At 40.9% G+C, this 60,948-nt stretch overlaps 1 protein-coding gene across 1 annotated transcript; it reads right to left on the bottom strand.

Moving 5' to 3' along the window:
- Nucleotides 1-258: 258 nt before the first annotated feature.
- UFL1 (UFM1 specific ligase 1) lies at nt 259-25,471 on the bottom strand. The gene is made up of 19 exons (XM_035109362.2): nt 25,314-25,471; nt 23,512-23,657; nt 21,705-21,733; nt 20,663-20,760; nt 19,595-19,709; nt 18,041-18,171; nt 17,211-17,269; nt 16,116-16,262; nt 15,021-15,196; nt 12,922-13,101; nt 11,926-12,046; nt 9,440-9,565; nt 8,887-9,007; nt 7,888-8,054; nt 6,629-6,759; nt 5,494-5,574; nt 4,865-4,950; nt 3,540-3,720; nt 259-2,791 (listed from the first exon to the last, which is right to left on the bottom strand). The coding sequence occupies exons 1-19, from the start codon at nt 25,388-25,390 to the stop codon at nt 2,576-2,578; spliced, it is 2,388 nt and encodes a 795-aa protein (XP_034965253.2). The 5' UTR covers nt 25,391-25,471; the 3' UTR covers nt 259-2,575.
- Between the last annotated feature and the right edge of the window lie 35,477 nt (nt 25,472-60,948).

Raw genomic sequence — 60,948 nt, 5'->3', positions numbered from 1 at the left:
GGTTTGTCTATAGCGGGTCACTGGTTAACCTGCTGGCACTCTGAAACAGTTTAGAATTTCATATAGGCTGAATATTGTAGGTCATGGTGGTGACACAGGGCATACTGGAGACACCTGCTTCTTAGCTTGCTTGCAGCTTCCATGTGGTCCTAAAACTACTGATTTGTGATTCTCAGTCATCTGCTGCTCTCCAGTTTCTGATGTAGGAAGCTGCTTCAATTTGTACAATTACACGGTGTAAAGTAAGAGGAGGTCCTGTAGGTCAATATAGTCATTTAATGAGTTCATGTAACAACAGCTACATTTTTTAAATAAAAACACACACACCACACAACTAATTTCAGGTGGACTACAGGTTCCTGTACACATTTGGTTGAAGTATTGGTCCGCTTTGGTTGTAGACATCGTTGTGGAGATATTTTTTTTATCATTCCAATTTAATTGGGCACCCTGATGAAGGTGCTTGCATCTTTGTGTGCATCAAAAATTCACGTGAGGAGAGAGGAAAAAACACACTGCGATTCTTTTGAGAGGAGTAACATAATCTTCAATCTACTACCCCCACATTCCCATTGCAAACATTCAAAATCGTTTTCCATTTTACAATAACAGTAGTAACAGGAGAAGAGAAGCACGAAAGGTAGAAGGGTTTCATGGAAAAAAGCAGAAGCACTGAGCAAGGGGAGCTTATGTTAGAGAACTTGAAGGAAAGAAAAAAGAAACCAACAGGAAGAGGTGGGAGTAATACAAGGTGAACAATGAATAAATAAATAAATAAATATTAAGAATGGGAACCAGCATGGAAAATTCTGTGGGGATGCAAATGATGAAGGGAACTAGGGAAAGACTAAAACTTGTTCTAGTGGGGCAGATATTCCTGCCATGATTTCAAACCAATCACATTTTAAAGGGATCCAAGTTTGCTTCCACTTCAGACACAGCTGCCTTGCCATAGCTCCCTTTCTTTTGTCTGGCTTGGAGCCAATCATGAGTCACATCATGGATGCAGAGAAAGCTGGCTCAAGGGCAGGCAGAATCTGGCATCAAAACTTGTTTGCAGTCAGGTATCCACAAAAGCAACCCAGAGTTGCTGTAAAGTAACTTAACAATAGGAAACAGCAATCCCCTTTTTTTTTGTTAAACCAAATGCTCCATATATAATGGAAAGTATGGTTTAACTTATACCCCTAAGAGGTATAAATGCATCTAAATTACAGCAAACAGCAGTAACAGCAATGAAAAGAGTTACGCCTGGCACAAACAATAACAAAAATCTCAATGAATGGCAGTTCGGGAGAATGATTTGCGCAATAAAACCAAGACATGTACAAAGACCTGACATAGGAACTAATGATAACCTTTTCCTAGCTTTTTATTCTTTAAAGGGATTAAATATTGTGTCTTATAATAAAGGTATTATAAAGTTATAAACACCAGAGTGTGAAATACTGTTAAACATCACATGTATCTAGCAATGCGACACTGCAGAGTGTGTTTAAGAGATCACTTTAATGGGCATTTGTCAACATTTGACCTCTAGCAATGATCTTAAACTGTGTCTCTGACAAACCTACCCCCCTCCAAATTGAACAAACTGGAAACTGTTATATATGCTAATATTAGGACTGAAATTATTTGGGGATGCTAACTTTTTTAACCACAACAATTGACACAACCATAAAATGACACAGAGCACTATGTATTCCTGATACACAAACACACAATTAATATGTGTGCAAAAAGGCCCTAGTGACATTTCATTTTTAAGTGGTTAGTAATTTGGAAATGAAAAATACAGAATACAGAGATATATGGTTGACTCCTGAGTTCTCAGTAGTAGAACTCTTACAGGTGAAAATTTAGCTAATTCTTTCTTTTCTCTGAAGCCCCCTATGCCTCACAGAAATCAACTCTGGAGAGTTGGCAGGGTCTCTGTAGCAAAGGATGGAGAAATGCAAGGGCTGCTGGGGGGGGGGCAGTGATTGTTTTCTCCCCTTCTATCTGTGAGAATGACCAGTTTACAGAAATGTAAGAACACCTTCCATTTTTATATAAGCAACAACCTTTTGAATAAATGGCATCTCTTTAGGTAAGGAAAACATAAGCATTGCGTGAGAATGTATTTGGTGAATATGTAGGCTTTGAGATTTCAAAGAACTCATCAGACAGAATTCTACGAAATGCAAAAGCTTGCACAGTCCTACACCAAGTTCCAATCCAACAGTTTTTAAAAAATATGCTCAACGTCTTCCACCCTTTGAGACCAGCACTGTTCCTGCGCCTACAAAACTAAGAACTCTTAACACTTTGAAAGCTAAACAAATGCTTTGTTCAGTTGCCAGATATTACAAAAATATTTTTAAAGACAAATTATCCCTTTGGTTATGCTGCCTTGCATTTTCAACAAGCAGTTCCGTTCTTTTCGCCAACCACATGGTTGCTGTGTTTAGGACTGTAGTATAATGATTACAAACACAGCTTCTAAAGGCCAAGGCTATTTCAAGCATCATCACAGTTTTCCTCAAAGAAAACATCCCAACTCTTTGAACATCCTGAATGAGTTTTATTAAGATTATCATTCCTCTGTTACAGAAGATTTTCTGGGCCTGAGAACAAGGTCTTTGACAGAGCCAGCCAGCTCCTGCAGTTCTTTCCGGATTGCCTCTATGCTTTCTTCTGCATTCAGGTTGTCATCCACTGAGTCGTCGTCCCCTTGCCCAATCTTCTTATTTTGACTTATCAGCTGTTTCACTACTAACCCCTGGTATTTGACAAGGAGAGAATGCTGATCCTGCAAAATGAAGCAAAATGTGGCTACTAAGAAGGCAATATGAGCAACTTAGAATCAAATGGTGATTGCGTTAGTTCATAAAGAACCCACAGTGAGAAAAGCAACTTCCTTCGAGCATAATTATGATCATGTCTCAAAAGAATCAAACCAAATGAGATCTGTTTTAACAGGATTTACATACCGCTTAGTCATCAAAACCTCTAAGCTGTACACACAAAATATATACCAAGATTAAAATCACATTTTAAAAAGATAACCTTAGCATTTCTTCAAAATCTAAATGAGTGATTTTATTTTTGTCTAATATTAATGGGCAGATCATTAAAAATTCTATTTTAAATATTGCATCCCATATTTACAGCTTTTCCTGGCCATTGCACTATAATATTGCACAGTAGCTGCTTCCCTTAAATTCAGTAGACCACATACCTAATTTTCTCCCTTGTTATACATAATTCACTCACATAGTTTACTATATGTGCTTAATGAGAATTCTACGTTGTGGAAATTAATTACTGAACCAGTCACAGAAATGTCCACTTCCATCCCTCTGCATGCACGTATATAATCCTATACATATTTACTTTTACTGATTTCCATACAATTTACTCCTAGAAAGTGTGTACAAGATTTCAGCCTGTCAATCAAAATAAATAAATTAAGTGGTGTTTCTGTGAATGCCAGCATTTTTCCAACTTCTGCAAAGAGGAAATTACAGCACTTCTTGGGTTTTTTCCAGTGTAAGTACCTCTGGGATCTTTGTACTTAAGAAAGTAATGATCTGTGGCACACATCTCCCGGGTGCATGAAGCATGCAGTGTGTTGAGAACTGGAACAGCAAGACTGAGGTCAGGTGAAGAATGAGAGCTGGATCTTCTGTGACTTTCAGCTGTTCAGTCAGAGCTTGTCTGTGTTGGAACAGGATTTGCCTGAGACAAAAAACAAGATGTATGATGAGAAAAGGCTTTTACCTATTTAAATACTTGCAGATTTTGGACAATGGTGAATTAATCTGTAAGACAACGTTCCTTGAAAATAAAAGTTTTGGACTTGGACCACATAACTAGAAACTCTCACCTTCCCATTTGTATGGGTGGGATGACCCATTGGTAGCCACATGGTAGTAAAACCAACTACCTTTAATGAGGACAAAAATGTGTAAACACACTGTTGAGGTATCTTTCTGTATTTTTTGAAGGATGCTGTTTCTAATTCCAGTTTAATAAAGTTGAAAGCATTCAATGTCAAATTTAGGACTCATAAGCTTCAAGTTTTTATGTGTGCAATATATATACAAGTCTATTTAGAAATAGAACCCGTTGCGTTCAATGAGATGGATTACCAGGTAAGTAGGCAGTGTTCCCCCCCCCCAAATGTTTAGGGGTACTCTCATTTTCTTACTCATACTGAAATACTGCTCCTCAATGAGGTCAAACTTAGATTCACAAATATGTTTAGGGGTATGTGTATACCTCCATCCCCACCCCCAGAAAAAAAGCACTGTCAGTAGGTACTGTGTTTCTCTGAAAATAAGACACCGTCTTATATTTATTTTTCCTCAAAAAAACACACTATGGCTTATATTTTTCCTCCTCCTCCTGCCGTGGCCAGCATTGCTGCTGCGCCTATCACTATATCTTATTTTTGGGGTATATTCCTTGAATGCTTAAAAATCCTGCTATGGCTTATTTTATGACTACGTCTTAAAATAGGAGAAACAGGGTATATGCATATGTATTCTAAATAGAAAAGGATTTTAAACAGCCACAGAATGAAGATGTGCAACTTGTCAAGACCTAAGCTTTCTTGGTGGTATCTAGCCATGCCTCCCCCCCCCCACCCAGATGCTCACATGGCTAGATACCACCAAGAAAGCTTAGGTCATAAGCAAAAAGCTGGAAAGTATCATTTCTGGAAAATTAACTTACTCTAAAACATTTTTATCACCCTATTCCTTGGAGTAGTAAGACTAGTTAGCCAGCAACGAAGCAACGACGTTTGCACCTATCATTCTGAAAAAGTGATCACCTGTAGAAGCCTATGGAGGGAAACTATGTATTGCAAAAATATTACCTTTCTTTCTTCTTATCACCCTTTTTCACCATAATATCACAAGCTTCTGCAGCAGCATCGAGACAGGAAACAAACTCTTCTAAACTCTTCAAAAGAAGCAGAACAAAAAGAATAGCAAAGCTATTATCTCGTTTAAATTCAGTGTAAGGTTTTCCACACAGGTTGAGAAGCTCACCTAATGTGGAGTGTCCCGCCCTGTGGAACACCCTTCCATCGGAGGTCAGGGAGATGAACAACTACCTGACATTTAGAAAACACCTAAAGACAGCCCTGTTTAGGGAAGTTTTTAATCTGTGATATTTAAATGTATTTTGGGAATTGTTGGAAGCCGCCTAGAGTGGCGGGGGAAACCCAGCCAGATGGGCGAGGTACCTCCTTCCACACACAGAGGTATCTGATATTTTGCCTGTATTGTGTCCTCCGCTGTTTTCCCCATCCCTCTTGCTTTTTTCACACCTATGACTAAAATGCTCACTCTCAGTTTATTTCGCTTACAGTTTGCCTATTTTGAAATCGACTTATTAAGGGAAAAGTGAAGAACAAAATCCGTTACTATATTAAGAATGACAAACCAAATAAAACTACACTTCTTTAGGAGAGTGGGTGCGGATTGGATGCCTGAAACTTACCTTGCCATTCAGAGAAATGTGGAGTTTTGTTAAAGGACCTCTTGTCTCTTCAGATAAAGTACTCAAAATCTTTTTCCTCATCTATTTGAAGAAGTGTGCAAAGCAATGAAGGTAATTTTAGATTCCAATGAACAACATGTTTTGGCCAATAAACTTAAAAGAAAATAAGAAAGTAGTCTTAGAAACACTAATCTCCTATGGCAGGGATCAACCTTATTGGGCCTTGTGACGTATTTGCAAACCAGAGGAATGGTCACAGGAACCTTGCACACTGCAATTAGGCTGGAAAAAAGTGGTTTTGCTGCACTGCCCCCAGATAGTGGGGTGTTTGTAACCTTCCTGACAAGTGTAGCTGAATAGGCAAGAGCCAACTTTCTCCCCACAGCTATAGTGTCCTGGAAGATCACCCCCATAACAATTAGGCTTGAGAAAAGCCTTCTGTTGCAGTTAGGCGGGGAGCAATTTTGAGGCGGATGCATAAGAGAAAGGAAAAGGGCAATCCTTCCCTCCCCAGCTGCAACCCCCACTAACTCAGAACCACCCCTCCTTCATGTCAATTAGCCTTGTAATGTTGCAAATAGAAGGGATCTGTGAAATTTAATTGCGTGTGTACTGTGAGGTCAGTAGGGTCACAACCATGGGGCGCAAGTTTACTGTACCTCGTGCCCCGCCAAATGCCATTTGCTTTGAAATAAATCAGTAATTCTCTCAGCTAAAATTGAAGTTTTCTTCTAAGCCTAATTTCAGCAGGGGGAGGCATGTGGGGGCAGGACCTTGTGGTTAGCAGAGAAGGTCTCTGCAGGCACTGTGCTGGAGACCTACAGACAGGGAGCAGCTGTAGGAAAAATGTCCATAGGGGTTGTGGAGATCTAAGCTATCTTATAAGCACAGGAACCCATCCCCTACAACAGGGTCTAGGAACCAATAGACAGCCAAATGTTGTTGGACTACAACTCCCATCATCCCTGACCACTGGCCATGCTGGCTGGGGCTGATAGGAATCGGAGTCCATCAATAACACCTGAAGAAGCACAGGTCTCCCCCTCCCCCTGTCCAGCTCTACAATGATGGTGGGCGGATATGAACTAATTGCTTTAAGAATCTGTGAAGATAATAGGAAATAATATCAAGGTACCTCGGTGGTAATGGCAGTGTAGTCTTCTGCTGCCATCATTTGATCAGCAGCTAGGCAGTTGAAGATGAGGTTAGTGATGTCAGTGCAAAACGTCTTCAGCATGTGCTTGGCAATGTTACTTTGCGTCTCATCTGCAAAACAGAATTTCTGCGATTAAAAAGACAATTTGTAAATATTTGCATATTACATTAGCCGATCTAGACAGGCCTCAGCCATTTCCCAACCACAAAGCAACTCTCACTCTGCTTCCAGCTGCTTTTACAGGTGTTAAAATGTCCGTGGCATCACAATGCATGAAAGACCTGCAAATGTTATTGGAAAGGTCAGACAAGATGTTTCAAACTAGGCCATCTTTTGCTTCAAGCAGAGAAAGCAAATATTAAACTTGACTCCTACAGGCAGTTCTGTGCGGATCACAAATGGCAGAATTCAATGAACATCCACACAAAAATATCTGTGTGGATGTAGACAGGGGGAGAAGAATAGAAACCAAAGATGTAAAAAGTTTAAGTAAATGGATGGGCAGTATCATCACAGAATTGGTAGGAAATAAAATCCAAGTCAGGGGGTGAAGGGGGAAACTGCCATTCAGCTACTAAGCTTAAAAGCCTATGTGTGAAGTATTTCAGGAGTTGCCTCATAGTCTGCTATGAATACTCTGATGTTCCTTCTGCTCAAACGTACGAATAACTGAAGGGAAGCAGAAGCACTTACACTCTTCCTGTATTTGGCATTCATATAAAATCCTTAAATGTTTCTAGTCTTTTTAGAGTTCTTTTTGAAATCAGAAACTGCCCAGCAACAATGTGTTAAACCATAAGTTCATTCCGAAGATGAAAGTGTGGCATCATCTATATACAGTACTGAGCAATGGAACTTCCCTTTTCTCCCCCCACGTGTGCCCCGTGCGCTCCCCAAATCTGCTCTAGAGCACTGGTCCTTCAATGGGTGGGCAGGGACCCACTGGTGGGTCACAGCCTGCTCTAAGGCGGGATCACTACCACCATGGAAACAGGAGCGCTACCACCATGGAAACATATGGTAAGAGATTGAGAAGCAGATCCCCAAATGCATGTTTAAATGGGAAGGTTGGGTTTAAAAAGCTTGAAGATATTTGCTCTAGTGGGTTGAGGAAACCCTCAGAACAGATTTAAGGTGTGCATGGGGAGAGGGGAGGAAGTTCTGTTGCTCAAGCAGAAATCTAGTGCTACTGGAACTCGTTACCTAGCACTGCACCTTAGATACAATCCAAGCTGTACCTGTAAAATGCTTTGCCCCTTTTTCAAACAATCGGATATTATTATAGAGGGTGGACACCTCTTCCTGCAAGTCCTTGATGGTCTTTTTCCTGCTAGCTCCAGAGTAAGTAGAAGTGGAGGACATAAATACTGAACGCACAACTTCCTGATAACTCTTGGTCAAGGGCCTAAATAAGGGGGGGGGGAGGAAATATATTAGCAAGAGACTAGTATTTCTCCAAATACTACAGAACCTCAAAACAACAAAATACAGTAACTTGCTTTCCTATCAGAAGTTGAAAATTAAAGCCAAGGGCATTTTAAGAACTTCAGCTGCAACTGTTTTTTTTTTTTTTGTACACAACACAATAGCTAGAATAGCACCACACAGGCTATTCACATAGCCTGCAACTGCAGTAGTTAGCAATGGCAGCTGGCAACAAAGGAGGAGGGGTCTGCCCTGTGTGACTGCTTTAAAAATGATTTCTTTCGCTGGCTTGGAGCTGCTTTTTGTGAGATCAACAACTTTCTGCTGCAGACACATCAGAGAAGGGAGGGTCAGCAAGCTATATCTCAAGGGCCCAACAAGGCCTGTCTTTTGAACTTTGAGCCGTCTGCTTTCATCACACTTGATAAATATGGGACCCTGGTAACATAAGTTTGCTTGATTTCATCTTCCCTACCATTTTTTATTGGTTGTAAATTTTTTAGCCGCCCAGAGTGGCTGGGGGAACCCGGCCAGATGGGCGGGGTATAAATAATAAATTATTATTATTATTATTATTTAGATTGTAGTCGTTAATAGTTACTGAATTTCTTTTATTGATACAATAGCGACTCTGGGAGCCCTTCTGGCTGAAGAGTGGGATATAAATGCTTTGAATGAATGAACGAATTATTTAATTAATTAACGAAAGCCTTGCAAGATGGAACACTGGAATTCTGATTTTTCATTGAGCTAGAGGATGTGTTAGGCACTGTTTACGGTAAGTCAAAACTGAGATAAATAATTGAAATTACCTTATTAGATGGTCAGCAAGTTCTGTTATAAGCTCTTCAGGACAGTCCCTTACATGTTTTCTTAAAACATCCTCAATCTCTTCTGGTGACAGAAAAGGGATTTCGAGGTGCTTGCTCTTATCTGCAATGATAATGAGAAACAGAATTAATACCTTCAATTTACTTGAAATCTCCCCAGTGTAAGAACACGAAATACATTCCTGTTAGTATCAGGATCGGTCAGGCAGGTGAGTGTTTTTTTGCAATTCCCCCAAACAACAACTCTGTGCAATCCCCCCGCCCCCAGAAAGCTCAACAACTCTGGGTAATCCTCCCCCCCCCAAAAAAAGCTTAACAACTCTGGGCAATCTCCCTCAGTTTTCTTTATTTGGAGTCCCAAATAAAGGGGTGTGATATACACGGAAAAATATGGTAATCATCTTAGAGAAAAAGATAATCATACTAATATATTTGGATATCTTATAGGAGAATATTTTATTACAAACTCAGAGCAACAGTACTGCATTTACAAAACTACAAGGATTAGGTTACTATAGTAGAATAAACGACAAACTTGAGCTACTTGTTTGTGATTCCTCATCACTGTCAGCGTCTTTTCTGCCCTTCTTCTTGGCTTTCTTGATCTTAAATTCTCTGGCATTTCCTCCACCACCGCTACTTTTCACACTTCCAGTGCCCTCTGGTGGAAAAACTACTTGATTAGCATGTGGAGTATTACTAAGTCAAGTGATGCTTTGACAAATATAATGACAAAAATAATAACCCTGACTATACTATGAAAGGAAACAGGAGTTAGTATACTTGCATGCATAATCAAAGAAAGAAAGAGCTAAGAGTAGTATAGTATTTCAATATTTGTTCTAATTTCTACTTCATCAGTAAAGCAAACTGATCCTTATGAAATGTGACTCAGACTTAAGGCAAATAAAAGATAACGGTAAAATGAAAGAAAGCAATTGTCAGCGCTGACGGGCTTCCTCTCTTCACACAATCACCAGAGAGTCTCCTGACGTTTTTATAGCCTTTATTTACAGTATTTACAACCGGTTATTAGCACATAATGATCATTCATCAGAGTCACTCAGTTCAGATCTCTGCTGAGGTCTTCCAGCAAGCCAGAAAATGGTGAACTCTCCTGCTCTGTCTTTCACCCCTCCTCTTCTCTACACGATTGCAAGAGCTGGCTTAAACCTCCCCCCCCCTCCGATTCTGAACTGGAACTTAACCCTTGCTGCTCCTGTGAAATCCCCGGCTCTATATCAGGGGTCAGCAACCTTTTTCAGCCATGGGCTGGTCCACCATCCCTCAGACCATGTGGGGGGCTGGACTATATTTTGAAGAAAAAAATGAACGAATTCCTATGGCCCACAAATAACCCAGAGATGCATTTTAAATAAAAGCACACATTCTACTCATGTAAAAACACCAGCTGGGCCCCACAAATAACCCAGAGATGCATTTTAAATAAAAGGGCACATTCTATTCATGTAAAAACACAGATTCCCGGACCGTCCACAGGCCGGATTGAGAAGGCTATTGGGCCACATCTGGCCCACGGGCCTTAGGTTGCCTACCCTTGCTCTATATCCCTCTATATCCCTCCCTGTCTGTTCCTCTAGACTGACTTCAATAACTCTCTCCTCTTTCTCCCCCTCGGGCACACCTCCTCCTTCCTCCAACCCTGTGTCTCCCCCTCCCTCTGGGAAACTTGAAACCTCTGGCTCATCCCTGACATCCATGTCCACAGCAAGTTCCATAATCAAAATGAAAGGAAATGCATTTAAGCTGACTGACAATGAAATTAACACAGTTCAGCAATGCCAAACAGGAAACATTCATTATTACTCTTTGCCTTTTGAACAAAACCATCACCTGCACATTTTATTTCAAATGACCCTCAACCAACTAATCGTAATACTTGGGCTACAACTCAATGCTCACTTTGCTAGGAGTAAGCCCCAATGAACTCAATGGATCTCATTTCTGAGTAGAAGTATAATTGCAATTTGTGAGTGTTCCAATCCCATACATTTTTCCTCCACACATGAGCAATGTTAAAACAATAGTGTCAAATTCAAGGGTAATTTTTATTTTGGCATACAACGGGTACTCTGTTTTAGAACAAAAGCATTATATCAAACTTTGATAAAGTTTGTTAAGAGCCGCTCAGCATAAACAGCACTATACAATCACGACTCTGGTTGATCATGTTCAGGCTATTCAGTGTAAATAGTTTCTAAACTCTAGCAAATCCTTTTCATCCTATCATTTGTTAAATGAAATTACTCAATTAAATGAATATTCCTTACTTAGACTGCAATCCTATGCAGCTTCCTCTGAGCCCCATTGAATAGAGACGAGCTTACTTTTGAGTAAACATCCATCATATTGTGCTATCAGAACACAATCATTAACATCCTGGCCAAAGCTTTATGGTTTGATAAACTGGTTTTTAACATTATGTACGGTATATAAACGTGTGAATTTGCATGAATTACACATTGGTGGGGAATGCTAATAAATAAGAGAAATAGCTATAAAGACTACACTGGTATAAATTCCTTCCATCTAATTACAGCTTTAGAGTCTGCCTTATATGGACAGCCACCATGCCCTAGAAAACTCTGTTCTCTTGGGGGCTTACTGTACATGTTAATGTTCTTCCCCACAAACAATTAACCAATGTTTCTCATTGAGTCAAGAGTCTTACAGTGGGTCAAAACTACATAAATAAGTTGTGAATAGTGGTGATGATGATGAGAGGAGTTGTTCTGCTTCCCATGTCCAGCTACAGAATATAATGGCAGAGTTACCCTGCTCCCTCCAACAATCTTTTTCTTTGCATTTCCTTGGGCAGTGAAAATTTGGCAATAGTCAGCAAAGAAGAGAAGCCATATTCTTTCTTCCCAAAACCTGAGTCTCTATTGTCAATGCTGTAATGAGGGAGAAGTCCTTGTCATGCCAACAGGACAGCTGCCAAACTAACAAGAAGAAACCACGGAATCAGTAACCAAGTAACTTATGCCTCCATTTTCTTACCTGCTGCCTTCTTTCTTCTTTCATCTTTCTTGTCTTTTTTACTTGAAGAAGCATTTTCTACAAATGCAGACTGCTTCAGGTCCTCTTCTGTGATTAAGTGCACAGGGTTATTTTTCATTTCCTAAAATGAAGATCATACATGCACCTGTTCATGTGAGATGCATTGCAAATCCGTAAGGTTTCTGATACTATCTCCCCTCCTGTTTAGCATGAACATAATGTCCCAGTGCAACACATGACAGACACATACTCAGCTAATATCTGCATGAGGTATCACCTTTTCCAGGTTCCAGCACAACACTATGACCTTAAACTTTGACACTATCCACTGAGCTATGCTGGTTTTGATAGGAAGAAGATATGCAAGAAATATAAACAGAATAATCCCAATTTTTTTGCTATTTTACTTTGAAATGCAGCAACATATCTCAGTTTTCTTTGTTGTACTCTCACCTAGAAATAATCACTAGACAACCTTTCCTTGCCACCTGCTGTTTTGTTCTTGATTATCACAGTAGGAAAGCCAAGAATCTGACAGTGACTGGCTTCAGATTTGAAACAGGGACAGACATATTCAAGGAATATGAACCAAATGTGACGGCATCCCAATATTCTCCCAAAATGTGTTGCACAAACCTTATAAAATAAAGGCGCCATTTTTAACTATAAGCAAAACTAAATGTAAAACCCAAAGATGGGCAATGCTGATTCCACGGGTGGGTAGTTCATCTCAAAGACATAAATACATCATTAATATGTGCTAGAGCCAGGCTTGCACAACATGTGACCAGTGAAGCTGAATGCAGCCCACCAGCCAGGGATTGTTCTATCAAGGGCTCAATGAATATACTGATTTTGCTTGAATCGAAGTGCAAAGACAGCTGGGGAAGGAGAGAGCCCCTGACAGGCCACACTGCATTACTGGTGAGCGGCACTGAGTTTGGTCGGCCGTAACTCATGCAGTCCTTTTCTAAAACAACGTGCCCAGAAACAAACCTTTTCAGCTTTCTGGTGCATCAGATCACTAAACAAATCGGCACAGCTGTTGATAAATTTCTCACTGACTACATTAGTGTCACCAAAGACCAGAGTTGAAGGTTGTTTACTGAAGGATCTCATCACTTGCTGGAGCAACATGCTGGCATCTTCTACGGAGAATGAACTTGGAAGAAGAGGCTAGGAGCAAAGAAGCAAAGCCAAACAAAAACCATCACATTGTTATTTATTGTTTAGCCAACTAGCTACAATATATACAGAGTTGTTTGTATAACTACCATTCATGACATTCATATCCTGGCACAGAATTTAGCAGCCCTGAGATTTTTTTTTTAAAAAAAATTGCTAGTTTTTACAGCTGTAAGAAAAGGTTTGAAAGGTGTCTAAACGATGCCAGGTGAAATCTCAAAAGTATGAGAAGTGAGGTGGGGATTTATTACTCTGAATAACTTTCTGCAGCAGAAAAAAAATTATGCACATCTCTCTGCATTGACTCAATCTGCAGAGTTGATACTGCAGAAATCAGCTTTAGTAAGGTGCAGAATTTAGGTTACCTTGATGCAAAATCCTGCCTGTCTACTCATTTAATCTTTGTCTTGTGTTAGAGATATGAATAGGTGGATGAATGTACAATCCAAAGTCATTAATAAAGAGGATTTTTTTAAACCCAGAAAAACTGAAAATGTAAATATGACATTGAGAGAAGGGAGGTTGGGAAAGCAAAGCATTTTGACAAAATAACAACTTTACAGCTTTTTGTAGTGTCAAAGCTGTTTCAAGCTACTTGCCGTGTTTGCGTTAAAATAACATACAAATTAAAAACTCTAGGTAGGATATAAAGCCAATTCAAAAGGCATTTTATAACCTGCAGTATTTGATAACAGTAACCAGTGCCCTCCGTCTGGATGATGACAGATAAACATATAATTCCCAGTTTCTAGGGAACTTTGCTAGGGCTTGTTGGGAAAATTATTACTGCCACTTTGTACAAAACTGGTTTCTATCCATCTGTACAAAAATGCTGCAGTCATCTATTGCAGTGAAGCAACTGTGAGCTAAAGTATGTCTGCAAATCTACAGGCAAGTGGTGTGAAGAATTTTAAACTGGAATTACAGAATGTTGTAAAACACACAAGGGTATTAGAGTTAACCTGTGAATTCAGTTAGTGACTTTATCACTCTCTTTCAGAGCTGCCTGGGCCATAGTACCTTTGGTAATTAAAAATGCATGTGGCACCTATTTGGAGGAGTAAGTATGCTTTCAGTCTTCAAAGCTCTATAGCTCCCTCCCACCCCCACCCGATAAGGAACAGTTTCTATCACAAAGCTAAAAGCCGCTTTTGGATAAATGGAATACAGGAATACTTTATGTCTATTGAGACATAAAGCTTGATAGCAAATCTTTTTTGTTTAAGAACTGAAGTCCCATCTACAAAAATAGCATCTCAAGCAGTATTAGATTCTGCCATATCAACCCTAAGCTCTTGCTCAATTTTGATTTGGCAGAAATTATGCTTTGAAATTAGGGCTTAATGCTTCTCAAGCTGGAACAAGCGAGACTAGCAAGTGATGACCTTTCAACTGCCATGTCCTTGCAAATTGCAGTAATCATTGCTTTAAATCTGTGGTGTATAATTTTCCTCTGTGTAACTGCATAAAATAGTCTGTTGCCATATAGGTACATAGGGAGCTTCTTTATATAGACAGATAATTGGTCCATTTGGTTCTGTGCTGCTGGCAGTGGTTCTTCAGGATCTCTAACAGGGAATCTATCCCCCATGACCCCACCAGGAAATGCCAAGGATTGAACTGGGTCCTTCTGAAGGCAAACAGTTGTAGACAATGTAGCTCTGTAGTGAATGTTTGGCAGTGCAAGGATTTCCCCTGCGTGAAGGAACATTCTCAAATCTCTTACCCCAAACACCCTTTAAATTTGCTCAACTCTCAGGAGATTTGGGGATGACGCATAGTGTGCATGAGGGGGGAAATCTCCTTGTGCTAGTGCAAAAAGCTCATTCAGGACCTGTGCTGCATCACTGAGCTGTGAGCCCTTTTGCAAAATAAAGCCAGCGGAAAGAAATGAAAAGCGAAGAGCATACCGCTATATCCACCCACGTTCCAGAGCTGATGGCTTCATCCACGGAGGCCTCCACTTGATCCACAATTTCCTGACCAACACAAGATGATTTCAGAAACAAGAGCTGCAAGGACTTGTACCTTTTCTTTATGTAGTTCACAGGGTCTGGGATGCCAAGTCTGGACAATGCATCAAATTCTACAAAATTACAGAAAGTCCTTGACTTTGAAGAAAACTAAACCGAAACAAAACAAAACTGGGGACAAAGGGCTAGACATCTCTCAGTGGACACTAACCACCCTCTTCACAGCCCCTCTGTGGCTTTTGTTTCTTGCTCACTCTGAAGCGGTAGGGAACCCAGGAACAGGTGTTTGTATGTTAACCTGGTGAAACTTGTCAGGTGGGCAAGGGAGGGAGCCTTCCACAAGTCTGCTCACTATATCACTCCCTCCATTTTCCCCAATACAGCAGCAATAGCTTCACTGAATGGAATAATGAAGAGTTGGGCTGGTCTTGTCCATTCCCTGCTGTCCTGTCATGTGTGGATTGTCATGTGTGGATTAAAGAGTGGGATTAGGTCTGCTCTTCCAAACCTGCCCCCTATTACCAAAGCTCACAGCTTCATCCAGGCCCAAAGGAGGAGCTCAGGAATTCATCCTTCCAACCCAGGAACTATACTAGGGAGCAGGGGATGGTGATGTTCTGCATTGCATTATCTCCTGCACTGGTGATGAGCAGTGGAGGCTGGTTATTAAGGGGAGGAGGGTGCTGCCCCACAAAACTCACCCGTCAGCCCCCAGCTACTTGCCTTCTTACTTCCAGCCAGGACAGAGGCTGGCACTGACTGTCGGCTTTCTCCTCCTTAGTTTTAGTCTTGCCCTTGTAGAACTCGGGAGGTAGGAGGATGGGGACAAAACAAGAATGGGCTCTGTCAGTTATTGGCTCTGCCTACTGTTAACCTCCCTGCTCTACCAGACTCAATAGGCACCAACCACTACTGATGAGGAAAAGTGGGATATATTAGGGTCAGAGGATGGGGGGGGAGATCTCCCAGAAATATGCTTCTCTTGACCAGTAACTTTCAGAAAGAAAAGTTTGTTCAAAAGTGGTAAGTTACCTAAATAACCATTTTGCTTGAAAAATGAATCCACCCAGTTGCTCTGTGTTCTGGAGTAGATGTCAGGGATAAACACAGCCTTATCTTGCCTTCCACCAACGACTGTGCCTTTCAAACGTCCAGTACTAACAAGTTCTTCCAGCATAGCTGGGAAAAGAAACAAAGCAGCCACAGCATTAGAAATATTTGTGAATATGTGATTAAAAACACAGGGATTACAACCACAACTCAGAGGGATATATGCAGGCCTGTATTTTTTCTGGGCAAGTTAATTTATTTAAACACACAGACACACCTAGATAGATAGATAGATAGATAGATAGATAGATAGATAGATATTAACTGTTCTCTCACTTGCTTCCTGTAATACAGTATATTATATATTAACAAGTGGGAAGAAGTCACAGGAAACAGCTGTTTCTTCAGCACAGTCTCAGCAGACATTTGCAGTCAGCAACAGTGTGTGCTATGGATTCTTTTTTTCATTATTTACATTTTTGTGGGTGGTATGTCTTATTAAAGCTTTAAAAAAAATACATCAGCTTTGTTTGCCTGATTCGTACACTAGTGTTGAAGAAATAATAATACATCATTTGAATGCATGTATTTAATATGGGCTTCATTTAGTTACTGTCTGATTTTCACTTTAGGTTGCAACGAATTCATTTAATTAAGATATTCTTATTTAGGACAAGGAAAATCTGTATGTTGAAGGTGTCGGCAGCCAGAAAACGGTTGGTCAAAATAAATGCAAACTACATTAAATGATAATGAACAGGAGGAACAAATAAGAATGATGTGTAGTAAGCAAGAGCTGGAATAGTTTAGGTAGCACATGCTAAGTCCTGCAGAAGTCCTTTGGCAATGAGGGAGGCTTATCCCTATAAGGCATGCCATGCAATGCCAAAACTGTTTAACTGGAGCTAAAACAAAACAAACAAAGATGAAAGATGCCCTTTAATGGGTCAGTTTCACTTTGCTTTCGAAAGAAGAAAAAGGTACGCAAGCTCCAAACTTTATCTTAATTGCCTCTTAACATTTTCTAATATTAATTACAACAAAAATCAGCATTAAAGAAGTCTGAACAAAACTCACAGTAAAGCAGATGCTCCTGAAATCCATGCCGAGTTATTAGGTTAATTATTGGTGTAGGTCTAAAGAGAGAAGTGATATATATATATATAAGAAACCAGGACACTCATACATAAACACTTTGGGCAGGATTCAGCATCTGTGAAAATCACCCCTCCGTTGTCCTGATCAATTTGCCCATCAGCAAAAGCCCTGTGGAAGGACTTCCATGTGTGCAATGGGACCCCCCCTTCCCCTGTGCACAACCAAAATTGGTTTTGGGGGAGCTGGAAGATCTGCCATAAAAGCACATGGGGATCCTTCCACATGGCAAGCCAAAATGTTTGTCCTCATGGAACCACCGCCTTAGCACAACAGTGAATCCCTCATTAAATATCTTTATTTATTCCATTTCGAACACCAAGTTTGTGAATACTGGAATAAAATAAATTGCTATTTTCTACTTCATAAACAGAATACTGTTAGAATATGTTATGCAACCACCAATACCTTTTGTTTCCAGATTTTTCACTGCTAAAAGGCAAGAAATTTGTGGAGATTTTGCAGGGAGGAAACATTTAAGGATGGGACTTCAGCAGCTGCATAAAGATTTGGAATTTTTTATCAGAAAAGTTGGAGCATGTCCAACTTTTGTCTATTTATAGGAGCAGATTCTTTGATGAAAAGCCAGAGCCAAAGTGATGCAGTTGCCACTGCAAGGTAATTAAAAACAGTTAAGTTTGCTCTGGAAAATTTAATCTTGCTTTTATGCAGGAAGTATCTGCATATCTCACACAAGGAGCAGATAAATCACAGCTGTTTATCCCAAAACAGAAATGTGCCTTTCAGTTTACCTGGTAATGGCAGTGAACAGACCACGGATACGGGCCCGATGCCGTGTGACAAATGCATCTGTGAAAATCACTCCTCGGTTGTCCTGATCAATTTTCCCATGGATAATTTTGCCCAGGCGGATGGAAAATGCCTGAGAACATAAACACAGCAATTAACCGGAGAAGCTATTTGACGTTGCACTGTTTTTACACTCTGACTTTATACTGCTTTTAGCAGGCTTTTAATACGTGCATGTGGATTCAGCCTTGAGACAGGATTTGATGTTAGACTGCAACCAACCATTAATCCACCACTGCTTCTAGGTGCAGATAAGAGATCCCTCTTCAGAACTTGAATGCTCAGGAAGACAATTAAGCCAATGTACAGAGACTTGCATTCCTGCTTACTATCATGGGACTTGATAGTAAGGAAGCTCTGAAGTATGGAACACATTATAGCACTCGGATTACGTTTTTGCAGCTGATGGATGCCTCCACCTTCTGTAGTCCTACTGGTACATTCTGAACAATACTCAGTGGATTCAAGAGCGATAAGTGTTTCAAAAATTTGTCTAACTTGGAATTATCCTTCTGCTTGAATCTTTGGCTGTGCTCTGTGTCCCATCTGTCAATGGCAGCAGATTTCTAAAACCTTTGGTCTGCATTCTTTTATTTGAATTTCATCTTATTTATTCTAAAACAATTCTATGCTTAAAAATGAAGGTCTTTCTGGCAAAATGTCCTTTAAGAGGTAGAAAGGCGGGCTTTCCAAGCCTGGCCATAGTTCCAGGGCCCTAATCAGATACATTTCAGATATTATTTCAGACAGCCAAGATGACTCAGTTAAAGATCTTAATAAGCCTTGTATGCAACCCTGAAATCTAAAATAAAAGGTGGCATGTTTTAAAACAAATGTTATATATGAATGAATGAATGAATGAATGCTACCCCCAAGCCAAACGCTCTAATGTTATTTCAGAGCCACCTCCTCATATCAGAGTCTTACAGGAGGGAATGTTGAATGAATGTAAGATTAGGGGCCAAACAGGGAGAAATCCTTGAATTGCTGGTGCCTTATCGATGAAGTTGTGATCCAGAAGGCAATAATCGACACCTATCATTCTTACATGGTATGTTAATTTAGGAAAGTGCATTTTTGCTCATCTGGCTGCAAACCACCACATTGAGTAATCAACAAACACTTCCAATTTCTACAGCCCAATGGTCTGTGCTAACAAATGACTACGGATCTCAGAATTATTTTAGCCTTTTCAGAGAATTTTACTGAAGTAGTAGATCAGATAGGTGTTCCTTTCTTATTCTTGAAAGGACTGCTTCACTTCCCTATTATTAGACACAGTGGCTGCCAGGAAATTAGATTCAATACTGCAGTCACAGTATTTAGAAGTAATAAGCAAATAAAAACCATTTAAGTAACATACCGGTAAGAAAAGATGTTGTCAAACTTAGATCACAAGCTAGTGCATTTGATACTGGAACTTATTATCATAATAGTTACTAGAGGTGAAATATCACATGCTTTAGTGAAAAGTTGGCCATTTTCATATTAATTACCTGCTTCAAGAAATCTCCAGGAAGGTCATATGCCTTGCACAAATCAGATATTTTCACTTGTCCAGATTCCTGTAACTTGTCATTTGTTTCTTCTGCTATCTGATCTAGGTAATTCCTAATATGGGAAAAAAGTAGTATAAAATTCCAAATTTTCCTTGCGTGCCGTAACATTATTTGCTTATAGTAATCCTATATGAAAACATTAAGTGTATGTTGTGTCTACTACAAATTTTGTAAAAGATGTGATCATTCTCTCGCAAACAGAAGTTAGCTTTCATGTTTTACAAAACTGATAAAGCAAATGTAATTCTTCATAGTGTTCTGTTGCTTGATATATTCATCTCCTCTGAAGCTCATTTCTAAAACTTAAAAGATTGCAGGCTGATATTGGCGTTTAAACTGAATGGCACCCATATCTGATTATCACAGCAAACATATGGCGAGTAGTCCATGTCAGCAATAGAACACTGCATAAATACTAGATATAAACTGAGATTTAATCTGGTTGTCATTATATATAGTTTGCCCAAGGCCCATTTAGTCCAGCATCCTAATTCTCACAGCTGGCAACCAGATTCATATAGGAAGCCTGCAAGCAGGACCTGTGTACTCCCCATTTGTTCTTTCCATCACCCGATTCTTAAAGGTGATACACATTACACTAAGTAGTAAGAGTTCCTTGCACACTGTGTCTCTCTTTCAAATGACCCAAGACGGCAAACTACTTGCTACTGATGCTAAGGAGTCTCATCCATCTCCTCTAAACACACTGGGCATAAAAGGGACAAAAGCCCCCTCCTTTTAATTTCCAGAGTTTTTTCTGTCTTTGTCTCAACCGTAATGAGGAAAGTTTAAATGCTTTCCTTTGCATTAGCGAGCATAAAACAATAAAGGGGTTCTCAAATGTTTGTATGACTTCAACTGCTGAGCTTGTACAAAAGCAGTAAAGGAGTACATTCGCAGACACAATGCATAATTATTGCCTTCCATTTCCTCATTCTGGATTAATCACATCTAAAAGCCCATTACACATTTACACTGCATTTAATCACTCTTGAAAGAACTCACTCATCTATAAGCTGCCCCAATACTAGTTGAACTGTTCGGTCTGATTTGACAAGGTCATTAGCTCGGTTTTCAATATGGAGCAGATCTACATTTACTACCTGCAAGGGGGGGGGGGGAGAAACAGGTTAGCATCTAGAATTCAAATCCATCATCTACTGTTAAAATGATATACTTTCAAATTCACAAACCATTACACACTAGCTACTTTTCAATAATTCAGGTACAGGTGTATCTTAACTGAAAAGGAAAATTGGAAAAGAAAATAGCAATCAAGACAAGTTAACACACAATGTAATAAAATGTCTAATTGTTATGAAAAGCTTCAATTTAACTGAAGCTTTCAGATGGAAAAAGGTTAGCAGAAATATTAATTCCCTAACTGTTTCAGTGATCAGTCATTGTTATTTGTGCATACTGTGACATTTAAAAAGCCCAACTTCCTTGATAGGCTAAAACAGGCTTCAAAAATTAAAACAGTGTGATGGTGTGCTTATGTTGATGAACACTGTGATTATGTTGCTCCCATTCTCTGTAATTTTATAATAATATATAAAATTACAGAGAATGGGAACAACACAATGGAACCTACAGAGACACCACAGTTAGTAAAAATGAAATATAGGTTAGCAGCTAAGTGTTTATACTCTACTCCAGAGATGGGGAATCTCCAGGACATGGGACAATTTGGCCTGCCAGGTCTTTCCCCTCAAACCATGCCCACCCAGCTGACATTACTGGTGGGTGGACAGGGTTTAATGCCACACTGGCTGTGCGATCCTGTTCCCAGCAGGTAACAGGACTGTGTAACCTAGCAGCAGGATTTAATCTCCACCCATCAGCTAATTGCAAGATTGCAAGACTGGGGGCTTAAAAGGGAAGGGGGGACCCACCAGCCATACACTATTCACTAACTAACTATTTAGGTTTCATGAGACTTATATCTGGGTACAGAAAACCATTAAAAACAAATGTATATTTCAAATTGGCCTGGTTAAGCACAGATAAAAAGAAATAAAAAGTATTTATGCTTAAAGCAAGTTACCTGTTGCAAATCAACAACGTTTACACGACCTGTCACAAAAGAAAGAATATATTAACAAACAGATTTTAATGCATAATATAGAAAGTCATAGATACAGGAAGTACATTTTAATGAACTGTTTTACATTTACTCTTTACATTCTGATTTGAAACTTCCAGCATGGTTTTATGCATGTTGTCTGGGAACTAACCCTGCTTGCTAAATGGAATTTACTAGCATGGAGTGTGAATAGGACTTCCTTTATAAATAATTTTTCCAGCATAGTTGCAACTGCCTCTAGGTTTCTTGCATATTTCTCCAATTACATGTACTGTAAAGGCACCTACACATCCACATGGAAGAAAGTCATGCCACTTGTGTAGAAATCTTTACACATATCTGGACCAGCATGATGTTAACTATAAAGGTGGTGGCAGCAGCAACATCTGGAATAGTAAAGAGTATTTTGCAGGCACGCTCTAGATCTTCCATGCACGCTAGTACCACAATTTACGTCAGTGGAGGGACACCTTTCAAAAAAGATCTACACATGAAAGTGCCCCCGCTTTGAAATGAATTTGGAAGAGCTTGTGAAAAGTGTTGTGTGCTCATCAAAGTGTACAAGAGTTTGTATCATTTGCACTATGGTAAACTCCACTGAAACAAGTCTGTTGATCTGCATAAAGAATAAGGTTTCTGCTGATGAAGCCTGCTGGTAGCTAATGCTTTGTTCTTAAACTAAACAAACAATGGTATGAAAACCCAAAAGGCCCAGACCTTTGCCTTTATTCCTGTACTCAGCATGAAAGGGATGCTAAAACTTCGGATATCAACTGATACTTGCCAGGAAGAAAGCTCCCTCAATTATTCTTTTCCTCATACCCCAGGAGTTTAATTGTTACCAGCAGTGGCACAGCTACTGTTCAAACACAATCTTGAGTGAGGAAACTGGCAACTTCCAAAATGGGGAAAGAGTTCATTAAAAAAAAAACTGTGCCGAGGGGGTTAAGAAACCCATCTTCTGATTCAAACCCATGCCTCTCATGGGTGCTTTTTATGAAAAATGCAAAGGGACGGAATAGCTAATCACAGTTTGGCTCTTACTCCCCTTTGAGCTAAGACCAGGCAGCTTTGTAAATACAACTGAATTCTCTGCTACAATCCTGTCTCCAGTTTCACTTAATTTTTTACATTTTTTTTTACAACTTTCCCATTCAGTGCAGACAATGTATTCAACATACCAGAATGGTGCTAAACTGTGCTTGCAATTCCATATAAAAATATCCTACATACTTCTTTGCAGTTCCTTTTAAATGATAAATGAACACTGAGTATTCCAAATTCAGCAGCAGCTTGAGAGGTAAGTGGAATGACATAGAGGCTGTAGTCCTATACCCACATATCTAGGAGTGAATCCTATTGAACTCAATGGAACATAGTTCTAAGTAGACATGTATGGGACTGCAATGTAAAATTACATAACATTACCATTATTTGATGAACCCGGGGTCCCTTCCAAGCTAGGATTCTGCCACTAGCAATTTGGATAATCAGAATTGCTGCTTTTGTTTTTCACCCCACCGCTAGCTGATCTTGAAGATATATTAACAGGAGTCTCTTTCTAATGTTTATTTTACTAATGGTTATTTTACTTCAGCGAGTCCATTTGCACTATGTAATAGTGTTAGAATCATGGCCCTTAAATGTCTTGATGGGAAGGATACATGTTTCTATGTAGTTTTATTTTCCAAAGCAAATTACCTTTAAAATTTCTTTCTCTGAAGTTAAGCTTGTAAACATGTTTAGATATATTTTTTTGCACACTTACCACCATGAACATGAAGTTCATCACGTATCTCTCTGCTAATCTGTGCAGGAGTAATATACTCTTTTCCATCAAGAGTATGCACCACTTCCAGCTGTTTTTCAGCAATCAACTTAGAAACGATCTCTATGCAATTACGTTCTGACAGTCTGCATACATAAAAGAACAGCAAAACATCTTGCATGAGATCCTGACAACTTGATTTTAAACAAGTGCTACTTCATTTCTAAGACAATCTGGAGAAGCTTTAGCAATCTATTTATGCCACAGAAATTTTCAGTTAAGACAAGTGTTTCTGACAGATCGACAATACAATCAAATTACCCCTTAACGCTCTGTCTTACTGCAAACAGAAAACAGAAAGGTGAGTTTCACTACCACCACACCATGCTTACAGGTTAAGCAGGGATTCTAATCAATATTAATAAAACTGGGAACGTTACTGGGGTCTGTACTCCAGATTAGCTGGTGCAAAACAGGCAAGAAAGTTGTTTATTTGGGCTGATCAAACTTTGTGGAGCTTCATATATACTGATTTCCAACAGCTTTCTCCTGACACCTTTGATTCCAAGGCATTTCCCAAACACCAGAATAGCAACTTGTAGGTACATTCAACACTGGATGTTTAATGCAGTTTTCACAGAATTACTGCAGATTTTTTAAAAATCTTCAGTAGACTGTATCAGAACTTGAAATGTAACATCATATTGTGTTTTTGGATAATATTGGTCGCCATTCAAAATGCACTGACACTAATTATGAGTAATGGACATCAATGGATCTTTTTTGCAGCTAAATGGAACAGATGTCTGTATTGTGTTTTAAGGCAATTCCACAAACGAAAGCAATTGCCAGCCTGATTACAAGCTCACAAAAACACTGTCTGCTAAATATTAGACCTTGTGGACTGCCATGGGCTTTTCAGTTTTATATTATTATATTTTAAAAAATTACAAAACAGTATGCCGTAATACATATTCTGAAAATGTCCAAACATTGAAACTTCCACGGACTAAAGCAGGCATCCCCAAACTGCAGCCCTCCAGATTTTTGGCCTACAACTCCCATGATCCCTAGCTAACAGGACCAGTGGTCGGGGAAGATGGGAATTGCAGTCCAAAGCATCTGGAGGGCCGAAGTTTGGGGATGCCTGGACTAAAGAGTCCACTTCATGAGGAGCAGGCCGAAAGCTGATTCCCCAGATAGATATGTCAGGAGTTACAAGACCCTTTTAAGTGCTTCTGCTGCAAAGCAGGCCGACACAGGAGACCGATACCAGGAAAGGCCTCGGGCGCTTGTTCAAATGTTAAATGCACGGGGGACCTGTTGACACGTTTGCAGGATGCGTGGGATAGGGCAGCAGCGAGCAAAGCACGGATTCCCAGGCCGGACAGGATCGCTGCTGCTGCTGCTTCACTGGCTCCTATGCCCTTGGCAGCAGCACCTTTAGCAAATGAGTATTATCCGGGTGACATTTTTCTCTAGGCCAGGAAAAGTTCTAGCCCCGCCATACTGTATTTCTGTACGCCAAGGTTGTCAAAAGCAGAGCACGTGGAGCGGGGATGAAAACAACAACAGGCAACCCCCCTTAAGAGCATTACGGCACTAAGGTGAGCAGAGACCCCTTCCCTGCTGAAGGGCTGCGCCGCTTCTAGGAGCATTACGGGTCGCGGCCCAGAGGGACGCCGTTGTAGCGGCTGCTGCTGCTGAGCACGGAATGAAGGAGCCTCGGGTTCGTCGCGCGAGATTTGTCCGCGCGAGGGGGGCTCGCAGGTGGCTCCTCCCCTTCCCTCCCCCTCCCTCACCTCTGCGTCGCCTGGGCGAACTGGGCGGATTGGAACTGCTGGGACAACTTCAGGATCTCTTCCCAGGTAGCCGCCATGGTTGCCCCGCGTCCGAGGAGGGGGCGGGGAAAGGGGGGGAGGAGGAGGAGAAGGCGTCGGCGGCGGAGTGGGAACGGCGAGGCCTCTGGCTCTCACACGTCAGCTCAAGAACGTTCCGCGGACGGAGCGCGACGGCGGACATTTCTCTGCCTCGCTCCGTTTCGGGCAGAACGCGATCTGGCTGCCGCGGCAGCGCCACCTGCAGGAAGGCAACTGCCACTGACGCTGCGCAGGGAAATGAGAAACACTTAACGGAACGCTTCCTAAAATAAACCAATACTGTACAGACCGCAACCGTTGTTAACTAGCAGGACAAATGCGTGATCTAAATGTGCTTGAAACATGATAGAAAATAAAGCATAATTAGGTCATTAATTGCTGTGGGTTTGTGAGCGCCGGTCACGTTCGAAGAAGCCCACTAGGGCTTACCTGGCACAGGTGATCAGGTTCTATCCTGCGCAGAATATGGTACCTGATCTTCCGAGGAGGGCGCACCCTTCCCCGTAGTTTCGTTCCACAGGAAAATATCACTTTACCAAGTTGGGATATTTAATATGTGCGCTGTCTGGATCCACCCATTCCAGTAGTTCCCACACACCACCCAACAAATAGATGGGACGGTCTAAAAACTTGCATTTTCTAATGGCTTCCTGGCTTGCTGGCCTCTTGCAACTCCTTGTGGCTGCCACTGCACACTAAGGCACACTGAAGCTGCAGACATGCGGGGCAGGTGGCCTGGCACCACAGGGGTAAAGCCATCAGAGGGGAGAAGGGCCTGCAGCCTCAGTCTGCACACACGAGATACGCTGAGTCTTGGAATTAAAACTGGGCTGGTGCCAATGGGCAACATCTTCTTTCACACACTTTTCTGACAACAACAAAATAGGTAGAGGAGACATAGTGGAGGAAGGCCCTTCAAATGTGACAAACCACAACAAGCAATACAAACAGTGTATCATGTTCCTCTTCCATTTTCAAGTGACTTTTTCAGCTTTGCTGGCAATAAAAGATCACAAAAACAATTTTGTCTCTTTATACAGATTCATTTGAGGGTGAACAATGGCAGACACTGGATTGATTTTTTTTAATTGCTGTGCCAATAGTTTAACACTGATTGATGGCCATTTGCAAAAAAAATGCAATGAATTCAGGTTTAACATACATATTACATTTCACCAACTGTATCATATTGATTCACTCTGGGAAAAGCCATTTGCCTACCCTAATTAGAAACAATAAAGGAAAATGCCAAGGTATTAACGTTGTCAAAATGAATCAATGCGGTAAGTGTGACAAACTATGTTACAAAATATTAATATACCCACAGGTGTTTGCCATCAATGATCAGTCACATAGGAACAAACCACATTGATTAACCACGTATGAGTTAATGGAATATTATGCCCGTCCTATAACTTCTATTCAGAGTTACTGAGGGCTTCTCTGAGATTCTTGAGACTGAGGACTGTATACAACAACACATAAATATGTGATAGTTTTAAGAATAGTTTGGTGTCTTTTGCATGCTCAGGGCACTAAAAAGAGAGGTGGTGCCCTCCTGTGTCGGACTCAGACACTTTTGAAGGTGGCATGGAAGGACAAACTCCACTCCCTGAGAGGAATGGTGAGAAACAAGTGTACTTTCTATTTGAATGCAAACCCACCTAATTTGCACTTCCTGAACCCATATGTGAACCAAAACATTTCACTAACTACACCTTGGAATATGCCTCATTGATCTCAATGGGACTTACTTCTGAGTAGATGTGTGGCAGGTTTACCCTGCAAATTCTTATTTCTTTATTTGGGTGGGAACGAAAGCCAACTGTACTAAACCATTTCACTGAATACATTTCCACACTCTAACATTGTGCCAAATTGCCTTTGATCTTGTTTCAGGAAAGTGTTGAAATGAAACACAGGGGTTTATTGAGACTATTTATTTTACTTTGTCTGCTGAATACCAGGCAGCATCTTTTCAGTGGAGGACAGATACAGTTTTAATGCTCTCAGGCTTTTGCACAGCTTGAAATCAAATTTATTGCCATATTAGTAGGATAGGTTGAAAAATATTAAAGCTGGATTAGCCACCTGCTTGTCATCGTGCAGCTAAATACTGGAATGAAGAAGCTCGAGAAGCCTGCCATTTTTGGGACAACTGGTCATTATGGAAGGATACAGTTATACAGAGGATCACATTTTTATGCAAGCAAAAACAACACCGCAGTTAGCATAGCATCATAATTTTTGTATGCCCCTTTTCCATGGTAAGCCATGCTCAAAGTGGTTCACATTGAAGAGTTTACACAAGATAATTCTCTAACTATTCCAAGGTTCAACAAAATGCAAATGGATGGAGTAATGGAAATATCTCATACTGATAAATAAAATCAAATGATCCACTGATAACTTGTAATAAATAACATCTAATAATAAAACAATAAAACAACCCACATAATAGCAAAAACAATGCATCTCCAAAAACAAATTTTGATCTTCACCAACAACCACTAAACAATCCCACACCATGATGGTTTTCAGGCTCCTTGAGCGGCAGAAGCAGCCTTTATAGCTGGCCTTGGTGATGGCTTTGCCCTCTCAGTCCAGATGAAAATGGGCCAGACAGAGAACAGGTCCCATGCCCCGCAGGACTCAGAGTCAGAGGGGATCAGCTTTCTTTAGGCACCCAATTTGAACACAAGAAGGGGAAGCGGGAATGTGTGGGGCAACCAATGCATCACCATCAGAAGGTGGGGAGGAGCAGCCTTATGTGTAAGTTCTAACCAATGTTAGAACTTGCACCAGTTCTGGTACCTTAAAGGTAAAGGGACCCCTGACCATTAGGTCCAGTTGCGGACGACTCTGGGGTTGTGGCTCTCATCTCGCTTTACTGGCCAAGGGAGCCAACGTACAGCAGATGTGGCCAGCATGACTAAGCCGCTTCTGGTGAGCCAGAACAGTGCATGGAAATGCTGTTTACCTTCCCGCTGGAGTGGTACCTATTTATCTACTTGCACTTTGACGTGCTTTCGAACTGCTAGGTGGGCAGGAGCAGGGACCGAGCAACGGAAGCTCACCCCTTCGCGGGGATTCAAACTGCCGACCTTCTGATCGGCAAGTTCTAGGCTCTGTGGTTTAACCCACAGCGTCACCCGCATCACTTTTCTGTACCTTACCCTCACACAATTACAAGAACTGGAGCAGTCTATACTTGTGGCTGTGTCTTCCTTTAACACCCTCAGTATATCCACCTATGCCCAAGCAGGAACCAAGACCACTGTACAGCACCTCCCCATTGCCCTCTGCCGGCTGAGGAGCACGCACGCACGCACGCACGCACATGCACGCACACACACACACACACACATGCTGCTTATTTAAATAGCAAGAAGATTTAAAAATAATCCTAAAAAGCAGTGATTGGATACTTCAGATTTTCAGTAAGTCGGCCAACTGTCTCCAGAAATTTTTTTATTCCCTGAGACCTCATTATTTGCTAGAAAAGTTAAATCTGTCACAGTTTGGCTATTAGCCTTGGGTTACCTAACTACTTTTGCCAGTATTGAATTGTGTCTCAATGTTAACTTCCAAGGAAGGATTTTATATAACTGCATGTACCCCCAATGGTTTCTTCCTAGTAGGATGATGACTAACAAATGGACCTCATAGCCGCGGACATGCCTTGGACCTGGTGTTCACCTCTATGGATGTTGGTGATCTGACACGAAGTAAAAGCAAAACTAAAGAAGTGCCATGGTCAGATCACTACCTGGTGCAACTGGACTTCTCTGCGACCCTTCCCCTCTGCAGAGAGGTGAGACCGATTCGGATGATCTGCCCCTGCCACTTAATGGATCCAAATGGTTTCCAGAGAGTGTTAGGGGATGCTTTATCCCATGTTGATGGCTTTTCAGCTGATTCCCTGGTGGCCTGCTGAAATGTGGAGTTAACCAGGGCTATTGACTGGCTCGGAAGCGCCCTTTCCGATTTCATGGAGCCTGGACAGCCCCATGGTTTTCCACGGATCTGAGGGCAATGAAACAATCACTGAGATGGCTAGAGCGCCGGTGGCAGATAACTCATTCTGAAGCTGACCGGACACAGGTTAGAGCTCAATGTCGAGCCTACCAAGTGGCGGGAGCGACGGCCAAGAAGACTTTCTTCACCACCTCTATTGCATCTGCAGAAAACAGCAGCAGGAGACTCTACCAGGTGGTTCACAATTTAGTGGTGCCGCCGGCGTAGCGCTCCAGCGCCGTACGGGGATGGTGCACAGCTGCAGCCATGAGCAGAGGATCCCGGCACCATACGTCTGGCGCTGGAGCGGCCCCACTTGGTTTGGGAGTCATGGGGGGGGGGGCACCGAGTGCCACCCCCATCCAGGGTGGCAACCAGGGCGGCCTGCCCCCATTGCTACGCCAGTGACTCTACTTCTGATAGATAGGTAAAGGGTAAAGGGGCCCCTGACCATCAGGTCCAGTCGTGTCCGACTCTGGGGTTGCGGCGCTCATCTCGCTCTATAGGCCGAGGGAGCCGGCGTTTGTCCGCAGACAGCTTCCGGGTCATGTGGCCAGCATGACAAAGCTGCTTCTGGCGAACCAGAGCAGCGCACGGAAATGCCGTTTACCTTCCCGCTGGAGCGGTACCTATTTATCTACTTGCACTTTGATGTGCTTTCGAACTGCTAGGTGGGCAGGAGCTGGGACCGAGCAACGGGAGCTCACCCCGTTGCAGGGATTCGAACCGTCGACCTTCTGATCAGCAAGCCCTAGACTCTGTGATTTAACCCACAGCGCCACCTGGGTCCCCCCCTTCTGATGGATAGGGGCACCCATTTGGGCTCTGCTTCAGGCAGGTAGCAAGGTGTCTTTGGCCAGACCCACACTGCAAAAAGGGTCAAAAAGGCTTAGTGGATACAGGCTCCTCATTTATGCCCTGCTGTGATCTTGAAGATTGGCCCATAGTGTGTAAGCGAGCAACATGCCTGTGATTCCCAAGAGATCTCAGACCCAGACCTGCTTAATTCAGCAAAGTGCTGGCATTGTTGCACCTTCAAAGCATATTTTCTGATAGTAATGGTACCATATATTATTTACTTACATGATGTTAGCCGCTCTTATTATTAGTAGTAGTACCCCATTCTGGTTCCTAGCCAGCATCCTCATTAGCCGTGACTGCTGCAGTGGGCACACAACTCAGTCCTGTGCCTGTTGTTTTCTGGACTAGAGCAAATCTACCCCCCAATAGGATCCTGTGGAAGGAGAAGAAACAATAACATTTCCCACTGAAAATCATGTAATCTGAACTGTAGACAATTTGATCTTCCTTTTATTCTTGGCTTTCATTATGCAGTGTTGCATGTTTCATGGTGAGACTGGTGTTAAGATTATTAACTTTTCTTTTTAATGCTGTATCAGACTAATTTAAAAGCTGGGGAGAAGCTGCTGCTGGAGTTTGATATGAGGATTAGGGAAACAAAATAAGAATTAACTTGAGAATTTATGTTTCCAGCCTCCTCCTTTCTAGAACGACTCATGCTGTGAGTTAGGGGATTTGGGGTGTCAATTTTTGGGATTTATATTCATTTTAATTCCTTATTAAATTGAACATGTTTTTCACATTTGTAATTTTACTCTGGAAATATGGGTATTGCCTTACATACTAGTTTAAAAATAGAAAAAGACACACAGTACTTTGAGGTGGCAAGAAGCAGGTGGAAGGAGGCACCTTGTAACACCCCCTCCCTCTTTCTAGCACTTCCAGTTCAATAATAATACATCTTGCAACTAACTGTTTGGTGCACTTTCATAGTGTCCTACATCAAATGCCTGAAGCAACCACCTCACGCCGTCTAATGGTAGGGTTAAGTGCAAAGATTAATGGTGGAAGAGCATAACTACCTGAAACTTTCAGCTCATGACATGGAAGCTCTTAACGTGGGATAGAAACAGAAAGTGTGCTCTGCATGTGCTCAGAGACACTCTGTTATCTTTTTATTAGCTCATCTCCAGAAGTGGGAGCTTGAAATTAACTCTGGGTTCCAGGTCTTCTGAGGCCAAAGTCCAATAAAATTCTAATTAAGCATTTGGAACCTGATAGATTAGACGCAGGCATGTCAAACCTGCGGCCCTCCAGATGTTTTGGACTACAATTCCCATCTTCCCCAACCACTGGTCCTGCTAGCTAGGGATCATGGGAGTTGTAGGCCAAAACATCTGGAGGGCCGCAGGTTTGACATGCCTGGAGAGGCTTCCAGACCTATTAGGGCAGTGTTTCCCAACATTTGGTCTACAGCTGCTTTCAGACTACAATTCCCATCATCCATGACCACTGGTCTTGCTAGCTAGGGATGATGGGAATTGCAGTCCAAAAACAGCTGGAGATCCAAGGTTGGGAAACACTGTATTAGGGAACCAGTTTTCTACTGTAGGCTTTAATAATTACTCGAATCCCCGAGGGAGGAGGTTGGTCAGTAATGTGGTGGGATAGATAATATTTCTGTTCATGTGTATGTATGTATGTTCAGGATCCTAGGGCCCTCCAGAGACTGCTGAACTTTCAACTTCCACCTGTCCCAGCCAGTATGGTCACAGAATTAGCATTTTCCTATTATACATATATATTGATAGCTGCTTTACCATGTGTATTTACATCTCTTTTTGCATACCCTTAAAAACAAAAGTGCCACGAGGAACAGCTAAAGAGCCGTTATTGCTCTTGCCATTTTGGATCTTCATCAAGTTGGCAGTGTGAACACTGACATATGGGACACAATGTCTCATAAGACCTCAGGCAAAGCAGGCACCAGATGGTAATATCGCCACTTCTTCTTTCTCTCCTTCTTCCTTTCCTTAAATATCTAATGTTGAAGTGTAGAGCAAGTCCAGCCTGGCTAATATGATTAATAGAATCATAGAACTGTAGAATTGGAAGGGATCCCAAATGTCATCTAGTGTTGCAACCCTCTGCAATGCAGGAATCTCAACTGAAGCATCCATGACAGATGGCCACCCAACCTCTGCTTAAAAACCTCCAAAGAAGATCCTTTTTCAGTATTGAATCCATATAGTCCACTAGTAGTACATTGCTCAATGCTTGGCAATCCCTTCTTTAGATAAATATGGCTGTGACCTGCTCTGAATTAAGGACTGTGGTACTTTCATGTTTAGAATCCACCCTCTTCTGCAGAAAGATGGGGGTTTAGAAAGTCACATAACCGTCATGAGTTTCTCTTATTTCAGGAAGGACAATCACCATCTTTATATATGGTGCTAATGCTCTTGCTCTCCTGTTTTGTTAACGCAGGGAGGGGGGATTGACTTTATATTTTATGTTTGTTATCTATGCAATTGAAAATCCAATGAAAATTCTTTTTAAAACAACAACAAACCACCATCATAACATTGTGCTTTTTGAACGCAGTCCTGCTCATACAACCCTGTAACATAGACCATATTAGCATAACTATATTGCAAATTAGGCAACAATGCTAAGATGATATTTAATGTTGGGGTTTAATTGCTGTAACACCCTCATCCAGGACCTTGGAGTAAAGGATGCATAATAAATTGTAATAACCATGAACATATAAGCATAATGCTTGGGTCAGCATTCAGGATCAATGTGTTCAGCGTTGAAGAGTTACTTAACTTTGTATTTGATTCTGGCTCAAGTCGCCATCCAGGAAAAAACTGAAGCTCCAGTTTGGAAGACTTGAGTTTGGAAATCTTCCCTCTCCTGCTTCTTCAATATTTGCTCCACAAAGGAAGAGTGCATTTTCCACTCTTCTGAGCTATTTTTAATTAAACTTGCCAAAATCTACACTTCCGACATGGGCTGCCAAAAAGTCCGGATTTTCCTGATGACCAAATCCTGGCTATGTCTGGGAAATTCAGGACGTATGGCAACCCTACCACTTTCTGACCGAATCTTCACCCTCTATACCTTGTGCTCAGGGTGAAGCAGGCTCTTACTTTTGAAATTTATGGAGGGTGGCTGAGGAATAGGAGGCACAAATACCCAAGAGCTCCCCTGGTCTGCCTATTTATTGAGCATTCATCCTGACTTGCTTCCACAAAGCTTAAGTGGACATTAGACTATGCCATCCCACACTTTCCAATGCATTTCTCCATCACTTTCTTAACTGCAAAAAGTTTAAAGTAGATTTGTTGCAATGATGCAACATAACACTTTTTAATTGTGCAGTCTAAATTTTCATTGGGATGCAGGTGTCGCTGTGGGTTAAACCACAGAGCCTAGGGCTTGCCGATCAGAAGGTCAGCTGTTCGAATCCCTGCAACGGGGTGAGCTCCCGTTGCTCAGTCCCAGCTCCTGCCAACCTAGCAGTTGGAAAGCACACCAAAGTGCAATTAGATAAATAGGTACCGCTACAGCGGGAAGGTAAACGGCGTTTCCGTGTGCTGCTCTGGTTCGCCAGAAGCGGCTTTGTCATGCCGGCCACATGACCTGGAAGCTGTACGCCGGCTCCCTCGGCCAATAACACGAGATGAGCGCCGCAACCCCAGAGTCGGTCACGACTGGACCTAATGGTCAGGGGTCCCTTTACCTTTTTAAATTTGCATTAAGTGCTTGAATCTGCCAGAAAATTGTGACAGCCTGGAGGTACCCTCAAGCACTTGTTCTTGAGTACCGCTTTGCAACAGTTACAGTTAAGCATGTTGTACCCTACATGCAAATTATGCTTCCTAACAGTGAAGCATCTTCGATTTATTGCAATAAGAGTGCACCAACAGTGCCTACCATTTGGTGGCTCCCCCCCCCCAAACTCCCTGCCCTTACAGCTTTACATAAGAGTGGCTTACATAAAGCCATCCAGCCATGACCAAGGCAAGACTTGAATCAGGGTTTCATTGGCTAACAGCAACTCTTAGCCACTATGTGCACCACATAGTTTATACATAATATTCACTTCTTAGCATGCCAAGACTGTTGTTCTACCCAGAGCAATGCCCAATGGCAATGTTCCACGACTGCAGACAGTTAACAAACATCTTTTTGTCCAGGCTCATAATAGGCTGTTTAGATCTAATCTACATGAAAGGGCCCGAATAAAATTGTTAGTGGAAAATGGGGGAAGAATAGAGGCCAAGGGAGGATAATTACCATACAAGGTAACTTCAAAGGTGTGTACAGGACTTTCTACATTCCCATCAGTTCCTTGTATTTGGAGACCTTGTTTGTAAATAGCGAAAAGCTGGTGTGAAGCTTGAGAGCAGGAATGTAAAGCACTTGACATATATTTTAAGCATGTTATAGCAAAATACCAAGAGTTTTCTATGTCTTGCCCTTTTTTGTACCACCCTTTCATAGTGAATCTCTGGTTTTGCCTCTAATCTTGGTTTCACTCTCTGCTCTCATCTCCTCACACAAATGCCAGTTGATGCTCTCTTTTCTTTCCATTATGGCCAGGCTAATTATGGCATATATGGCTTGCAAATACAATTGCTCAGGGAAAGGTCTGCTAATTAATAGGATTAATTTGATGGTGTCACAGATTCTCACGGGTTTACAATCTGGAGACAATGGCAGTTTGTTGCTGTTGGCACCAAACTCATTCTCTATAGTAAGGCTTTGACGGAACCTGGAATGTTTCATTGGATCTTTTATTCATTTCTCAAAGCAAGTGCTGGCTCCAAGATGTTGTGAAAACTTAGGCAAGATAAATTTCATTACTCAAAAGTAGTGCTGGCTCTGAGGACCCCAGCCCCACCCCCTTAACCTAGAAGAGGCGGTGTTCCAACTGAGAATTATCCCATTGCACCTCTGACATTCTTGAGTGATTCATGCAAAGTGAAAATGGTGGAGCCGTTGGAATGGACAATGAAACCTTTCCCAACATTGGGGTCCTGGCAAATGCCTAACCTCACCAGCCACTGAAGCCAGGCTTGCTCAAACAACATTTATCCCATACCACTTCCTTTAAGGAGGTTCTTTCTAGCAGTCTCTTATCACAAGAAGGTGGCCTGCTTCACCTGAAACACTCAAATGCAGTATAGCACTTTGTGAAAAACCAAGAAGGAATCAAGGGGAGGTATTGGGCTCGCATGCTACCCTTCACCCTCCTTTTACTGTACAGCTGGGAAAGGAAGTTGGCAGCATGTATTTTCACTTTCAGAGAATCCTGGCTTGTTGTTACAAAAAAGGAAGGTGGTTAACCTAAGAAAAGGCAAGTGGCTATTGGCTGAGTCAGTGATGGGGCAGTGCCAATTGGAAGAAGCCTCTTATTCTTGCCAGGATTTAGGAAAACCAAACAGAGGCTAGGGTCTTCATTGGCAGCGGGCAAAGGGTCAGGTACATAATTAGGTATTAGTGTACACCTGAAGTTCTCACACTTCACTGACACATGTGTACAAGCAATCTTTTCAACAAGGGCAGCCAGTCAATGCCAAGGTTTGCTTCCTTGCAACAAGTACACACACACACTGCACATTCAGCTGTCAAGTGAAGCTAAGGGAATGTCATCGTTTTGGGAAGGCGCAGAGTGCCAGGTGATCCTTGGTAACATATTTTCTGTTTTAAGAGCCAAAAGGTTGTGGCCTAACCGAGTAATTGCATGTATCATTTTGTAACACAATCCCTAAACTGCTTACCCTATTTGATGCAAGCTTAATGCATCAAATTGCACTGGATATTGCACTGGATTATGAAGAATCCTAAGTGTTCGATTTCCCTTTCTCACCTTATATGTATATATCTACCCAATTTGATGCAGTAGAATGAAGCCCTTTGAAGCCTTAGGTTGAAAACTGAAGGTGAGGTGAGTTATTTGCAAAGGTTTTAGTTAGATGTGTGCAGGTTAAGGCATTTGGAAAGTGTTTTGATTGTGCTTTTTGTGGTATTTCAATTATGTAATTGTATTTTATTTTATTATACACTGTTATTATGCACTGCACTGGCATATACATTGTAGGAAGCATGGTCTTGCAAAGAAATACCTAACATCTATTTTCAAACTTCTGGTCCCAGAAACGTAACTTTAAAAAGTGAAATTAGGAAAAATGAAGAGGAAGCTCTGATAAACAAAGGGAGGGATAACAAAGAAGGGAGTCAAGAGGTGTGAGGGGGACACTTTTTTGCCAACATGTTAACATTTCTTGCCCTTGACCCAGACTTCTGAAACAAGCCTTAGAAAGTGAAGCCTTGTTATGGTTGTTGCCTGCCCCTAATTGAAATCTATAATTCCATTACAGATGCATCCAGACACATTTAATCAAACCATATCCTGTTGTGCAAATTGAGATCCAAGTTCACAGCTCATCCCTAAACAAATTACACTCGGCATGAGAGCCCAAGCTCTGAATAGAGGGTTTGTAATGAATGCTGCCATCTCCTTCGGGTCAGCTGGGAAATTGGGTTGCCACTGTTAGCAATTTCTATAGAATGGCAGGGTAGCTCATTTTCCAAGCTGCCTTTTGGATATCTAAGTAGGTTACCACATGTGGTTCCTTATTCTTTTGCATTTGTAGTGTTTTGCTGTGGAGGAAATGCTTAAGCATAATTTCCTCAAGGTTTTGCTGGGAGCTAGCCAACATCCCTCCTTCCAAAAATGAGGGCAGCTATCAGGAGCTACCCGTGGATTACTGTTATTCTGGAAACCTATCAACTGAATAACACAGAGCATATTTTGGCAATGTCTTTATCATCAAACAGTAATTTAAAAACCCCTGACACATTTCCGTTTTCCTCCACTGGATCCCATGGCTAAGTTTATTGTCTCGCATTTAGAATTCATCTGAAATATGGAGATTTATATCTTCAGCTCAGTGCAAAAATTATTTTATTTTTCTGATTTCATTCCTTTGTTTACGTTGTGATAATGGACTCTAGATGGCAGCGTGGATGAGTGAATATTGAGCGTTATAGGAAAAGCTTTTCCCCTCGATGTAAATACGTTCAGGCATTTAGTGACAGAATTTTCTCCCTATTTCACTCTCATTTATCTTTTCACTATTCTACTACTATTGCTTATCCATTAAACATACAGTAAGGATTCAGCAAAAAGAAAGAAAGAAAGAAAGAAAGAAAGAAAGAAAGAAAGAAAGAAAGAAAGAAAGAAAAGGATTTACTACCTAAACTTACAATTGTATGCCTGTGTGTGTGGTGTGAGTTTTGATGGTGGTTTGGAGTACGCTCTGACCTTTTGTAATAGGAAATGCTGAGGGGGAATTCTGTGTTGCAGGCATGTCAAGGGGTTAGTGAACCTTAGGCAGCAGAGCTCAGAGCAGCCAGCAGAATGGAGAAATTGTGTTCTTTTGGAGCAACTGCTTTTCCAAATGACCAGTGAGAGAGATGCATTACGGGCTCAAGTACAAGCAGATTTTATGTGAAGACAAAGCATCAGAGACAACAGACTTCTGGAGGCCATATACATCATTTCCTTGTAGAACTTAAAAATATCTATTGCTCTGTAACTGTATGAAACATAGAAGAAAAAGAGGAAGGAGCTCCACAAATCTAATACAGATACGGGCAAGATATTCTGGGACCAAGAGGATCTCTACTTTTTATACACAGTTTCTCATTGCAGGCTACGGAGACAGGACTTCGTGAGTGCACAGCCATTTCTTGTGCACAATAAGAAGTCATGGGACTTCCTTCATGCATGGGGCTTCCTTCAGGGGAATATGTCATTGGTGGGATGCGAAATGACTCCCTTTCTCCAAATTTTAAAATATTCCCTTGCACAGAAAACCCCTTGCACCAATCCTTCTGAAATCTTGCATGTTACTAACCCAGGGACACCTCTCTGTATATGCTATTTTCATACAGATGCCCCCCCAAAGTGTGTGTGCAAACATGCTTGCATGCATGTTTGTGTGAAAACACGTGTATCTAATTTTGTATGTGCAGAACTGAAATGCATTTGTAATTGTAAATAAAAATTCTGGCCAATGCTGATTTTATAGTTGCATTACAAAATGACTGAGGAAAGGGTGGCTTTAAACTGAGACACAAGGAACTGCATACAGAAAGTGTGTTCTTGGTATTGGGAGATTTGAGGTTAATCTTTAGATGACTCTTCTGCCTGTTTATTCACTATGAGAGTGCTGTATGAGCAATCAGACCTTTGGCTAGAAATATGCTTCCTCACAGGACATTTATAGGTACCACAACCAACAAAAGAATCTGGCACACATTATGTTACATTAATAACAAGTCATCTGACAAGTTAGGCTGTAGGTGTATGAATACATATTCATTCCTTTGTGGTAGCAAGATTTGGAGGTATGACTATATTATATTTTACATTGCTATTTCAAGCACAGATCGCAAAGACCATTCTCACGAAACAGCTATATCAAAGCAAGGACAGAAACGGGGAATTTCTGTCACATCTTCTGCAAGTGTGACTACCCTTATTCACCAGCAAAAAGGATTATGTTGACAAAACATCCAGATGGTTTTATATTCTTGTTATGACCATGACCAAGATCTAGATAATATGCAGTATGTATCAGACTCCACTTTCATAAATGTAAGCTAAAAACAAAAATACTGATTCCATCACAACTGGTCATCCTTCAAATCCCTCCCTACGTTAAAAACTGCCAAAATTATTGCAGAATCCCATGATAGTTAGAGTGGACAGCTGGCTCATCTTGATGTCTTCCAGTCCCCCAAACTATCCTTTCTTATTCCTTACTGACACTTGGTGCCAGAACCTTTTGATCTGAAAAGATGGACTAGCCAGTGTTTCATTATTAACTCTTAGAACACAAAATGGATTACACCAAACAGAGCAAAATTCCTTCTTTTTTAGAAAATGAAATAAGATTTAGTTCTGGATTTTATTTAATTTGTTTATAAAAAAAACTATTTGTATACCACAGTTTACAATACAGTTTACAATACAATCCTCCTATCGTCTGTTTCTTTGAAGTGTTAACTGACTCTAGATAGACTAACTTTTCCCAGCCTCATGCCTTCCGGATGCTTTGGCTGCCTGAAACATCTGTAGAGCACTAGGGGTGGAAAAGACTGACGTAGACATTTAATGTAAAGACTTATGTTAAAGATTTGTGAAATGTGCCTATTCGCAAAAAGGAATCCATTTGACTTCTTTAGGTTCTTTAGGGTGGATAAGCAGAAAGTAGATTGGGATCTATTGTTGATATCTGGGTGATTTGCAGTGGACCAGCAAATATTTCTGACAGCAGTGACGCGATTCCCAATTCTCCCTAAATTAGGCCGCTGAAATGAAGAAATACAAGAGGATTTCTGAAAGGAACTAAACTTAATTTGGTTTCTAGCACTGAAAACAAATATCTAGGCTACGCTTTTTTAAAATAAATAAATAATTGTATACCTTTTGCACCTGGCTCTGAATGACATATCTTGAGATTCTAGGAGAAAACAAAGTAGATCTGAATGTCTGAAGTCTGCCCACTCCTGCCCTTTGATTATCAGAAACAGCCTTCACCAATCCCAACATGGTCAAAGGATTACTACTGCCCACCTGTGGTCCCACAACCAGTTAAGCAAGGAATATTTATTTTGATAAGCAGACACATTTAACCGGCAGACAAACAAAATACTCCAGACAGCGTTTTGGATGCTTCTTATAGTAAGGAGGGATTGTAGGATCCTTACTGTAGGAAGGAATCCCAGAAGTCTTTTGTGTCCTACTTGAATAAACGAAGCATCTGAAAAACACTGGATCTATAAATGTGTAAGAGGTAATTAGTTATCTCAGCTATGGTCAACTTTACACTACTTTGTTCCTGCTCCATGCCTTCCTTCACCGTTATATCTTTAGGTTTTAAAAAACTGTCTCCCAAGACAGCAGAAGACAGAAGTAAAGTTTGTGGCAGGACTAGGGCAGCCAAAATTTTGCAGATTAAACATTACAGTGGACCTTGCAAAGGCAGTTTGTCATGCTGGATTAGGCCTGCATATATAGCCGATGAGACACCTGAGTCAGACTCTCCTTTTTCCATTCCGTTTATCCATGTATTTTGGTGCTGAGCCCTAGGATATCCTTATATCGTACACAGCATCCTCCTGCACACAATGACTTCTATATCAAAGCTAAAGAATTATGGTTTCTGTTTTAAACCGATCTCTTGAAACATTTGGGTAGCAAGCCTTTGAGAAGCTGTTTTATATTAATGGGCCATTGCTTTCAGCAACCCTCCCACCCCTTCTACACAACCCAATTTCATTAAGTTTCATAATTTTGAAAAAATAAATTAAATTCTATTAATAAATGCTACTTCTCAGTGAACAATAATTGCTTATCAAAACAGCTTAAAATTTTATTCTGTGACCACTCGAGTAATGCATATTGAAAAACCCTGGTATCAAGTGAATAAATGTGCCAGAGTGATATAGAATACTAATAAAAACACTGAAGCTTGTCTCACAAGATGAAACAAAAAAATACAATCTTAGCTTACCTTACTGAATGATGAGTCAATATTTATCGAGTTTCCTTTGGGGAAATAAGTGACAGCAGCCACAGATAAAAATTTAAATCTATTTTTGCCATAAAACTAAAACTCAGATCCTAGGCCTGAAGGAGGAACATGGTGGGCTTCAGCAGCTGTTTGTTTTCTCCTCAAGATATTTCATGCTAAAATTAGAGCCTTAGAGCCACTTTTATTTGTGTTATAGCTGAAATTATCTCATGAAATTGCTGCGTGAAATAACTATCAGATATCTGCTGACATCAATGGGCACATAAACGTATTAAGAGCACAGATGTTTGTTTTGTGGAAAGTTGACTCTGGCTATCCTTAAAACAAGAGACAGAAGATGAAAGACACTTTTACTGCTGTCTGTGAGGGCAACGGGCTGTGTAATTATTGGCACAAAATTACAAGTCCTTTGAGAAGAGACAGAATGTATTTTGGGTCAGCATTAAGTAGCAAGGAGTTCTCTTCAACACATCTGGAAGTTGAAAGTAGCACATCAGATAACTGAAATGTACCATTTTATTTGGCAGTTCGAGCTCTCTATACAGCTTTTGCGTACCATTATAGCCTGGCTTTTCCTAGTGCATTAGGGTGTATTGGATTTCTCAGTTTACAAATTCCAAAAATAAACGATGCTAAAAAGTTGTAATGTGACTTGAGAATTCAAAATATATTTTGGTTAAATAAATATAATTTTGTTTTCCTTGGTAAGTAAAATGTGTGTAAAACTGCATAGAAGTAACTTGAAACGATTGCCAAGTACTTGCAGTTTTGTTGTTCAGCATTACCTGACATTTTCAGAAGGTTAAAATTAAAATTCTTTGTCTTTGTGCTTCTTTGTCAAATGTAGACTTACCAAGCTAAATGTTGTCCAATCACAAAAATAATAGATTTGAATTCTTCATACCCAAAAACATATTTTTAAGACCAAAATTAATTACAGCCCCTAAAATGACATGCCCTACTAGCTCATTTAAGGGACCCAGGTGGCGCTGTGGGTTAAACCACAGAGTCTAGGGCTTGCTGATCAGATGGTCGGTGGTTCGAATCCCTGCAACGGGGTGAGCTCCCATTGCTCGGTCCCAGCTCCTGCCCACCTAGCAGTTCAAAAGCACATCAAAGTGCAAGTAGGTAAATAGGGACCGCTCTGGCGGGAAGGTAAACGGCGTTTGCGTGCGCTGCTCTGGTTCTCCAGAAGCAGCTTTGTCATGCTGGCCACATGACCCAGAAGCTGTCTGTGGACAAACGCCGGCTCCCTCGGCCTATAGAGCGAGATGAGCGCCACAACCCCAGAGTTGGACATGACTGGACCTGATGGTCAGGGGCCCCTTTACCTTTACCTTTACTACGGGTAGCTCATTTATTTCCTTTGAACTCCTGTTGACATCTGTCTGTCTCAAGAGACATTGGAGTGCCCCTCCGGGGGTGAAGTCAAACCACTGTGTTAGCAGCAGTGAAGTGACCTTCCTGGGGTGCAAGCCTGGGCAGTGTGTATGGAGGTCCTGGGCTGCCCAGATGACAAGAGCTTGTCAGCCTTGCTGATGTGGGCCAAAGGGAAGCAGAGCAATTTGTTTGGAATCAGCTGTGCTGCAGGAGCTGCCAGAAGGAGGCGTACAAGGTGTCATTCAACCTTCTTAGGGACTCCAATTTGTGTAGGGTTTACTCTTTAGCCTTTTCTTCTTCTGAAGATATCCTGCAAGGCAGCAGAAGTTTAGGGTCAGATGAGCTACCTTCCCAGGTTGATGAGCCCCATCTTCCTCTCACTTTCCTCTACAGCACATAAAGTTACTGTGTTCTTGACAGTTGGACTCACTGTTGGTCTCATCTACTGAATCCATCAGAGCCTGTCTTTGCATGCAGGGGAAGTCCCTAACTCACAGAGGGTTTGAGATTCATTGGCTATCCTCATCTGGTTTAGCCAGCTGATTGAAGCCATCTCAGAGTGTGGCAGCTGTTGCATGTAGACAGCTTCTAGGAGCCACAGGTGAGAGCTAAGTGCAGGGTGGGACCAAAGGTGGACAAACTACCCTAGAAGGAGCATGATGTGTCCCCCACCAGAGGTAATATCCATTCCCATACACCCTATACACACCTCCTTTGAACTAGTCATATTCTCATGGATAACAATCACTGTAGTTAATAGCGGTTGTGTAATAGTACAGGAACAACTGAAAGAGACAGTGATGCTGCAGTGCTCATTTCTCATAAAATGCAGAATTCAAGCACCACTGCTCCTTCCTTACCTAACAGCTGTCCATTGGTTTGTGCGCTGATCGCCTGTGAGATCTCCTGCTGCATGGTTCCTTGATATTTGCAGGGGAAACAGCTAATGTTGAGTAAAAGTCAAGTCATAGTAGACAAGCATGTAAAATCCAGTCAAGGAAAGTCAAATATGGAAGTCAAGGACAGATCCAGGATAACAGAAGGAGAAGGAGAAGGAGAAGGAGAAGGAGAAGAAACTGCACTCTGGACAGCTCCAACTAAGCCCTGTTGGTTGAAACTCTTATTAAAGTAGCTTTAGGACAGCAGAATCTCCAACTCATAGACCTAATAGGCACAGCAGTGCTCCTAATTTGGCCCATGAGGCTGTTTCGCACCAGTCATGCCCACATGTGATGTCAGGTGCATGGTAGGTAAACAGATACTTGCAAAAGAACAATTGGCAGCTTAAAATGTTCCTTGGCAAGCAGAGTTCACTAAAAAAAAACCCCACTGGGCTTGGCTTCACCAGGGAGTCCCCTAGTGCAGCTGATGGTGCTCACTGAATGGTGATGAGAATAAGCCTCTTTGATACCTGTCAGTGCCTATCAGCTGATGAGCGTGTGCCTTCAAAAGGGCTCATTGTCACTGCCAATCAGCTGATCAGCAATGGCAGCAAGTCCTATTGAAGTTTTCCATTTCTAGGCATGGCTTGGATTCCATGGACATTTTTCCTCTGCCAGTCTTGAACGGTTAAATCTTGTCCCATTGTCTTTACTCTTCCTGTGTCTGGCAGTGAATATCGCAATGGGAGCCTTTCTATGAGGTTTCCAGATCTCCTCGGCAGTGCTGGGGACCCTGCATGTAAAGTAATCCCACCACCGTAGCACAAGAAATCCATTTTTTAAACACATGGGCTTTTTGTGATTAGGAGAATGACAAGGAGTGACAAGGAAAGTGTGGAATGAACAGATGTAAAAGAAAATGTACAAACACTACAAAAGGAAATCAGAATGAATGTTCAATAAAGACTGGACAAAGTGTAACCTCCATGTAAACTTTGTGCAAGCAAATCTGGATAAATACTCTATAAACAGGTCATTTCGAGGAATCCTGACTAGTAGCTGCTCTTCAGGGTTTCATACAGGTAACATTCCCAACCCTATCTGGGGATAATGGGGATTGAATACCTGAGCTCTTTTGCATGCAAGCAGAAGCTCAGCTCCTAAGCAATGGACCTTCCCTCCTTAGCCTGAAGCAAGTAATTTAATGTATGTACAACATTATTTCTAAATAATTAAAACGTGAGATGGAAGAAGACAATTCAATCTGCACCATCATAACATGGTGGCCAATTGTAGGTGCTTTGATTCACTCTGCTTCGATGGAATGCAAATCATGTTTCATTAACATCATAATTAAAAACGGTTTGAAAGTGAATGGTCATTCAGTTGGGACAGTCACAACTGACTGGCTATTTGAAATCCTTGAAAACGACACTAGCTTAAATTATTTTCATCATTAACCTGATTGTAACTAGTTATCCTATTGGTTTAAAGTGAAACTTTTTTTTAAAGGCTGGTGAAAATCAGCAGAAATTTCAATATATAGAAAGACTGATTTGCCTCCAGAGTCAATTTTTTAATTTTCTGTCTAGCATACCAACCATTCCACCATAGCCTTGCAGGCACTCACAGCCATTCATTCTATTCATATGCCATATGGGCTATTATTTGTCAGTATGTGATCCAAATCAGTGACAGAGCAGTCAGCACTGGCATGCATCCTTCTTCCTGTTTCAGAAAGAAAATGACATGCTGTTTTCCATTGTGCTATATAATGATGCACTAATTGTCCCTGATGCCATAAACATTTTCATAATTTCTTTTTTTCCTCATTAGGGACATGGCTTAAGTCCTAGCCCTACTGTATGATTATGTAGCGCCTTGTTGTCATGCAGGCTGTGATGAAGGCAAAGAAGGGCAGCAATTACACTGAATTAGGCAGCCCAATTTCACTTGTCGTTACTATCTGCATGGAAAGTATTTTCACAAACTGTCCATGGGAAAACCCTCAGATGACTGAAATAAGCATCTTCTATTTGTTGGGCTAGCTTGGGCCAGCAAGTGGCTGTCAGAAGAGGATGCTGTTGAATATACCTAAATATATTTTAGAGAAAACACATCATATAGATTTCCCCCCTTTTAGAAGGCAGGGAAACTTTCTTAGCATGCCTATCATGATCTATGGCCTATAATAAAGAACTGATGTTAGATCAGACTGGGAAACCTGTGGTATTCCAGATGTTGTTGGACTACAGTTGCTTCCAGATGGAGGTTTTATATCACAAATAGGTTGTTCAGTTCCATTTTTATTAGTGCAAAATAGACATGTTAGCTTTGACATATGCTGTATTTTCACTTATACTTATTTGCTGTCTGTACCAGTAGATGGAAATTGACAGGATGTATTGATGCTGTGCTTTTTGTCCCTCCACTTAAACACTTTCGCCCTGCCATCCACACTACCCTTCCTCATAGTTATGTACCTGTGTATGTGTACCTTTAAAACATAACTAATAATAATCACTAGACGTGTGCAAGAGCACATGTGGCCAGTCATAACCATTAACAGGGCATTTACATATCCCTCCCTACCCACACGGCATCGATAAAATATTGACATTCCAATTAAGAAGCCTTGCACAAGACTTCTGCATTTTTATTATTTTTAAGTCCCAATATATTACTGCTTTTGAGGTTATCCCCAGTAGGACCTATATGCCATTGTGTGATAGTTATTCCTGATTGAATCCATTCCACAAAACAGGTGAAAGTGCAGTTGCTAGACAGAGTTCACTATCAAAATTAGTGTTTTCAGAGCTGAAAACTGAATAATTGTGCAGTAATTTTTCTTGCAATTTAGATAAGATTATTACCAATTAGTATAGGATATCTGCATTATCCTTTTAAGGGGAAAAAATGCTTATGGACCTACTGTTTTATTTAGATGGGGGATGCTGCCACATTCCTGGTCAGACTAGAGCAAGGGTAGAAGGCCTCAAATTCTAGAAGGTCTCAAGTTCTTCATTCCTGGAGTAGATGTTTAGGTTTAGGACTGACATTGTGGGTTGTCTGTTTTTATAGTTCTGCAGAAGGTAAGTAGAATCTGGATTGCTCTTTGCTTGTCTTTCTGATTTAGGGGGGAAATTGTGCAAACATTGCCTTTTACAGCTTGAGACAGCAGGGCTAGATGAACAAAAAGTCTGACCTAGTATAAGGAAGCTTATTACGGTCCTTAAATTTGTTTGCATATTATATATTTCAAAGGACAAGTTTCAGTTGGACCATTAGCCCAACAGTGGACATTTCAGCATTCCCCATTTCAGCTTCTCTAAATCTGCCAATTTCATCTGTCAACATATCTCATTTTCCTTACCACATATTGGTTCCACTACATTGCATTTTTGTAGATTTAGCCTCCGGCGTTGGTTTCCTAATCTGTCACATAGTTGTGTTACTTTTAAAAACTACCACATGCTGTATTTACCATACTATTTGATATAGAAAATGTGGCCTGCAGTTCTATGCAGGTTCTTACTCTCAGTGAGACATCTCAGTGAGACATTTGAGTAAATGGGTACAGTACCAGGATGTGTGTTAGTGAAGACATGTCTGTCTATGAAACCAGGCAATACAATGTGTGCTGAGCCAAGGCAACAGGAGCCCTATATAACTCCAGGTGCCACATGAATTTGGTCCAATCACTACAAATATGTATCCAGGCCCATTGTTTTTCATACTGTAGCCAGCAACAATCTGGAGTTGCTTCCATGCTGTTCTGAAAAGTTGGTGGAAGAACTTTGCCATCTTATTTGACTGAACAGCTGCACATCAGGGCTCACCCAGGATTCAACACTAATGGTTTCTTAAGGCTTCTGCAACGGTTAACTAATTAAAGTTGCAAACATTAAAGTCAGAAAGTGAGGTGATTTCAAACATTAATGGTCTAATAAAGCGATAATTGACAACACCATAGAAATCTGCTGTAATAATTTCTTTCTCCAGCTGTCTTATACTAAGCTTGCAGTGTAGTAAGTCATTCACCCCTACAACTTTATGGTTCACTCCTTGAACAAAAGTATTGTCATTGTTCTAGGTCTCTTGGGCAACATAGAAGAAAGTTTCTCCTAGTTTCAGTTGAAATGCTTAATTGCACCCCATGTGGTGCTTTCTAATTTTGCTGATATATTTATTTTGTTTCTTTTCAATCTAGGGCTTTTGCTGCATTATAGTATGCACTGCTGTAACATAAAATTTAGCCAGTTTAAGAAATTAGTGTTCATGTGTTTTTGTTCACTTACTGCACAGTCCCAAAGCTCATTTGTCTATTTAAGTGTTTTTATTCTATTGATGATTCGGCTTGAGATTTATTATTTTTATTTAGCACTGAAAGGAACACATTTCTCAAATTAGTACAATCTTTCCAAATCTCCTATGCACTTTTCTCCAAGGAGCTCAAGCTGCTGTTCATAGTTTTCCTCCTCCCCATTTTACCCTCACAATAATGCTGAAGTTAGGAAAGTTAGGCTGAGGGTGAGCCCCAAAGGAGAAGTGGAGACTTCTGAGCACAGGTATGAGGAACTTGTGGCTGGCCAGATACTGCTGAACTACCACTCCTATTACCCTTGGCAATTGGCCATGGTGGCTGGGGCTGATGGGAGTTGTGGTTCATCAACATCTGGAGGGGCAAAGGTTCCTCACACCTGTAAAAAATAGCTTAATAATATTGTTCACATTATTATTGTTGTTATTTGTTTTTATTAAACATTATATAACTTAATTTTCATTTAATCTTTCCTTTTCATCCAGCTCTGATCTGGTAAAAATGTTTTACTTCCTTTAGGTCGGCAGGTACACATCCAAGTTTAATCTTTCCTACATTAAACTTGGTAGCATGGGCATATTGCAAAGATGTCAAAGTTAACACAATATTATGTGTGCTAGGTTTTACTCAAAGTAGACCCACTAAAATTGTTGTTTAGTCGTTTACTTCGTGACCCCATGGACCATAGCAAGCCAGGCACTCCTGTCTTCCACTGCCTCCTGCAGCTTGGTCAAACTCAAAGTAGACCCACTAAAATTAATGAACCTAATTTAGTCTATTTTGAGTAAAATCACTGTTTCTGAGACACAGATTATTGACAATGCCCAGATTTCCCCAGCAGTAGAAATGTATTTCTTTGCTAAATGTGATCTGTGTCAACTATTAAACTTTTTATATAACAATGAACTAAGTAGAATCTTATTTTACAATGAATACTAATTGATTTCTGCTTTAGTGAACACACTGACGTTGCCTCAAGATGCATGTCTCAGTTATGCAATCTCATCTGTCTGAATTGCTTACAGGATCTAAATCACAGAGGCTCAGGAACACGACAAACTTTTATAGGCAATTGGACCTCAGGGCAGTTTTACTGAGCTAATAAATCAGCTTCTGTAATGTAGAACTTAAGTCATCCCCCCCCAGCCTGTTAGACAGGTGTAGTTAATAAGGAACACCAATTTATGTGGCCCATACATTTATGTGGCCTACTTGTGACATTGCAGTGTAGCTGGCACCACATCATCTGCTAATGTTGTGGAGGTAGAACCATTTTTCAAGGTATGGTATGTTCAGAAATAGTCACTTGTTGTTGTTGTTGCCATATCTGACTCTTCGTGACCCCATGAACCATAGCACGCCAGGCACTGCTGTCTTCCACTGCCTCCCGCAGTTTGGTCAAACTCATGTTGGTGGCTTCAAGAACACTGTCCAACCATCTCGTCCTCTGTCGTCCCCTTTTCCTTGTGATCTCCATCTTTCCCAACATCAGGGTCTTTTCCAGGGAGTCTTCTCTTCTTATGAGGTGGGCATAGTATTGGAGCCTCAGCTTCAGGATCTATCCTTCCAGTGAGCACTCAGGGCTGATTTCCCTAAGAATGGATAGGTTTGATCTTCTTGCAGTCCATGGGACTCTCAAAAGTCTCCTCCAGCACCATAATTCAAAAGCATCAATTCTTTGGCGATCAGCCTTCTTTATGGTCCAGCTCTCACTTCCATACATCACTACTGGGAAAACCATAGCTTTAACTATGTGAGACTAGCTGCTACTTAAAACTGACATGTTTTCAAGAACACAACCAACTGTTGTAGGTAGTTTTCCAAACGAAAACACTGGAAGGAAAGCATGCCACAGAGAAAAAGCAAAGATGTCATCAAACTGGGTACTCAAAAATAACATCCCCCCACATGTACTTTTCTTGACATGCATCAAGAAAAAAAAAAGATATCTGGGGCAAAGAATCTCAGGATGACTAGCAAAGCAGCCACACCAGTTTTTACCAAGGATAACTTCTCAAATGAAATATTTGCCTAACATAAATGAAACTAATGAAACATGGATCAAATAATGTTTGGTGTAGTTCCATGCCAATGGGTAACTGTGTGTTGAAAAGGGTTAAATATTCTCAACAAATATTATTTAAAACCCTGTTTGCTAGGATTTAGAAACCTGTTTGCTAGGACTCAGCTACAGATTAAGTTAATGGCATCAAATAGTAAAACCAAACCTATGCATCTTTATCGGAATTAAGTCTTATTGAGTTCAAAAAAGCTTATTCCCAAGGATCTGCACCTCAGAATTCAGACATGCAGTGTTGCCTAAGGGTAATATCCAAGTAAATCATAGAGCAGTTCCATTGAAAGTGGTGGTTTTAAGTCATAGAATCATAGAATCATAGAATCATAGAGTTGGAAGAGACCACAAGGGCCATCCAGTCCAACCCCCTGCCAAGCAGGAAACACCATCAAAGCATTCCTGACAGATGGCTGTCAAGCCTCTGCTTAAAGACCTCCAAAGAAGGAGACTCCACCACACTCCTTGGCAGCAAATTCCACTGCCGAACAGCTCTTACTGTCAGGAAGTTCTTCCTAATGTTTAGGTGGAATTTTCTTTCTTGTAGTTTGAATCCGTTGCTCCGTGTCCGCTTCTCTGGAGCAGCAGAAAACAACCTTTCTCCCTCCTTTATATGACATCCTTTTATATATTTGAACATGGTTATCATATCACCCCTTAACCTTCTCTTCTCCAGGCTAAACATACCCAGCTCCCTAAGCCGTTCCTCATAAGGCATCGTTTCCAGGCCTTTGACCATTTTGGTTGCCCTCTTCTGGACACGTTCCAGCTTATCAGTATCCTTCTTGAACTGTGGTGCCCAGAACTGGACACAATACTCCAGGTGAGGTCTGACCAGAGCAGAATACAGTGGTACTATTACTTCCCTTGATCTAGATGCTATACTCCTATTGATGCAGCCCAGAATTGCATTGGCTTTTTTAGCTGCTGCATCACACTGCTGACTCATGTCAAGTTTGTGGTCAACCAAAACTCCTAGATCCTTTTCACATGTACTGCTCTCAAGCCAGGTGTCTCCCATCCTGTATCTGTGCCTTTCATTTTTTTTGCCCAAGTGTAGTACTTTACATTTCTCCTTGTTAAAATTCATCTTGTTTGCTTTGGCCCAGTTGCCTAATCTGTTAAGGTCATTCTGAAGTGTGATCCTGTCCTCTGGGGTGTTAGCCACCCCTCCCAATTTGGTGTCATCTGCAAACTTGCTCAGGATTCCCTCAAGCCCATCATCCAAGTCATTGATAAAGATGTTGAACAAGACTGGGCCCAAGACAGAACCCTGTGGCACCCCACTAGTCACTACTCTCCAGGATGAGGAGGAGCCATTGATGAGCACCCTTTGGGTTCGGTCAGTAAGCCAGCTACAAATCCACTGAATGGTAGCATTGTCTAGCCCACATTTTACCAGCTTCTTTACAAGAATATCATGGGGCACCTTGTCAAAGGCCTTGCTGAAATCAAGATAGGCTACATCCACAGCGTTCCCTTCATCTACCAGGCTTGTAATTCTGTCAAAAAATGAGATCAGATTAGTCTGACATGACTTATTTTTCAGGAACCCATGCTGACTTTTAGTGATCACAGAGTTTCTTTCTAGGTGCTCACAGACTGTTTGCTTAATGATCTGCTCTAGAATCTTTCCTGGTATTGATGTCAGGCTGACTGGGCGGTAATTGTTTGGGTCCTCTCTTTTCCCCTTTTTGAAAATAGGGACAACATTTGCCCTCCTCCAGTCTGCTGGAACTTCGCCTGTTCTCCAGGAATTTTCAAAGATTATTGCCAGTGGTTCTGAAATCACCTCTGCCAGTTCTTTTAATACTCTTGGATGTAGTTCATCTGGCCCTGGAGACTTGAATACATCTAAACTAGCCAAGTATTCTTGTACTACCTCCTTACTTATTCTGGGCTGTGTTTCCCCTGCTGAATCATCTGCTCCATATTCTTCAGGTCGGGCGTTGTTTTCTTTCTTGGAGAAGACTGAGGCAAAGAAGGCATTGAGGAGTTCTGCCCTTTCTCTGTCCCCTGTTTGCATTTCACCATCTTCTCCTCTGAGTGACCCCACTGTTTCCTTGTTTTTCCTTTTGCTACTGACATACCCATAAAAGCCCTTTTTGTTGCTTTTAACCTCTCTGGCGAGCCTGAGTTCATTCTGTGCTTTAGCTTTTCTGACTTTGTCTCTACACGTGCTGGCTATATGTTTGAATTCCTCTCTGGAGATTTCCCCCCTTTTCCATTTTTTGTACATATCCCTTTTAAATCTTAACTCAGTCAAAAGTTCTTTAGATAGCCAGCCTGGCTTCTTTAGGCACCTTCCATGTTTCCGTCTCATTGGTATTGCCTGAAGTTGTGCTTTTAATATCTCCCTTTTAACAAACTCCCAACCATCATGAACTCCCTTCCCTTTTAAGTCACTTAATTTCATTAATTTACAAACCAGCAAAACGAAAAATGTATTTGAAATACACTTACACATCGTGTAGGGGATTATTATTATGTCCAGCATCATTGGAAAACCTTACTTTTTCACTGTTCTAAAAAAATCCTGAGACACAGAACTGAAAGCACTTACCAGCCTTTATATTTTGTTGAAGATAAGAACAAAGTTAGGGATTAGAAAGAACAGTTTCTGCACTCCATGATATTTCCCCAATTTATAAAAGTTTCTAAGGTCTGGTTTTGAAAGATTGTGATCAGATTTGGTACCTTTGGCTCCTTTCAGTGTAAGTTTCCTACTTTAATTTTACTTTAAAGAAGCAGGTGAAAGGCCATTTGGCACCAGCCAATTTGTTTTACTTCAGCTCCCTGAAAGGATCACAGTTGCTTAGCAACCAGCCATTCTCCCTCTGTGCTTGCACTGGGCCATAGAAACTTAAGAGTTTTCATGTCTTGGGCTAGTAGTAGTATCAATATAAAAGTAAAACATCTTCCAGACTTTTCATCTTGGAGTTCTGATCTTATCTCCTGTTTTATGTTTGAGGCAAACAAATTAAAAGATTCAGAAATCAGTGATACACTTTTATGCAAATGTAGATTCTGCAGATTTTCACCCGTGTTGTGTACCCCACTTCCAAATGCCCATCATTAGTTGAACATGCTCACAACAAAACTACCACTGCAAACAAGAAAGGATAAATGGTTCCCTTTTCTTTGATATTAAGGTCCATTAAAAGGTTGTGTTTAAAACAAATAGTGTACCACAAAGAGAGAAAATGTTTGTAAATATTTAGTACTATACATGGGTAGAATAAACAGAAGCATTCACCTTTTTCTGTCATAATTATAGCTGTTCTTTTATCCTTCTGTCCATACTCAGCCAGGAAATTAGATGTGGGTGGAGACGTAAATCTGTTATATAAGTTTTTCATTGGTGTGTGGACTTAGTAATAGAGCACACTTGTAGAATTCAATATCCAGAAAGCTCAGAAGACATATTTTGTGGGACTTGACTATCATCTGCCCCCGTTTTTTTGTAAATAACCTGGTAGCTTTGATCAAACTCCATGTTGGCCATAAAAATTGGTGGTGTGCTTCATTTGGCTTGATGGGTCAGAAGGCAGGCCTGCTTTAGAGTTTGTTGGGTATATTTGAAGAGACTTTTGGGGGTTGTTTTTGAAGGATGATGGGGTGCGCATGAGAGAGAGAGAGAGAGAGAGAGAGAGGTGAATATTCAAGGTGACATTTCAACCTGCTCTCACGTTCACTGCTCATATTTGCTTTCTTCTGAGTTAAATAATGTGTATACACATATTCTCTCTCTCTCTCTCTCTCTCTCTCTCACACACACACACACACACACACATGCATAACCACACATGCTAGGTAACATTTTAACATTCTGAGATTTTCACCGAGAGACAAATATTGCTCAACTGGTATACATATTTACTCAGAAGTAAGCCTGATTTACTTCAATGCCTTACTCCCAAGTAAGTGTGTATTTGGCTGCTACCTTAATTTAACTGAAGAAAAAAAGTCTGTTTCACTCTTTGCTCTTTTCTGGTCTTTCACTTCTAATGCAAATAGTAGATAAAGGAAACAACTATTATTTCTGTCATCTTTACTTTCATCTTTGGTAAATATTTCCATCTGAAATACGAACAGTTATTTGAGGGAAAGAGTTTTGTTTTTTGCATGAGTACTGGAGAGAGAAAAGCTGGAATTCTGCAGATGTGAGGGCACCTATATAGTGCAGGATATCTTGTTTATATTAATTCTTATTCACCAGCATTATATTAGGTGTGAAATGTTTGTGTGATTCTAGATGGCCCATGTTAAGTATGCTGTATTAACTTGGATATTGTTTCGTTTAATGTCGAAGAAGCTGGTGTCATCAATCATGTTAAGCGCCACATTGCTTTGGGCTACTTTCATTGAAATTAATGTTATTTAAGTAGCAAAAATACCACCAAGTGAGAATAAGATAGATACAATCTGACCTTTTCTTTTTTCAGATCCCCCCCTTTTATACAAATCAATGTATTCCCCACATTCTTGCATTTATGCATTGTTGAATATAGAAAAACAAAACTGATTGGCACCAGCAGGGTCCAATGCTGCCTTGTCCAATGCAGCCCAGTACACCATTTGATACAATATCCCTAAAGACCTCTCAATCCACAAGGACACTTCAGCTTCTATATTAAGTTTGATTCACATGACCTATAAACCAGCTATTCTACCTGCTTTGAGCTTTGTAAGTTAAAATATTACTCATTCTACAGAGTCCTTTAGATTCTGTGAAGCAAGTTCCTTGATGCGGCCCACCTTCTTGCTGTCTATCTGTGATGGAGAGCTGTCAGGATTTATCTGCAAAGAACTGATGTGCAGCAGGGTTCTACTTTGGAGACAAAAAGTTCAGCCTGACAGCTTTCTAGTCTACTCCAGTTTTACAGCTCTATGACTGACGGCACAGTCATAATGTTTACTTGGAAGTAAAGCCATCCAGCTTCAGTGGGACTTACTCCTGCTAAGTAATAACATGACCACGGTGAATCATTAATGGAAAGGAAAGAGGTGCAAACTGAACACCTCGGGAACAGAACTAGATGCTTTCAGGCTGCTGCTGAAAATAGCAGACCTATATATCCTTTTCCCTTTAGAGATGATATAATCATGCCATCATGCACCATCTTCTGCTTCCACTCCACTTTAGCAACCAGCTTCAAGATTGCTGACATACCTAGTTCCATAATGGACAATCCTGGTCAGTTTGTTCAAGGGAACATACCAAGCCAGTGCTTTGCACTTTTGAATGAGGATTCTTTTAAAATTTGCAAAATCTCTCTTATCTGATAATCAGAAACAACATTCGGACAAACCTTTTGAATAAGTTGCCTTTCGTTTTATTTTTGTAGAATCGTTCTCATGAACGGCTGATACCACAGACAACTCTTAAAGTCTGCACCCATTCCCTTAACATTAAGAAAAAGGCCTGTCTCTTACGGGAAAACACATTACAAATTTATTTCCTTAATTAAAGGAATGTTAATCCCTTTGACTGTGTCAGATAAAAATGATAATGATATTTTTCTTCGTAAGATTGTCATGGAAATTAACAGGAAGCAGATTCCTTTAAAAAGAACCAGTCTCGGTCACTTTTATGGCTTGATATATGTATCTCCTATGTGTGTGTTCTTCTTCTGTGCGCTTGAGGGGTGTGTGTGTGTGTGCGCATGCATGGGTACATCTCAAATCCATTCTGTCACAGTATGCCTCTAAGGGCTGACAGGGCAAAATGATGATTAACAGCAACAGGAACATGCTGCCCTGTTGTCTTTAAGGAAGAAATAAATGTTAGATGTGCTGTATTATCATCATCATCATCATCATCATCATTATCATCATCATCATCTCTATAACGCCCTTCATCAGAAGATCACAGGGCGGTTTACAATATAAATACACAGAAATACATATTGTAGTAAAAAAAACCCAAAAGCAATAATCCACACACTGTTGAAAAGGTATTTCCGACATTCCTTAAACTAGTAATTTGTAATAACAGCAGACAAGAGTCCTAATTTAAGGAACACATTGAATATGGTAATTACTGTTTGGCTGTCTCTCCCCCCCCCCCATGCTTAAAAAAAATGCAGACTATGATATGCCAGCAAAAAGCAAAAAGTCAGGTAGGATCTGATGAGTAGTAAAACAAAAGGCTAAATAAATATGCTATTAATGGGTGGGTTAGGGGAGCATAGCTGCCAAGTTTTCCCTTTTCTCGCGAGGAAGCCTATTCAGCATAAGGGAAAATCCCTTTAAAAAAGGGATAACTTGGCAGCTATGTAGGGGACTATTAATAAGAATAAGACAACATTATGTACTTACTCAAACAGGTGAAACATTGGAAATATATAACTTTTTAAAGAAATTGTCCAGTAGCACCTTAGAGACCAACTAAGTTTGTTCTTGATATAAGCTTTCATGTGCCTGCGTCAGACCAACACGGCTACCTACCTGAAAGGTGAAACATTGGTCTGAGTGACAGGATGTATTACTTTAACACACACCTCTACTTATATAATTTTGGTGCAGGATGGCTTTGGGTAGCTTATGAGCAACACCTGGAAGAGTTCTGGGCAGCTGGCACCCTAAGGCTTCAGGCATTGTACACAGCTTGCTGGCAGGGTCCACAAGGACAGCCTGTGACATCATGGATCTCAGAGCCTAGCAACTCCTCTCTGGTTGCCTAAGAAGTGAGCTTCAAAGAGGAATGAGCCATCAAGCAGAGCACTTGATGGCTCAGTTCTTGCCTAATGCCATCCTCAATTCTGATATACTGGAATCAACAAACTTGTGGCCATGTTTAACCCACAAATCTGTCTCCTGGTGTTCCTTTCCTCCCAGCTATCACAAGTGGTGTTCTACACATATTATTCACTGTTACCCATATAGAGAGATACATAGGGGCCGAGGAGTCCCCCCCCCCTAAAATATTTGAGCCCCCCCGCCAGTTGATGGGCATTGCCATTCAAACTGTGCGTGCACCACATCATATGATCGATTATGCTAGGAAGGGCTTATCTCTCCCCCCCAATATTTTATTCAAGTTGGCACCCCTGTAGACATAGATAGATAGATAGATATAACTTTACACTTTTCAGATGATCTTGTGTCTCAAGCAGTTGATTTTAACCCACAAATTTTGGTTCAAATCCTATTGTAACTATGAGCTGGCTGGAAGACCTTGAAAAACAAATAGCTCTAAGCCACACATCCATCTGTAAAATGGGGAAAATATTGATCATTTTTCATGGGATTGTTTTTAATATGGGCACTGTGAAGCAATTCATTGCACACTTAAGAGTTTGGACCTAAGATTTCTGCACCAGGCTATGCACATTTACCATAGGACATACTAACAGCAAGTTCACTGCAATATTCAGTAGACATTTTCCATTGTGTTCTAGGAACACTGAGGTTAATGAAAAGCATATCAGCAGTTCCTCAAGGAAAAGATCAGTAATGGAGGACAAAATGTCTTTGAAAGACAGTATACTCTATTACTAATCTCATGGTGGTAGCAGAGTGCTTGAGGTAGTTTAGATTAGAACACAGTAGTTTTCCTGCTGCTATTGCAATGCTCCACATGCCTGACTGCCTGAAGTGAGGCTACATCTATGATTGCATCATCTACAATACTAAAAAAAATTCCTGGTAAACATACAGAGGTCGCTTGACAGATAACTCTATGTGGAATAGATTCTCTGATAGTAGCAACTTCTAAAACACCTGATCTAGCATGTGATATATGCTGATCTTGCCATAAGAAGATTGATACTTTGCAGGAAATTCGACTAACACAGGTGTTTTGGTTATGGTTACCAGGGCCTGTCATCAGTGATCAAAAATAATGAGAAGACATCTTGTTGGCATCTGTCTGTCTCGGGAGACAATGGAAAAGTGCACCTTTGGAGGTGAAGTCAAACTGCTGAAGAGTTACAATGCCTGCTGTGGTTGGAGAGATCAATATGGGAGAGGCATGTTTTGTTGCAGCTGGGGCATAACAGCAATATTTCATCTTCTGCACTGCTCCACTCCCAAGCTCAAGCCCCACCCACTCACTGCAGTCAGATTGGCCCAGGATTTCGATGCTCAGGGGGAAGGAAAGTCTGCCAATCAAAGTGGTTGGCCAGGGGATTCCCCAACTGCTGGCTGCCTAGCCCCAGCATTGCGCCTGTCATATCTGCGCCCACTGTGATGAGCCACAACAACCTCCCAGCCCAAACTGGGTAATCAGCCATTTGCAGCAATATTTCATCTTCTGCATAGTATCTTCTGCACAGTATTTGGAAGAGGTAATTCACAAGACCTTTGAAGTCAGTGGAAGAGTTCCAGTTGGAGACCTTCCTGATGGTAATGTATTGTGTGCTGCTAAGACATACAAGCTTTCCACAAGCATTAACTTGCATTTCTCCTTGTTGCAAGAAATCCAGTGAGTATATGTATTGCATGCTGGAGCCACATCTGAATAACAGTATGCATTTAAGCCTTTGTGCAAGACCACTCGGGGTAGAGCTTTTGCCTTAGCCCAGCTATGCTGCTATAAAATATGGTTGTTCAGTCCCGCTATGCCGCAATAAAATGAGGTTGTTTCTGAAGCCCCGGCTAAGTAGTGCTCTCCCTCTGAACCCCAACACAATACATGATAACCGATGATAGTACTTCCTGGGATTTTTTTTTTTTTAAAAAGCTGCTCCAAAAAAAAAAAGGGAGTGGAGGGTGTCAGGAGTTGTCCTACACATGAGGACATGCCTGACTGGCATGTTCCCTCCCTCCTGGCCAATTGTTCAGGAGCTTCAAAAGCTTTCTTCTGCCCAAACACCACAGCGACTGATGCCAACAAACATCAGCACACTCAGGGATCTGCAGAGTGGTTGCAGTTTGCGTAACAGACCTCAGCAACTCAGCATTTGGCTAATCTACTTTATTTACATATAAACACACATGGAGCACTGCAACATGGCTCCCTCTCCCTCTAGCATCAGACAGCAAAGAGAAAGAACATAGAACAATAGTCCCACTTCACGGAACACAGTAACACAAACATCCTGTCTCCGTCACTTCGCACTCTGTGGAATGAAAAACATACACCGTCATGTGATAGACAACAACCCCATGACTGCAGACACGGGGAATGAATCTTCAACAGAGGGAGGGTGAGGAACAGTTGAAGGGAAGAATAAGAAACATAAACATTTGAACATGACAAATATGCACACAAGGGGTGGGAAACAGAACAACCGTAACAGAACAGCATGCTTAATATAAATAGGTCTGAACCAGCATCCAAATAATTTTGCAACATCTAGTTATTGTAATCCCAATGAATCTTTCGACTTATGTTCCCACTGCCAAAATTTCACCACAAACTACTTTAGAAACTAAGTAGTGTTCTAGCAGGAGAAACCTACTGTTCAAATAGATACCCAACCCCAAATAGGTGTCCAAAAGTACCTGTTTGGCTTTCACCTACTAGCACAGGTACTGAACTTTGGATGGATAGTTCCCTCCAAGTGCTTTTGTCTATAGTTGGCAATGTTTTTGAAGCCACATATGCAGAAAACAGTGAATGTTCATTGTTTGAGGATAAAACCAGCTCTACTTTTGCCATTTACTTTTTGCAATGATGTATGGCTCACGTTTTGCTGCAATCATGGTCACAGACAAGTTATGATGATTTGCTGTGAAGTTGATTTATGATCCAGACATTGGTGAAAATCATTTTCTCTTTCACATCTTGCTGAAATCATGTCCCCGGGCTGAAAGTTTCATTAGAAAAGATGCTGGGATAGATTATCATTTTCTGTTGAGAATTTTGATACCTAAACTTATTTTCTAATCTGTTTTTATGTTGATATGGGCTAAAGAAAATCATAAGCTATTTTATAGAGTGCACATATTTTTAAACCAATATTATATTTGTCAGAATTGTTATGCATATTGCAAAGTTTGATTCCCATTGGAAGGAGGTAATGAGAGACTTATTTGCATTTTGGAATATTTGAGTTTATTTATGTATATACAGGTTAAGCACAGGTAGAGAATTTAATGTAAAGACCTCAGATGAGCCTTCTTGGATTGGACCAAAGGCCTATCTAGTCCAGCATTCAGTTCTAACAGTGGCCAAGCAGATACCCCAAAGTTTGCTGCTCAAATATCAGATTTCTAGGGAGAAAGCCAATATCTTAACATGCTTGCAGAACACAACTCAACTCTCCAGGCTCGTCCACACTTCCACTTGTGGAAAGCATGGGTCCAAGCAGTTTTCTGCTTGACCCACACTTTGTAGGCACACATCTGAACCATTTCTCCATTACCCTTCTGATTTCCCAGGCAAAACCCGCTCTTTAGTGCAAAATCACTAAATCACTTACCTAACATAAGGGTGCATCTGACAAGACCAACAAGATTTGGCATAATGGTTAAAGTGTTGGACTTGGACCTGGGAGACTAGGGTTTGAATCACCACATGACCATGAAGCTCAGTGGGTGACCTTGGGCTAGTCACAATTTCTTAGCCTAACCTACCTCACAGGGTTGTTGTGAGGGTGAAATGGAAGATAAATGTTGTATATAAATGTAATATAATAAATAAGTAATATAATATAGTAAGTTTTAACAGTTGGGGAAGGCATATAACTCAGTGACAGGACACCTGCTTTGCATGCAGAAGGCCCTAGATTCTATTCACAGCATCTCCAGTTAGGATAGGTAATGTCTCCTGTCTGGAACCCTGGAGGGCCACTGCTAGTCAGCATCAAAAGTACCAAGCTAGATAGTCTAAGTTGTTACTAGACAGTATTATGCAGCTTTAAGGAATCTTTGTAGCCTGCTAACCTTCTTTTGTTCTACCCACCATTTCAAAATACTATAAAATAACATGAACAATGTGCACTTACAACACGGTAGTTTCAAAATGCATAAGGGAGAAAACAAGCAATTCATCAACACCATGCGAACAACAGTTGTAGTAAACTGAAACAATTCTCTTTTCTGATTGCCAGTTAAATTACCTCTATTCATACAAAGCATAAAAGGCAGCCAACTTCTAACTGGAATCTCTTCTTCCTTTGTAAAAGCATAGGCTTTTTAAACAGACCTTAAATATATTGACTGTTGCTGGAACACGCCCCAGGGATATATTAAGCCTGCCAAGATGGATGCAATTTAGCTCCATTGATTAAATAGCTTTTACTAATGGAGGCATTGAAATTGTATCGGCACATAAACAATTCTGGCACCACTCAGAAACTCATCGAAGTATGATAGGTTTTTATGCAATCATAAAAGTGCAAGGATATTCATTTTCTTACATTTCTTACTCCTCTCTCTTTAAAGTGGAATTTATGCTAAGAAACTCATACGTCCTCACCCAAAATGGCCGCGCTGTTGCAAGAACTCTTCTTTGCTTTCTGCATCACCCGTACTGTGTCTTTATGCTATCACATTGGGCTTTTTCTGTAAATAA

The sequence above is a fragment of the Zootoca vivipara genome, chromosome 3 (genome assembly GCF_963506605.1).
Source record: "Zootoca vivipara chromosome 3, rZooViv1.1, whole genome shotgun sequence".
NCBI classification, from domain to species: Eukaryota; Metazoa; Chordata; class Lepidosauria; order Squamata; family Lacertidae; genus Zootoca; species Zootoca vivipara.
Note: the sequence above shows the minus strand (reverse complement) of the source record. Positions and strands in the feature narration are given on the sequence as shown.

What these genes read in the sequence shown, in the direction of transcription:
- UFL1 (XM_035109362.2), bottom strand. Translation starts at nt 25,390, where the DNA reads ATGGCGGCTACCTGGGAAGAGATCCTGAAGTTGTCCCAGCAGTTCCAA. An exon ending in TCAGGAGCATCTGCTTTACT is followed by an intron (nt 16,263 to 17,210) that starts GTGAGTTTTGTT and finishes TTCTTTTCCCAG; the next exon opens with CTATGCTGGAAGAACTTGTT. An exon ending in AGGGGCAAAGCATTTTACAG is followed by an intron (nt 6,760 to 7,887) that starts GTACAGCTTGGA and finishes TCTGTTTTGCAG; the next exon opens with ATGAGACGCAAAGTAACATT.